Below are 72,089 nucleotides of genomic sequence, written 5' to 3'. Positions count from 1 at the left end.
AGATGATGATACAAGTTGTATTGGTTATGATCTCATAGGCCACTCTTGCCTTTTAGAGACGTTAATAGAAATCTCTCTCTCTCTCTCTCTCTCTCTCTCTCTCTCTCTCTCTCTCTCTCTCTCTCTCTCTCTCTCTCTCTCTCTCTCTCTCTCTCTCTCTCTCTCTCTCTCTCTCTCTCTCTCTCACACACACACACACACACACACACACACACCCAAGGAGCCATACCCCGCCGCTTCAACCTCTCCATGCTAGGTAGGCCCATGAGGGACATCTTAAGATGACCACACTCCATGAGCAGTTCCACACTGCACTTGAAGTGCATCTAGATTGTATCGAGTCTATATACCATTTTGTACCTACTCACCTAGTTCACCATAACACTAGGTAGTAGCTCTACTAGGACTTGGAAAACTTCCCAAACATTTTGTATGTAACCTTTTGGTCTCATAGGCCAACTTGGCCTTTTGTAGACATTAATATAACTTTCTTTCTTTCTTTCTAGAAAGCTCTCTCTGTCTCTCTCTAAATTGTACACTTCTCCTCTCTCTCTAAATTGTTCTCTTCTCCCCCCCTCTTTGTCTCTCTAGTTTGAGACAAAGTAATTGAGAGAGAGAGAGAGATTGGCAAGGTAAGGTTTTGGAATTCCTAGAAGAGTTGCAAGATTAAGGTACTTGGGTTGCATACTAGTTCAAGTTCATAGTTGAAAGTTTAGAATAAGTGGATTAGAAATTAGGGGCCGTGGGGGGGGGGGGGGTGTGCAGAGGTTAGGGGTTTAGGTTCAATTAGGGAGTTAGTGTTTTGAGATGGTGAAGATTAGGATTTAGGGTCAAAAGTTTTTAAAGTGGAGCGAAAGAGTTAGTGTTAGCATTTTCAAGGAAGAATGTCACATATGCAAACACGCACCCTCTCTTTGCCATGGGTAATTCATTTGTGCTATCAAAATGGTACGATCACTAAGAGCGATCAACGGTATGAGAGGGATAAAGACAAAAAGGATGTGTGCATATATACACCTTTACATGTGCAATACGACATGTGCAAGTCTTGTGGTTTTACTTTGTATTATTTTTGTTTTTGTGTTTTCGCACACATGGTTGTGATATCATGGGTTGTGTGTTTGCATTTGTGCATGCATGTGCATGTGTGTGTGTGTGTGTGTGGTGCATTTTGTGAGACAAAGCCAGATGTGACCAATTTATATCCACATGATCAGCTCCTCTATCAATGCACTTGTCATTGTCGCCATCTTGCAACTTGTGCCAAAATCTTGCTTTCTTTGCCATTGACCCACAAGCTCTATTGCTACTGCTACACAATTGCCCACCACCATTGAGTGGTACAGAGAGAGAGAGAGAGAGAGAGAGAGAGAGGACTCTTGCTCCCCTAATTTGTTTGGTGGGGGGGTGTCTGAAAATTGCAAAATTATTTTTAGGGGGATGGTTAAGATTTTAGCTAGGACTCGGGTTTTCAAGGACATGCAAACACAAACCCTCTCTTTGCCATAGGTAATTCATTTGTACTATCAAAATGGTACTATAACCAAGACCAATCAAGGGACATGATAGGGGTAAAGACCGAAAGGGTATGTGCATATATACACCCATACACGTGCAACATGCACGGCAAGTCTTGGAGTTTTACTTTGTATCGCTTTATTTTTATTTTTGTGTTTGTGTTTGGGCACACATGGGTGTCATATTATGGGTTGTGAGTTTGCCTTTGTGCATTTGGATGTGTGTATGTGTGGGTGCATCTGTGAGACAGAGCCAAATGTGACAAATTTATGTCTACATGATGGGCTCCTTCATTAGGGGAGTTTTGAGGTCTCGAAAATGCCCTGTAAGAGATCCTAGAGAGAGAAAACAATTTAAGAAATAAAATCATTTTATAGAATTTTTAAAAGGTTTATATTTTGGTAAGTTAAAATATCAAAATTCGTTAATAAGTCATTGTCGTGATATTCTCGTGGTCACATCGAACCTAGAAATCTAGGTCGCCATAAAGTTGGCAAGGTTGTCATAATGAAGATCTTACCTCTCCTCATTAAAGTGAAAAGTAATATTCAATTTGAATTTTGGTGGATACTTGATTGCCTCCCTCCATTGTTTCTCTCTTCTTTTTTTCTCCTCCTAAGTAGTCTCTTCTTTGATTTCGTTCTTGCTTCTAATCATATCCTTAGCTATGGATCAATCACCCAATGATCTCTGTAACTCAACTATGGATCAATCATCTAATGATCTCTGTAGCTCTCATAAAAGACCTCTCTATCATCTTCATATTGAGTTGGATAGTGAGTATGAACCAATAAGAAAGAGAACAAAATCTATCACGGTTACAGAGTCTATGAAACATATACTGAGGTTTGAAGGAAAGAACAATATTGATCTTTGGTTAGATGGAAAGCTATATCCCAAAGATCCTAGCTGAAATAGCACTCCTCCTTTCTATAATAGCTCATCATTAATGAGGTTTATTGGTGATGGCTATAATGGATTTTTAGGTTATACACTTAATCTTGTTGCAGAAAAGGATATCCTTGGACTAGAGAATCATCTTTTGATGAAACACAATATAGAGTTGTTGCAGAAGCTAGAGGATTGCCAACAAAAAATTCATTCATTGGAAAAGCGTATCAAAGCTTATCAACGAAAGCAAAATTTATTAGGCCTTCGAAATCGACAAAGAGCTCTTAAAAATATTGAGAATCTCAAACGAGGAGGAGGAGGCTGTGGTAAAAGAATCCAAACAGCAAGGTATATTTTTTTTCACTTGAAAAATCTTAAATATGACTTTATTTAAACTACTTGCATTGATTTGTGATGTTAATTTTACTTAGATCTCTTCTACAACCAAATGCAAGTGAAAGAGATTCTTTAAAAGCAGCTCAGTTTTATTATCATCTTCTTCCTTCAGTAGTTTCAAAGGATATTTTGGAGAAGAAGAAATTTAAAAAGGCAAAGAAACAATGCTTGGAGTCATTTGTAAAGGATCATTCTTTGGATTCTGAGTTAGAACAGAAGACATTGGATAGTATTGGTATCAGTCAAGATGCTTATATGCAACTTTTCCAGCTTTTACAATCAAATATGAAGCAAGGACAGGTACGCAATTGCATACTTCCGAAGCCATTTGTGGTTAGGACTATCAGACAGAGAATTAATAACAAAGTGATGGAGATTCTAGGTGAGCCTTTTCATATCAAGGCTAGCTTCAAGGGCAAGAAAAAGGAGGTTACATTCAATGAATTTAACAATATTTTTCTTGACTTGCCCACCCTACAATGCTTAATGATCAAATTTTATGACTTGTCAGTAGCAGAGGCACAAGGAGTGGCTAGATTTGTGATTAAACTTGATGAAAGTGAGATTCTGAAATGTAAAAAATTGGAGAGAATCTCTATCACCTTGATGAATAGAGCACTTTCGTTAGGTCATTGCAATCACTCAACATCATTTAGTGTTCAATCTGAATATAACATCTGGTAGCTAGGAGCATTTGAGGTAGATACTGAGAATTTTGATATACTATATTGGGTTTTTCATCAAACATCAATACCTAATGTTATTCAAAGGCAACAAGAAGGAGAAGAGCTATTTGTTGAAGGATTTGGGAACTACAGGATTGAGTGGCACATAGCTGGTGACCTAAAGACACTCAAATGTATGTATAATGTATCAAAGGGAGCTAACTCGAGATCTCCTTGCTTATACTGCATGTCACCAGCTGCAGAGTTAAACTCAAGCAATTGGAATAGAGCTCCCTCTAGGCACAATAAGGATCCACAATTTAAACCAGTCTTGGACATTTCTTTAGCGAATGCCCATATTTGTACACTTCATGCACTTTGCAGGATAATTGAAAAGCTTGTTCATCTCTATATAGGATTTGCATGGAAGCTGAAGCCATTATCAACTAGAACAGATGCTATAACAAAGGTTGAAAAAGTTCTCTCTGCAATTGGTTTGCATGGTGGCAATGTTGTTATTGAACCAGATCTTCAAAAGTCTAAGGATGGTAATTGTGTCCCAAAAAAACCATCTATTGGTGGAGTGAAGGCTAGAAGGTTTCTAGGCTTTCATGGGAGACTTGGCAAGATAAACTCGAGAAATGGTGGCTCAACTATTAAATTTAATCAGTGAAAATCCCTACATAATGCAGTTAAGGATCACACTGATAATGGACAAGCTCGAAATAGAAAAGCTAAAGTTTCGAAAACACTAGACAAAGTGTTTTTTTATTGTGATAAGACTGAATGGAATGATGATGATCTCAAAGACTTTAAAAACCAATTGAACCTTTTCAAAAAGGCGATGACAGAAGCTTGGGGTGATCAACACTTTACTCACTATATGGTAAGAAGTTTGTATATGTTTGTTTCTTCATTGTCGAACTCATATAATGTTTTTTAATAACTTTCTTTATTTGTTGACTATGCAGCATATTCTATACAACCATGCTCCATACTTTATTAAACAATATGGATCTCTATCTATCTGGTCAACCCAAGGTATGGAAAAATCACATTATCAAGCAAGAACAAAATATTTCAGACACACAAGACATGGAGGTGGAAGACACAAAGCCAACAATTTATTAGAGGTCTTTCAATGGTTCTATCGACAAATTTGGCAGCTTAAAGATACAACCACATCAAGCAATACATCATCTTTAGCAAGGACTATACAAATTGTTACCCAAAGAAGAAAAGATAGATATTTAAATTCTTGCACAAAGCAAAGATTTACAGAATGGTTACAAACCAAACAAAGAGTTGGGAAAAGATAGGTTTCAAGAAACCCTTAATCTTTGGCATCTTCTAGTCTGATTGTGTTGCAGAAGAGTCCTTAGTTTCAGGCACCTCAACAGGGCCTTCAGAGGAGTCCTTGGTTTCAGGTAGCTCGACAGGGCCTCTAGAGGAATCTTTTGTTTCATCCCACTCAATAAGACCTCTGTATTTCAAAAACTCTTGTTTCCGATAGACTGGAAGAAGCTTCAAATTCTTACTATCTCCTACATAAGAGAGCAAATAGGAGCCAATAACTCCAAAATATCCAGCTCTAGATCCACTGTATCTAGGCATGAAGCCAAAAACTCTTATGGCTTCTTCCTTCTCCACTAAAATGATCTTGTCCAAACCTCTTCTGAAAACTTGAGATCCAATTACCTTTGAGATAGCTCTCAAAGCCATCATTGGTAGACTTGGAGAGCTTGACAATCTACTATGATATATCACAATTGTTTGATTGTTTAAGTTTCCAATATAATGGCCAAGGCTTTGATTTTTTCCAAGCTTCATTGGCCTAGAGCCATTGGCCCTTCCAAGAAAGTTGTCCAAATCTTCAATCTCAATCTACATAACAAACCACACCAGTACAAGATATAAGATATTTATCTATAATGCATAATAAAGTCTAACATAAACTCAATGGGTAACTTCAAATTATATTTCATACCTTAGGGTGTTCGTCTTCTTCAAGAAGACTATCATCATAAAGATTTATTGAACTCTTGGGCTTCTCATCTGATGGAGACTTCAATCTCTCTTCATACCCTACATCATCAATATGAAGTTTCTTCTGGACCTGCAAGAACTCTTCTTCTGTAGGTAGCCCCCCCCTTTTCGTATTCTATGATCTGATTAATACATGTATGTAAGGCTATAGAGCTATCTTGGAAATTCTCTCCCTCAACATCAAGACTTGCTAGTGGTTCTTGTTCATAACCTATAAAATTCATGTCATTTTTGCCCCAACTTGCAAGGATTGCTAAGCAATAATCTTCTCTAAGATCAAAAAGATGTTGAATATCATTTAGCAACACATATCTCTTCTTGTTGATAAGATAAGTGGAAAATATTGGAACACATGCAAGAGGACCTTCTTCATCAACCTGTGCACTTGGCTCGATCTCCTTTTCTTCCACCATTGTGATATTGTCACTCTTGAACAAACCTACATCAAAACCTTGGACAAGTTGATTCTCAACATCTTCTTGGAACATCTCCTTCTTCTCTTCGACCTCCTTATCCATACTTGCGATATCCTCTATCTTTCCCTGTTGGTCTATATCTGGAGAAGAATTTTCCATGTACTGAAGATACACAATAAATCCAACGTCCTTGTGGATCAGAAGGCATTGGTGTTGATACCTGTGGAAATGGCAACATGTTTCTTTCTTTCTGAATTCCTCATCAATGAGGTTGAACCTGCCTAGCAAAGTTGACCTGGATGTACTGGTGGCTCCTATGACATCACTATAATGAACAAATCCATTGACTTCCAAACCTTGCACATGTCTATCATAAAAACATTTGTACTCCTTAAGTTTATCTTCAAGATCCTCCAATAACTCCTTCAAATCAAAAGGAACATTGAAAATTTCCCTGATATAGCCAAACTTGGAAGAATTTCCAGTGGTGTGTAAGAAATCAAAGAGCCTATCATCAGATGTCTCAATTATCTCTTCCTCATCCATTCCTTCCAGAGATAGCTTCCTCTTTGTCATCTTGACCAGTAAAAGATTTATCCCTGAAAACAAAGCAGAATAGAAACAATATCCAAATAAACAATATGGAACCATGGAAAGAGGCTCCAAATTTACATTTTTCAAGACAAAAAAATCAAAAAATGATAAATTTTTTAGTTGACCGGTGAAACGCAAAAATTATAGTGTCCAAGGCAAATGCATGTGAAGAAATTGCGTTTCACCGAACACTACCTTGAAGACAAAAATTATTTCAATATCTCACCGGTGAAACGCGATACTTAGCAAAATATCACTAACAGGGACATTATTTCGCGTTTCACAGGTCAAAAGATACAAATCAAGAAGAGAAACATGAACTATAAATTAATTCTATGGAAACACAGAAATTTACGATAAAATCCTTTCTAGAAAAGCTATGCTGCTTTTAAAATATATAAAGCACATAATATCTGTAATTATTCAAGTGTTATTAAAAATTCTTTCTATATTAATCAAATTTATTTTGTTAAAATACTTGTAATAAAAAAAATTATTACCTATCAAAGATTGTTGAACTGCTCTCCACACAGGAAGCAAGGACTTGAAGGGAAGTCGAGACGAGATTTCGGTAGAAAAGAAGACAATGTCGGAGAAATGGCTTCGAAATGCTTTTATATTGACCGTTAAGCATGTGGTGATAGTTCCAACGAAAAAGTTTGTGTAATGATGGAAAAATAAACGGGACCGCAAATTTGGATGAAATTTCCAATATTTTTGCATGCACGAAACGCCTCAGAATACATGCACATGTGTCTCACTTAACACACCGTATCAAACTCCTCAGAAGACGTGCACACTCTCTTTTTTCGAAAATACGTCACATGTGTGTTACATAACACTTTTTCAAGTAATGCTTGTACCATAGATAAAAAAATTTTGGTAAGCGAGAATACGTCACACGTGTGTTATTAACACTTTGCCAAGAACGTTAAGTCCATGCAAATTCACCACCTTCGCCTTTCACCGCATTTCCAGTAAGCAGAAAACATTGCTACTTCGCCTTTACCTTTGGTGTTCCTTCCAATCTCCAAGCATTTCACTGCTTTCCCAACAAAGGAAACCTTCGAGCATATTCTCGTCATTAGGCTGAGATTGTGAAGAACAAGCTAAAAAGAAGGTATGGTCTTCTGCATCTTGCTTTTCAATAACAGGATCCATTCAATGCATTCTTTTGATACTTTTCATTAATCTTTTATGTTATTATGAGCTTATCAGCACTACAAAAGAATTTTTTCCACAGTGGGAGCATTCCTTAATGTTGTGGAGATTTAAGGAGATCTTCAAACTTCTTCCCTAATTCTGTGGATATTTAATGTAATTTTAAAAGCTTTCCTTAGATCAAAGCTCTTTTTTCTTGGTTTTGTCAATTTTTTTGCTATTCATGAGTTGTCCGGTGAAACGCGAAACGAACGTGCTTCAAGGAGGCCTCCTGTCTTAAATTCGTGTTTCACTGGACACAATGGACAACAAGTCCGGTGAAACGCGAAAAGAAGCAGCTGCAAGGAGGCGCCTTGCTTGACACTCGTGTTTCACTAGACACGCTCGAGAAAAATTCAGCTGAAATGCGAAAATGACATGCAGCATGGATACCTCTTGTCTGAGACTCGCGTTTTGCTGGACATGCTGGAGAAGAAGTAACATGTCTTTTTTTGGCAGATGGCTAGGAGAAGATTGATCCTAGGGATTTAACATCAAAGATTCATCAGTCTTCAAAGCCTCAGAAGCTCTCTAGAAAATCAAAGCCAAAGAGAAAGTTTTCTCAAAATGTCAGGTGCCTAAGGGAGATTAGGAAGGCAGTAAAGGCTCTTGACAATGCAATTTCAAAGTTGTCTTTTCAGAGGGTTGTCAGGGAAATTTGTGACAAATATAGTTTGGATAGTCTCAGATGGACAAGAACAGCTCTTAATTATATACAAGAAGCCACAGAGGATTTTTTAGTTGAGTTTTTTCAAGATGCCTATATTTGTGCTGCTCATGCTCATAGGCTCACACTCATGGACAAGGACATGGTAATTCTTAGGAGGCTAAGATATAGATTTTCAAAGGTCCTTGAGCCAATTCCCCTCACTGATGTGAAGACATTTAATATCCTTAATGTGCCCCCAGCTAGGAGAAAGAAAGATGATTCTGGTCTCAAGGTTGAGGATGTCACCCATGAGAGGGATACAAGGCAACATGAAAAAGAGAAGAAAGCTAAAGAGAAATAGGCAAATAAATGGAGAGAGTATAGGAGGCAAAGGGTTGAAGAAAGGGAAACAGAGCAACAAGAGTCCTTTGAAAATGAGCTAGCCACCCTTCTTGAAGCAGCTAATCCAAAAGGATTCAGTGTGTTTTGTTTCTTACCTGGTGACTTAGGCAAAAGAACTGAGGTTATCTCCTTTGATGCTGTATGTGTTCAGATTCTTAAGGATAAAAGAAGAGAAGTAATTGACAATATTATTCTTGTTGGCCTAAGGTATATCCATCCATAATTACTTATACTTTTTGATATTTTTTTAACAATAAGATTTTTCTTGTTTATACTCGCTATTTCTATGCCTTTTCTAGGTGTATAATGCATGAGTTTCCTTTGGATATACAACAAAAAATTGAGGTTCTTGATCCATCTATCTCATTTTTTATGAGGAACAAGCTTGATACAAGTTTTATTGAGCACTGGCTCAATCTGATTAACTTCGATACTTTGGAGCTCCTTATAATTCCATATAATGAAAGTAAGTAATTCAATATTCTATTAGAGTTTTTGAGATTTTATCCTACTAATTTGTTGAGATATGATTGCTTTTAGTTCTCATTGGAGCTTGATTGCAATAAACCTTGTGGATAAGCAATGTTTTTTAATCAACTTTATGAAAGGAAGCCATGGAAACGCTAAATTGTAAGTTATATTATCCAAGGGTTCCTTGATATTTCAATTATTTTTTTTGTAAGTACTCTAAATTTCAACATGTTTTATATATAGAGGTGCCAAAAGATTAATTGAAGAGCTAGAGAAAAGACCCCCTATGCCGTCTGATTTGCTTGCAACAATGCAATATAGACAAGTTGCGGTAAGTTATTCATTAAAATAATTGAAACATGAGTTTATTCTATGAACTACCATCCGTCCTCTTTATAGTTTTACTTTGTGTTGGTGGTTGCAGTGTCCCCATCAGGATGATAGCCATTCTTGTGGCTGGAGGGTGATTGCAAATGCTAGAAGAATGGTTAACTTTGTTTATCTTAATGATGATAAACATGTAAAGGTAATATGAAAGATGCTAAACTTTAAGATAGATATTAATTGCAAATAGTCCATTGATGATAAAAATATAGTCTATTGTAAGAACAATAATGAACTAAAACTCTTTTTTCTATAAATGTGTGACAGTTTTCGAAGGATTGCTATACATTTGAGTATGTTTTATACGTCAGAGCAAAGCTCTTGAAGTATATAATGGTCAATTGTATACAACCAACAACAGAGATTGGTGGGGATTTGCACCATGAAGGAGATGCGGTGCCTATAACCACGGAAGGCGAAGCCACAGCTTCAACACCTTATATACCCAAGACATCAAAGAAAGGCAAAAGGACTCCTAGAAAGGATGGTTCTCCAAAAAAGAAATAGCTTTGCCATATCGCCTTGTAAGCCTTCATATATAGAAATTTGCCCTTCAGCCCTTGTATATCTCATAGAGATGGCAGATAGACATCTGCTACAAAATTTGTACATATATTTTATATTGATAGTAAAGATATCTTTTCTTGAATGTCCTTGCAGTGTATATTATTTTCTCTCCTTTTCGATATCTGTAAAAAATAAATTACAAATGTTTGTTAGTTAGAAAGTGAGATCTTGATATACATCTAAGTAGATATAATATGATGTGAAAACTTACTCGTTTCTTGTCAAGTTGGAATACAAAGGAGCATGGTAGTTCAATGTCTTCATTTTGTAAATCCATCCTCACTTGATGTAGCGTACATGATTTTCTGATCTTTAAGATTGCAATAATATCCTCGTTGAACCAAATATCAAGATCCACTATAGGATCTTTGCTGAAATCATTAAGATTCTGGTCTAAAGCAACTAGACTACTACCAACAAAATGCCATCGACTATAGTAAAAGCTAAGGATAAAATTTTGAGTAGCAATCATATATTTGCAAGCTATAGTCTTGATCTATCTTACATATAATTTTTCCTTATGTCCTTGTATCCCATCCTTCATCAACAAATTGTATGATATGATCATATGTTAGTCTCTTCACTAAAAGCATGGTTTTTGTTATTCTTATCTCCATATTAGAGAAGAAATCAATAAATATATTAATAGGCATAAATAAAGTAACTTTGCTTAGCCTACTTGAGATATTAGATTGTAGTACTTTCTGGATCTCAGAAAATATCTTACATCTATAGCCCTCACTAGTAGCTGGACTTGGCAAAGGCCACTCAAAGCTTGAAAAATCTGGCAAAGGAAGGAGTTTTATTGATCCCCATTGGCAACGCCGCATAGAAATAACATAAAAATGGTCATAAAAGAATATTCCATTCTTTGCAAGCTCTGTCTTCTTTCTGCCTCTATACATTTCTTCTCTAATTGAACCATGTATAACATCAATAACATCAATAATAGATTCCACTGGTTGCCATTCCTCAAGATTAGAGGGATAGACATCTACAAGACAAACAAATATTATAATGGAAAAACCTAAACCATGTTTAAGAAAGGAAAAACTTTAAGAATCAAATTCTTACAATTTGGTCTATGCATTGGAAGCTTTGAAGATTCAGGTTTCAAACACAGCTCTCTATGCATGAACACATGTTGCACTACTACCTCTTTGATGCTATTCTTATTTGCTCCAAGCTTAAAATCTCGGATTCTGCCCTTCCAAGTAGAGATAAACGAGCTCTCATGTCTTTGCCTTTTTCCACGTTTTGCTTGTTGCATGGTGATCCAACTACCTTTGCTAATGATAGTAGGAATCCATCTTCCATCAGTTTGGAATGAGTTAAACACTGATATGGATGTGATTTGGGAGCTTGGACGCCTTGTTGAAGGTCGAATTTCTGTATCCATGGTAGAAGAGAGAGATACATGCACAGAGAGAGAGAGAGAGAGAGAGAGAGAGAGAGAGAGAGAGAGAGAGAGAGAGAGAGAGAGGACTAGGCTACCATAACAGAGGGAAAAACAATAGAGGAATAAAAGAAAGGAGGGAAAAAACTGAGCGCCATGCTTTTCACCAATTTGAATTTTGATTACATCAGTCATTATCATTAATCTAGAAACATCATTAAATAAAAGTAGCTGAGACTCTATGCCATTAATGCAAAAGATGTCATAATCACGAATATAAGAGACTAAAAATACATAATAAAAATACAAATTCGTAATATTATTATATTTATATATTTTTGTAAAATGATTTTTAAATTTTTTTTAATAGAAGTTCCGTTACGGAGGCTTTGCTCTTATTGGTCTAGAGGACTCTCTCTCCACATCCTAAAAGGCATTTTCGAGACCTCAAAACTTCCCTAATGTGTGAATGCACTTGTCATTGTTGCCATAATCTCACTTTATCTATCAAATTGGCCTGTAGGCCCTATCACTACGCACTTGCCCACCACCATTGCATTATGTATGTATGTATGTATGTATGTATGCACACACACACACACGTGCACACGCACACGCACGCATGTGCACACACACATCCCTCCAAGTTTCTATTTTTTTCTCTTGCTCCCCAAATTCTCTCTCTCTCTCTCAAAATTGGCAAGGTAAGGTTTCGAAAATTTTATAAGAGTTGCAAGATCAAGGTATTTGGGTTGACATGCCATGTGATTTTTATGGTTGAGGGATCAATTTTCAAGATAGGAGAGTTGGTTTAGAATAAAGTTTTATGGGGAGGGTTAGGGTTTTAGGCTAGAATTGAGAGTCAAGGGGGTTGCTAGTATTTTGCGGCTGAGGAGATTAGGACTTGGGGTTCAAGTTTTTTAAGTGGAGTGAAAGAAGGGCTTTTGAGATGGGGAGAAAGGGCTTGAGTTTTCAAGGATGTGACACATGCACACACACCCTCTCTTTGCCCTAGATTATTCATTTGTGTCATCAAAATGGTGCCATAACCAAGATCAATAGAGGGCCAATGCCCAGTCCCACAATATGAGAGGGATATATTTGAGGATGTGTGTGTACATGCACACATATGAGTATTGTGGTTTTACTTTGTATTATTGTGTGGGGATGCATATGCAAGTTTGTTTATAAGTTTGTGTTTGGGCACATATGGGTGTGACATTGTAAGTTTTTACCTTTGTGTATGAGTGCATGTGCATATGGATACATATGCGTGCGCGCGCATGTGAAATACAACTAGATGTGATAGATCCACACACATGCACTCTCTCATTTGATTATATCTACTTGATAGGCTCCTCTCCCTATGCACGTATTGTCATTAACGTCCCATAGCCTGCACCACCATTCGACTTTACACAACTGACAACACTCTCCTATCTACCTTGCCCACCTACTATATGAGAGAGAGAGAGAGAGAGAGAGAGAGAGAGAGAGAGAGAGCACAATTTCTCTCTTTTCTCTCCCTCCAATTTCTATTCCTTTTTTTCTTCCTCTCAATTATTCTTTTTTTCCTCTCTCTACCCCTCCATCCTCTCTTACAATCTCTTGTTTGATTATTATTAGTATTATTCTCTCTCTCTCTCTCTCTCTCTCTCTCTCTCTCTCTCTCTCATTGCTATTGCTTTTTCACTCTTTCTTTCAATTAACCCTTTTTCATTCTCCCTCTCAATAATTTTCCCTCCACACCCATGTGTGCGTGTGCGTGTGCGTGCGTGCGTGCGTGCGTGCGTGTGTGTGTGTGTGTGTGTGTGAGAGAGAGAGAGAGAGAGAGAGAGGTGGTGGGGGTTACACATCCTCGCTTTTTATAGACACCCTATTAACCCGTGCTTGTGTAAGTCCTTGTGCGGAGTGCTTGTGTGTGTGGAGAGAGGGGGGGGAGGGTGTGTGTGTGTGTGTGTGTGTGCTCAATACAAACAGATATCACAGCCAGACATCAAGGTCAAAAGGACTCGAAATGAGACATTAGACGTTTTCAGATGCGAAAATACAGATGTGAGTTTAATAACATTCGAGACTGAGGTGATAGGGTTCTGGGAGCATCAACTAGTTCGCCTAGGGCTAGGTCACCCCTGCTCATATTGCCCCGTTTGCAGAATAATTGGCTATTGGCTATGTCGACGCATGTGCCATCTTTCCTTTCTTCTTGAAAACTCCAGGTGATTCTAGCGTCCCACATCGACTCCAGGGTAGAATGGGCCTTGCATTGGTAGCCCCCTAACATTTTCCTTTGCTGCTAAAACTTACGATTCTCACCATCCAAAACATCGGTTGCTCTTCATCATTGCCTGTGGTACTAAGGCGTCCTACCCACTTGGGACCAAACATTTCTTGCCACAAAGCCAAAACGTGTTGCACTGTCTCATCACTGCCGCTGTTGCACTTGCCATTTATAAGCCTTCTTCTCAAGTTTGCTTCCTACGATGATAGCTCCAGTCATAATCCTTAGTAAGAAAACTCTGTCCTTCAAGAGATGCAATGCAATGACCAGTTTCTCCAGACGTGATAAGCAGTATGATGGGGTATTGGTGAATAGCACTGCTGCACTTAACTAGTATCAACTTCCAAACCTGCACTTAAGGGAGTTAGGCAGGTTGTGAATCCATGCCACACATCAATTCTTATTTTTCAATACAAGCAAGTCCTTTAGCATATGGGACCACAATGTATCTCCTTCCAGGCACCTTCTGAGCAATTTGGCTCTTCAATCATCCAAATAGCTGCTTGGGTCCAACATTTGTAAGCGTCCTCTGCTGCTGGAGGGGAGATTCGACAATTTCATCTTGATGGGCCAAGCGTATCTCTGGTTGCCCTGCTTGCCCCATAGGAAGGGTCCAAGCATTGAATTCCCCCCGCTTCTGTCAAGTAAGAGGAAGATGAAGGATATTTCCGGGAAGATGATTACTCGAAGGGCACTAAAAGGAAACCCCAAATACTGTACATACTCCCTTTCCATTGAAGGATTCCCAAACCCTCTTCAATAAGACTAAATAAAGTGGATCTTCTGTGATTGTGATTTTCCCTTTCCATTGCAGGATTCCCAGATCCTCTTCAATTATACTAATTAAAGTGGATTTACTGTAATTGATTGCAAAACCAGCATCTTCACCAGTCAATTCTAGCACATCCAATGCCTTGTCAAGACTTTCTTTCTTTGCCTCAAGGGACATAAGTAAGTCATCCGTGAAGCCTTGATTAACCAGTTCCTTGCCCGTGTATAAAATGCCTTCCAGGCTACCTTGGAGTGCCAAATTTTTCATCATGTAAAAAGAGCAGATGTGTGGCTATTACAAAAAGGAGCAACCATTCTCTTGCTGCATATTCTGTTCTCCCAGCTGATCAGACAATCAGCATGCCTCCATTAGTAGACCCGTGCTCACCAAATTGGATTTCTAGATCTTTTGATGATAGTCATGCAGCTACGACCTTTCTTACCAGCTTTTTCACCGAGCATTGATACCTTTCATCCATGTTTTTCTTGAGTGCTAGTTCCAAGATTCCTAAAATGACTTGCAGATTCACCTCCAATCGTAGCTTGTAATCCTCTCGTGAGTAAATGGATACTTCCTTTGTTGGGGTGGAGCCGCTTGCCTCCCCACCAACTTGTTCAACTAAAGCTTCAAAATCAATCTTTAACTCAGATCTTTTCTACTTGTGTGTGATAAAGTGCAAATATACTATCAAAGCTATCTTGCTTCTCACCTTCTTGGGTGCTATTCACCATCTCTATCCCCCTTCTACTCGTATTTTCTTAGAATGATTTGAGCAAGATTCCATGTGCTCGTTTGCATGCAAGTGACAAACGTGGTGTATGAGCCTTAATGGAGTAATAATGATGATAACAAGTCACTTTTCAGAGTAGTGATAATGTGCATTAGTGACACTTACACATGGCTAATCTCCTTTCCTACTTGGGCTAAGATTCGAAAAAAGATTTTTTTATAACAAAGTTTCCAAAGCAAAAGATTCAAGTCAAGTTCCAAAAAAAAGAGAAAACAAGAACTCCAGATCTTCAAGTGATCTTGCTCCTACATACAACCATCTAGTTATAACAAAGTCCCATGCTAATGGGAAGACCATATTGGATTTACCATCTCCCAACCCAAAAAAATATTGCATTAATAGGTTTAGTGGATTTGCTAGCATAGGAGCACAATCACTTTTTTCTGTTCTAGTTTTGGTCTATCCAAGCAATATATGTGCCAACACAAGAGAAGAGAAGGATTTCTATAGAGTATGCATTACAAGAGGGTGCTTCTCACATAGAATTTAAGTTAATAATTAAGAAAGCATTTAAATATGCAGCATATAACATATGTTAACGTAGAGGACATTAACAACAAAAGAACATAAGCTACAAAAGCCTTGATCATAATCAAGACAATAAATCAAGGAAAAACATACATTCAATATAGTGTTATAGAGGATACAAGAAAGCTTCTTGATGTGTCACCATATTGTTCATATTCACACTTTTTGTAGTGCAAACATTTGCTGTGCACATGTGCGGAGTTTGTGAGTACCATACATAGTTGAGAATTGCCAAGTAATCTACATTAAAGATCAACAATACCTATGCATGTGCGATGAAAGAATGTGTTGCAACGAAAAGCCCGTAACATTGATAGAATGAGGTTTCGATTGATTTGACATGATAAAGTTTTTACTATTACAGTAGTAAAGCTGCCCAACAAAAGCTAAAATTTGGCATTCATTTTATTTTTATGAACGTAATTCCTAATTCAAGTTGCTAAAACCTTAGATTGCAAGCCAAGAACGACCACTATATTTTCAGATGACCTAGTCCTAAAAGCATAGATCTACTCTCACCCAAGGTGTTTGCATAGTAGGCCTATGATCCTATCAAGAACTTTAATTGCATTGCCTGTTCGGATATATGCTGATACATTAGAACAGTGGCATGGTAAATCATCATTCAAAAATTTCTCCTAGAGAGAAGTAACTCTTTCCTTTGGAATGGAGAAAAACGTAGCCCTTGCTTTTGGGAGTTAGGTAGTGCTAGGAGCTTTTCTCAGAAACAAAAGGACAATGCTCCAGTGCATGGAAATGCACAACCTTTTTTTCTTTTGGTCAACTCACCTTAGAATGGCAACACCCATAAGTTAATATAACACGAGCAACATGAATTCTGATAAGTTGGAGATTCGAGCTAAACCAATCATAGAAACAAAATCTAATCATATGCATCATATTATTTCCCCAAACAATGCCGAGAATCAAAGTCAAGCTGTCAAAAAAACATTATACTTCAGCAACCCTATATGGTGTTTAATCTTTCTCACAGGTGCATGTACAGTCCTGATCAGAACGTCTCTATTTGTGGAAAGCTGTGATTTTAGATAATGTATACAAACACTTCTTACAACAATGCATTGCACCTCCTATAAAAACTGGTGCAATGACTGCATCGAAAGAACACGAGCCATCCACTTTGCATTCAATCAATGTGGATGTCTCTCTTTTAAATATGACAAACTATCCCCACTACAAATGTAGAACAGAATGAATCACTAAATGATACAAAAGTGATGATCATGCACTTCGTTCTGCATAAGCCTCATGGTCTGGAGCATGAGTTATGGATGATGAAGATACAGGTTCGTTCTGCATAAGCCTCAAGGTCTGAAGCATGAGCTATGCACTTGCACTTGATCTAGACATTTGCAGTCAAATCTTGAATTTCATCCAGAGAGATTGCCTGCACGGTCAGAGATACTGGATGAATCTCTTGCAATGGTGTGTACATCTGAGCACATCTAAAACAGAAAAGGTGCCAAAGCACGACATTGCTGCTTGAACTGCTTAGAGAGAATGTCGATGCTAAAACTTGGCAAATACCGAATGACATATAATATGACTAAATAATGTGGCTGAAATTCCCACTCCCAAAAAGAAACAGGAGGACAGAATAGTCTTGCTGAAAAGATCAACTATACAGATTTCTTACCTGTTCCTGTCCAGCAAAATCATTGTCGTCTGTTAGGAAGAGCATACAGTGGCACTCCTTTCTGCAGCAATACATCTTATAAAATCAGTAACTCAAAAAACTTACCGTGGTGTAATCACAAGGGAAGACAGCACACTGTAGCAAACAACAAAAAAACCGAGACCTTAATTATTATATTCTATATCCTGAACCCCGGTATCCACTTAGGTTCTTCTGTTTTGGCAGCAATCATTGCCTCCTGGGGCTGGGGCTAGGATCTGCATTTTGTTTCAGCTCATTATGTTTCACCCCAATTTTTAAGCTTTCTTTAGTGCGTAACATACATTTATTGGGTTGGTCAGTAAGATCATGTGCTGTCTGTCTGCTGCATGTTAGAAAGGCATCTTGACATTGATGGTTCAACACACATGCAACCTGGAGCACACAATGCAATTTAAAACCTTCATAACACTGTTTAGAATTACAAATGTTTTATTTGAGCTCACACCACAACATAGATTTTATTAACAACAAACTAGAATACATATGCCCGAATATAGAAGATACCTTTCACGCATTGGGACGCATGGACAATTCCAAAACCCTTGCTGAACCTCAGCCACCTTATCATCATAGTGTCTGCAAAAAATTGAAATTCTATCACACAGGTTCTTCCTTCACTTGTACAATCTAGAAACAAGATAATGGCCGCCCTCACAGAATATCAGCACTAGACTGAACCTTAATTCGAAATGTGGGCCTCATGATAACATTAAACTAAGGCCACTATTATTACAGCACAGGAGAATGGGTTTGCAAAACGTAATGCACCAATTTCTGCTCAGAACAAACCTGCAAGGGCAGAGTGGAGCCCCAAGGGTGTCCTTGTGTTCAGCCAGCCCCTGATATATCAAATGGTTTCTCAGATATCAATCTAACAACAGAAAAAAACTGTAGTGCTCACTGCTGAAATGATGGCATGTTTAAGTAAAGACGAGCAAAACAATAAATTGTATGCAAGGCAACCATGTTTTTTCTGCTGATAGAAAAGTGATTCTTTCACTAGTCTTGCTGTGCCAAGCAACCAGAAGCTAGACAGAAAATACTGAACAGATGATTAAAAAGCAGCATTATTCACTGATGGTGTGGCCAACCAGCCAAGCTGGACTAGGTTGCCCTAATTAAATGGAAAGATCTGCAAGTCCAGGTTTTCTTCCTATTTTTGATTTACGTCAAAGTATTGCAATTATGCATGGTTAATTCATGGATTTAGGATGCACTTTTGCGATTGAAATACACTGGCTATTTTGAAGGAAGTAACTCACGATTGAAGATCGGTCATTTGCATTTTTTCAATGGAATGAACGAAAAAGAACATAAGATGTCTATGCACTCTTAGCAAGTTGTTTTTATGCATTGCAAAGTAACAAATCTAGATCAACTAATGACTATCATTACAAAGTCGAAATTATTGTAGTACACTTCGATTATGCATGGAAAGATTAAATCGCATGTCGCTTTATTAGACAAATCTTCCTTCGTAATGATTCATTAAAAAGTCATTATCAACCATAGGAAACCGCAAAGCATGGAAAGATTCTAAAGTTGCATGAAGTAGGTTAACTCTAGCTTCAATTGGCATAAATATCATTTAACTGCGTAGTAGTTAGGAAAGGTTACGTAATGCTCATTCAGCGTAGGAATAAATTCATTCAGAAACGTAGTTAGGGAAAGGCTGCATGGTTAGTTTTAACATAAAACCCTAAAAACTTAGTGGCATGAATCGTGAATGCATGTTCTAGTAGGATCAATGGAAATTATGCTGTAACTTAACATGCGCTTTGAACTTAACAAGAAAAGTTAGGATTTGTAAATCTAATCATACGTAGAGGCAATAAATCGTGTGCTTTTACGAGAATGGTATCGTAATGCAACTAGTTTTTCCCCTCTTTGATCAAGACAATATCTTTAGGAATAGCTCGTCCTTGTCGTAAGACAAGTAAATTGGTTTACCCAAAACACCTAAACCGCAAAGGATTCATTTAGGATGGTTAATTCGATACAATATACTCCAAGTGCTAACTAGGGTTTAGCATGTTAAGGACTTGACCTAGTCGCACTTATTGCCAAGTCGAAACTCTCATACCGTAAGTCCTGCCCACATTCATGGAATGTAGGGACATTTGGACGTACTTGCAAGAAACGAACTAGGGATTCTGCCCTAAGGACCACTCGTTAAAAAGATGAAACTCGGATTGAGTTGGAACCCCTAGGACCAAACGATGTCGGTCTAGTGCAATCAGGGAATGAATTGGATATGAGGACACCCTAAACCCTGTTTCTTATCTAATCATAATTCTGTGATTAGAAGACGCCGTTCGATGGGTGAAATAGTCCCATGGATTAGATGCGACACTTATGCAACAAGCTGCCACGTCGCATAATCTTGTGGTTTGATCACAAGAGAATGGCCGATTCCTCGGAATGAGATTGGCAGATTCTTGCACAAGTTTAACTTGCAAGAGGATAAGTAGTCATCCTGTTATATCACCTTTCTTGGGATCTTGCCAAGTCGCAATTGATCCCGGATCGAATGCTGGATGCATTCGGAGAGAAGGTTTCAATCCTTAGCAGTTGGCCAAATTAGCGACCACTGGAAATGATTGTGCTTGTAACAGTTTAGAGAGCACTGTTTGCTTTGTTTGCTCAAGGAATTAAAGGATGAAAAGATATCTGATGCTTCAGGCTGAAGGCCTGAAGAGAGAGGCAGCCTCAGTTACCCCCGACTGTCTACCTGACCCTAACCAAAGGGGTTGTTAGCCGTGCCGGGCAAGTGGACCGAACCTACCACGAGAGGTCTCTCTGTTGAGCGCTACTTGGAGCAGGAGGACGCTTGGGTGCCAGGGGGGGCTCTGGCTGTAGATCCCTCACCTTCCGGGCCCTGCACAAGAGGCCAACGTGACTCGGGATTAGATCTCGAGGCCCGCATACTAGTCTACGGGCGGAATCTTGGATTAGTAATCCCTGTGGATTGTTGGATAGCCTTCGGGCGGATTTTGGATAAGCCTGCGGGCTGGACTTTATGAATGTATTCCAAAGATAAATATGATAACCTGTTGAAAAGGAACTTGTTTGACACTGCTTTTCTATGTCAAGTGCTAAAATTATGTGAAGGAAGGTGTCTAACGGGCTAATTAAGGAAGTTGCTTGATGCATGTCTAACTAAATGTGGTAGGTAATTAGATAAGTAAAACAACCTAAGGAAAGTGCGGTGGATGTGGCCATGGGCCCATCCTATGGATGCAACTTCAACGATTGGTTGCTCTTTGAGGAGAACCAATCAGGCAGGAACCTAAAGACCTTGTAGTTCGACAAGGGAGGATCATCCCTCTACTTGGAGATCTCGGAGACAGTTGGACACCAGAGACTGTTCCCTTGGAGTCAATGCCTCTGGGGGATACTTCTTCAAATGAGGATCCTACTTTACCACCGGCTACCTTGCTTGAGCCATTACCGGTGGATGTACCAAAGACTTGGTAAATGAAGATTGATGAGGAGCGATCCGGCCTCCTTGATGGGCACGTGATACACTCCGTGATGCACGGATTGAGAGGGTCCCTACGGAGTGACAACTGCAAGATGGCCCATGGCATTCTCAAAGGAACCAATCACATTCCATCGAGCTAGTTTGTTCTAACTATTGTCTAATGACCCATCTTATGTAGGATAGAGAGCCAACCTGCGTGAATGAGGCTTTGTAGTCTGATCATTGGCAGAAAGTGATGGAGTACTAGTTGGAGGCTATTAAGAGAAATGGCACTTGGTACCATGTGCCACGTCCTCCTCATAAGAAGGTTATTGGCGTAAAAAATGTCTTCAAGACCAAGTACTGCAGTAATGGCACTCTGGATAGGCACAAGGCCCGCCTTGTTGCTAAAGGTTTTACGCAACACCCACGCATTGATTTCCATGATACCTTTGCGCCACTGCTCATATGGCGACTATTCCTGTTCTTCTTGCCTTAGCTAGCCACAAGAGATGGCCGGTACATTAGCTTGATGTGAAGTCTACCTTCTTGAATGAAGATTTGCAGGAGGAGATCTATGTAGAGCAGCCTCCTAGCTTTGGACCGTCAAGTGGAAAGGTCTACAAGTTGAGGAAGGCCTTGTATGGCCTCAAACAGGCTTCTCATGCTTAAAATGAGAAGATAGACTCATTCCTCCAAGAGAGGTTGGGATATTGGCGCTCCAAGGCAGATCCGCACCTTTATGTACACACTTTAGATGGAGGTCGTGTATTGTTCATCCTTTATGTGGATGACTTCATTGTGATAGGTAACCATATACAGATGGTCGAGCAGATGAAAGCAGCTCTTCATGCGAAGTTCGAGATGACGGATATGGAACTTCTCCACTTCTTTCTCGATCATAAGATCTATCAAACTTTGAGGGGGATCTTCATCTCCCAACAACGATATGTACAAGAGCTCTTGGCTACCTTTGAGATGGAAAGCTGCAGGTCTATTTCTACTTCTATGGATCCAAATGAAAGGCCACATTTTGCTTTGGCAGATGCTACATGCTATCGACAATTGATTGGGTCTTTGATTTGGTTCCTCAACACTTGTGTTGACTTGTGTTTTGCTATAGTTTTGCTAGCCGGGTTCATGAGTGGTTCCAAGATGGTGCATTGGTAGGCTGCTCAGAGGGTTTTGCAATTCCTAAGGGGGACCCCTGATCTAGGGATCTTTTATCCCGCACATTCAGATCTTGTGCTTACAATGGAGAAGCAGCCCACGGTTGCCCTATCTTCGATTGAGGTAGAGTATCGGGCAACATCTTCTACCCCATGCGAGACAGTCTGACTTTGGAGGGTCTTGGAGCAATTTGGTTGTCCTCAGATAGGTCCTACTACTCTTTGATGCAACAATGAGAGTTGCTTTGCCTTGGCACAACACCTAGTGTTCCATGCTAGGATGAAGCATATAAAGATATAGAACCATTTCATTTGGGAGAAGCTTCTAGATGAGACCATTGATGTGGTGTACTGCAAGACGGAGGATAATCTTGCACACTTGTTTACGCAAGCGCTTTCACAAGCTTTACTTTGACAGCATTCCAAATCCCTTGGCCTCACACTGATCCACCATTTGAGAGGGGGTGTTAGAGATTTGGTCATCCCCTGGACAGGCATTCATCAAAGATGGGCTGTGTACATGCATGTCCTGTCAAACAGGCATTCGATAGCAGTTTTGTCAAAGTCGTGTCGTGATTAGGCTAGTTGTGCCACATGGCAGTGTTTACAGCTATCCCATTTATGGCAGGAGTGCCACATGGCAGTGCTGGGCAGATTCCCATGTGCTGGAGCAGTGGGTGCATTTATTCCACATGCCATGTGTCATTTTCAGGCAGTCGGCCTGAATTCTGTTGCCCAATCAGCCATCATTTATGGGCTGACCTGATGCTGATTTATGGGCTATATATTCCAGCCCAGCACACACACACTTTGACACAGATCTGATGGCAGATTTCAGGTTTGAGATCGTGCAGATTGCAGCATACTTCGAGGTGTACAACAGGGTGACATCATTGAGATGGAGATACGCACTGCGCCCCTATACATATCTGCATTCTTTATTTAGCATTCATCATTTGCAGATCTTCTATGTTCTTTTGTCTTTTTCTCTCTCTCTCTCTCTCTCTCTCTCTCTCTCTCTCTCTCTCTCACACAATTTTGGTCATATTCTGCACTATTGCACTCGGACACATTGTGACACTTGTATAAAATTTTCTTGCAAATATCCTGATCATCAAGCACACACACTTTGCAAAAGTAATCCATTACGAATGGAATACTTTTCCACAATCTTTCTCTCAATAGCCAGCTTTCGAGTATCTAGACCACCAAAACTTCTTAGGCTACTAGGTCCCTCTTGAACTAGTTGCCAAATCTTACAAAAGTGAAGATCGTTTTCTGAAAGAGCCGCCAAGATCCGCTGCATCGAAGAAGGCAAAGACAGATTGCAGGTTCAACATCATCTTTTAACTTCCCCTATCATCGGGGGATACCCTTCTCTTCTTCTCCCTCTGACCCTCCCTTTTCCAAGCTCACACACTAAAACCATGGCTTCTTCCCCGACACATGGAAAGTCTACAAGGTGCTCCTACTATGGCCAGAACGGTCATACCACCGAAGACTATCGATTTCGACCTTTACTCCCCACACCACTGAGGTATATGCATCTACCACCAAACACTTTTTGTGCCACATCTCCATTCTAGGACATAGATTATTTTGTATTGGCTATCGAAGTATTACACTCAAGGCAATAAGATACACCCAATGTGCACAAAGTCCTAATGAGAAAAAAGAGGATCATCACCACCTCCTAAAGACAAGAAACCATATAATTTAGTACTATTTCAGTCCATTGCTATTTTTCGTTTTCATTTACAGGCTCAAAAGGGTTTTGTAGGCACCTTCCAAGAGAGTCGAAGCGCCACCCGAGAGACTTTAGTGGGCGACACTCTAAACACTTTCTACCTATACATATTCCACTGACTTCACCCATTCTACCCATCACACATTCATTCCTTCCGATGTTTTGTCACACTCTTCGATCTCTCCACTGTTGCTCACACGCCACCCAGAGGACATTGCAGTTCATGGTCTTCATCTCTCCCTACACCATGCGCCCTCTCTCCTTCACCTTCCAGGCTGCATTTTGAGCTGCAAATTCTCCTCCTCCACCTAATGATCATTATCTCCATTTGGCATCAGCAAGCACCTGCGTTATTGCTGCCAAATCACCTCTCTCTACCTAGGGACAATGCTCTCCACCTAGCGTCAGCCTCGCATGCTGTGTTTCGCAGTCTGACACCTCTTTGGCATCAAGGATGACTCCAAGAGACACCTCCTACCTCAGATACCTCTATTTTTGGAATTTTGCTTCACCAAGGGTTAGATTTCCTCATCTAGCAAGCTGTCTTGTTGATCCTCATCTTTCGAAGTACGTGTTTGTAGCTAGTGATCTTCCTCCACTCCAACAGCATCTAAGGACTACCTTCTGCTTCCAACTATTCTTCATCTTCAGCATACATCTTCGACATCTTACTACTCGGAGGAATTTGTTTTTCTCCCTTCACTGTGTAGATTCCCTTCAAGTGTTGTTGCCTGATACAGACAGGATAATGCAGTCATCTTTAGAGTTTTGGCTCCACTGCATCAGCTTTGTTCACTTAGCATGATTCAGTGCTTCATCATCTTCTTCATTTGTGCCTTTTGAGTTTCTCTTCTCTCTCAATGTTTGCCATACACACTATGTTTCTCCACGCAAACCCTACTATCTCTCTAGTTTACTTTCACAACATATATTTCTTGACAAGAAACCCTAGCCTCACCCCCACAGGTTCTCATATGAGGTAGTTCACTCTTGAAAGAGAAGAAATGCCATCGCTATAGTCAAGTTTATGCAAAGCTTGCATTCTACACACAACTTTTAGTCTCCTACCTACTCTTCCAAGCTGTCCGGCACTCATCCAAACTCTCCAAATCTATGTTTACTGCTGCTGCCAATGCTCTCAAAGACTATCTACTATGTTTCAAGAATTGTATAGAAGATGACATGCTCTCTAGCTCACTCTCTCTACACTGGTTCTAGAGACATGAGAGTTTGAGGTTTTGTATTCACCCTGCATAGTGTGTTTCCTACATGAGCATTGTATTTATTCATTATTGTTCATCCATCTTCAATGTTCATTGTCTCTAAGTTACCCTAATCCTACTGAGTTTTTTTAAATCAATCTATGCTTTGTTGGACGATTGTGTTTGTTATCTCTAGACAAGTTGCTGAATTTGCAACAACTGGCTTACCCAAGTTAACCACCGATCAAGTCATTTAGCTCATGGACCTGTTGCTACCCAAATATTTCAATTTTATCTGCCAAATTCTCTCATGGCCTCAATTGCCCACCTATGAGTTTGTATGTCAACTCTTGCATTTTGCAAGGTTCTTCAATCAATTTCATAAGAAAACCCATCTACCATATTCAAAGGGGGCCTTGGCTACCCAAAAAAGCCATCAAGGAGATGGAAGAAACACCACCAAGCATAGTTGAGGGAAATGGGAAAACGGAAACGGAAACGGAAACATCAAATTTTGAGGAGGGGGAAATAGAAACGCCAAGTGATCTTGGTGGTGGTGGTGGTTGCATAGAGTCTAGGTGCTTAGGAGCTAAAACTTATAATACAAGTTTCATACTCAAAATCAAAGCTTTCTAATTTCCAAGTTTTTAAAGAGTTCTACAAAAGGTGTAAGCTCAAAGGAGCTTTCTAATGCATACAAGAATTTTGGCACACAATTAATATGTTGATTGCAAAGAAAGAATAATCGTAAATAGGTGCAAAACCATATAAGAGAGTGAGTGATAACTAATTATCATCTCTTAGTTCCTCTTCCTCTCTGTCTAACTCTTCCTCATCCATATTGTAGTCTTCAATTGCTATAGGCAAATCCTCTTCATTATCATCCTTCTTATTAGCAAAGAAAGTTGAAATGGATAAACGACTCTAAGCTTAATCATTTTAATGATTAAATGTAAAAATATTTAATGATTTAGGCGTAATTCATGAAACATTTAAAATATTAAATATTAAACAACTATTTAACGTAAAGAGTTTTGAAGAAAACACAACATTAAAACATTTAACATTTAACAATGAAACATTAATAATGCTTGAAGAATATGTCAACAAAAGCGTAAAGAACATGAGAATAATGACACTTTAATGTTATCTATAAAAGGCAAGGAATATGGCAATTAATAAGGTTACACTTCACAAGCATAAAGAACATGACGATTAATAACGCTACGTTTAAAACGAAAACAATATACTATGTTTTGCTAAAAATGTTTCGATCTTGTTGGGAAACGGGGTGAGCCAAAACGTTTCCCCAAGGGGAAACGCCATGTGGCAGCCATTTCCCCAAAGGAGAAACGTTTCAGATAGGGAAACACGTTTTGGGCCCTCCACACATTTCAGTGTTTTAGGTCCTCTAAAGGGGCATTTCGGGGCATTTCCCGCTTCTATGCCACCAAGATCAAGTCAAGTAGTGAGGAGCAAAGTAAATCCCCTTTAGGATTGAAACTAGGTTAGCAAAATATACATAGGAGAAATAGGTGTTGTCATCAATGCGAAAAGGTGGGTTATTTTGATGATACGTGCCCCTCAAAAGCCAAGGACAATCCTAAGAACACAAGCACATTAGGCCAGGGCACTTTTACCTCTTCTCCATATCCAAGAGGGGATCATCCTCCACACTAGCACGGCACCTGTACGAATTAGTGAAGACTTGCTAGTCACATGGCTTTTGGATCACCTCCCTAAGGCCCCCCTTGTTACATCCGAAGGGTTATCTGATTGGTCCACCAACCCTACCTTGGGCTTTAGTCCTCCGGCACTCCTCGTTTCCCTTGAGGATAGACTAGGTGCATCCTTTTCTACACTTTCTGAGTTGCCATCCACATTTAATGTGTAACCAAAAGCAATTGAGTCAACTTTCTCAAGAGACCCTCTGGTCCAGCACATCATGGAGTCTTCCTCCAATTCGGATGTTGCTGACACTAATCACACTCCTACCATTCTTCCCACCTGTATAACAATTCATTTTAGCAAGGCATGCTCTAGCTTCTATTCTCTCTTCCATTACACATTTCTACTCTTACTTTCCTGCATCTTTAGTGTGCCTACCTACAAATAGTGGAAATACCTAAAAAACAAAATATATTACATGTACCATCAAAAGCGCCTAAACACACTTTCATTGAGATTGAGATATGAGTATTTTATGGTGCCATATGGTACTTATGATCCTTATTCTCAATTTGACACTAATATGTACATGACCTACCAACTTGATTGGAGCCAGCTAGTTTGGCACTTCTTATTTTGGTTGACCCTCTTTGGTGAGGCTTCACACTCTCGAGTAGAGTGAAGTCTTCTTCTCTCGAGACTAAGTTCACGCCTTCCTTGAGGTTACTTTGGAGGCCATTCATTTTAGAGGTTTTTAGCTCAACATGCAGTTCACTCTTCAAAGTTTAGTGCTTCTCCTTCCCCCCCCCCCCCCCCCCCTCTGCCTAAATCTACATCTTGGGGTGAGAGGGGGTGCTTACTTTTCCTTCCACCGTCTGATAGTGAGAGAGGGTAGTATTCTTCTCTTGGTGCTCACAAGATTTGGCTCACTACATTTGTACTTTGTATCTTCATCTATTTGCATCTTAACAATCATGATTGCGAAAGGGTGCTAGGGCAAGTGAGCAATTCCCTTATGAGGGTACTATCCACACTATCCAAGTGGCTCGATTGCATAGCATTCCATTTGAGCATGACACTATGCATTACCCCTTGCATAGCATTCTATTTGAGCATGACACTGTGCATTACCCCTTGCATTAAATCATGTATTGGCATTGTGTTTATGTTGAACAAAGTGCAGGGAAGCCTATCTTTTGGTAGGCACCCATCCAAGGATGAAATTCCCCTTGCATCAATGCATACTACCCCTTTTCCTTCATCACAAGTGGCTGATACCATATTCGCAGCACATGATATAGGAGCCTCTATAGCAATCAATCCTATGGCAGCACATGGCACATGCTTCATACTTTTCCTCATCATCGACACCTTGACAGGTAGTTGGGATAAGACTTTCTATTTTGTGATGTTGAATCTAATCATTACTTTTTTCCCCCATGGACACAACTTTTTAAGAGAAAAAAGACAAGACAGTTCAATGTGGTTTCATCCCCTTCATAGGTCCTAATAAACCATTAAGCACTTGACAAACACCCTTCATCCGATTCCTTGGCCTTTTTGGGGTGGCCCTTTGGGCTACCAAGGTAAGATAACAATTGCCTCTATAGTCTTGGTAGGTTCTTGGGCAGCTATCATGCACCCCTAGACCCATGCCTAGGTTGCTTTGTAGTGCAACACTTGGGGTATTATGGGTTGAGCTATGCTTGCAATCCCTCTTGCATTCTAGTTTTGGGCTTGAGAGGGGGTGTTGAGCTAAAAACCGTGTATTACCAGTTAAACAAGGCGAATCACCAGATAGACCTTTATTAGCTTGTTTAAACCTCCTCTAAACTCAAAAAAACCCAAGTTTTTGTGTCCCATAAGCAAACACCAAACTTTTGGGAGGATCCACATTTATGAGTAGAGAAGCTGCCCAGCCACTTGCTCCAACCCTGTTTTGCAGACTCATCATCAGTTGGCGCCTTATTCCACTGTTGTCTACACCCCTCTGGCGGATATCTCAATTCATGGTACTGCCCTTCAGCCTGGCACCCTGTTCAGCCTTCTTCTATAGTTGTGTTTGCTGCCCATGACCTGTTTCAGCCTTCCAAGAGCAGTCTGCAGCTAGACAACACCATCAGGTGCTGCATTTTCAGACCAACATGTTCGTACAGCAACTGAAGTCGCCTTCTGGTCTGTCGATGGTGCATTTATTGCTTTGCATTTGCTCCCAGCTCCTGCCATCCAGCATATCTATGCCATCCAGGAGCTGACACCAGCCTTGGGAATGCTGCATACTACATCAGATCAGTCTACATCAGGTTCAGCCCTGCATTTTCAGGACAAAGGAGGCTGCTCAGCTGCCTTCTTCCATTTACAGCAGCTGGTCACTAGGCGAAGGCTGCTTGCTGTGTTTCAGGATCCATTTTGAGTACAACACACTCTCTAGTTCATCTCTGCCCCAGTCCACTCTAAGACATGGATGTTTGAGGTCTTGTATTCACTTTTCATAGTGTGCTTTCTGCATTCATTCTCCTTTCATTCTGAGTTCTCTTCATCTTTGAGTTCTACTGTTTATCATTGTGCTTAGTCATACACTTTGTGATTATCTTTTGTGCTCCAGTATTTCTTTACAAAGAATACTCACAACAAGCTCAAGCAAAGACCAAAGCACCAACCAAGAGCTAGCAAATAATGAGTATAGCACACAATGTAAGTGGTGCCAAATAGGATGCCTTCATATAGGCTACAAAAAGAGCCACACTGATAAAAGCCGAGAGGACTAATGTCTAGGTGTATTTTGCAGCAGTTTTGGGTTCTTTTTGATAGCCTTGAGATAAAATTTTGTCTCACATTACTTCTTTTCATTTCAGATGATGTTTTCGCCTTTTGCATGTGAAATTTTTGCCTTCTAGATGTGAAAGTTTTACCTTCTAGATGCAAAAGGTTTACTTTTTCGGATGAAGTTTACTTTCCAGAATGTATTTCTTGACATTGGCTCTGAGAGCTTTTTTCAGTAAGTTCTTTAGCGAGGGTACAAAGGTATATGTAGGTATCTCCTTGTATGAGATATCTACAAAGCTGATGAGACCCACCAAGGCAATGATCCAAATCATGCCATAGGATGCGATTTGAAAAGATTAGGCATTATTTAAATAGAATCTTACTTGGATCATGTGGAAGCAACATATGGTGGATGTGCTCAGTTTTATTTGAATGAATATTTTATTGGATCACTTGGAAGCTTCAAGCAACCTATGGTGGGAAGTCTCCTGCTACAAGCTTCAAATAAGGTGGTTTTCACAAGGTGTCAGAGGAGGATATTTTGAAATGGGTTTTCTTACAACATGACAAAAATGCAGTACTGTGGCTTATTCAAAGGACATCTTGTTGAGCTTTCCATGAAGCACATGCAAAAGTGGGATTTGAATAAAGATTCAAAAACTCGGACATGTGGCACAAGGATTTGTATATTTAGAGGGTTTGATTTTGATAAACTTGCCTCTCAATACTGAACCACTAATATCTGCATGGTTCTTGCTTGATTGTATTAAGAAATGATAATTCTATGCCAAGTTCAAGGATTGGGGGGGAGGCGGGGTTTGGTTTTCCAACTGTCTTTGGCTTTGAGTTTTTGGTTTAGAGAACAAGCTGTACAAATCCGAATGGACAGTGATCTTTGAACAGTGCTTTTGATGCTAAGCTGTGTTTATTTTACTGAGTTAGCAGAACGTCTGTAATAGTATTGTCCTATAGGTTGACGACCTGATAACCAATATGTTGCAAGCACACTGGTGCTTCCTCCAAACTTGCTAGCTCCTTCAGCATCTTCACCACAGCCATCAAGCCCATAGTAGAATGTGCCTGAAATCCCTCTTTGCTCCTCTTGCTTCTTTGACTATTTTAAACCAAAATTGCTCATTGACTATAGCTGATGGGACTTTTCAGAAAGATGAGATGGCACCCCACTTTAGAAGGGGCTTTCGCCTTTGGCTGCTCTTGCTTGTCCTCTTGCTATAAGAGCTCTTCCTCCATTGCTTGGGCACAAGCAAGATGAAGCACCAAAGACATGAGATAAACGCCATTCTAATAAATTGAGCTTTTCTAACCTTAAGACCATATTACCACCACGAAGATGGGCATAGGCAAAGTTTCGAAAGAATATTCACGAAAGGAAGCAAATAAGAAAAAGCATAAAAATTGCAAATCCTATCAAGCTGCACAAAGGTAACTTTCTCATACAGATGCAGAAAAGAAAGCATGCCTCTAGATTACTTTTGAACTCCACAACCAAGTAATATTGTAAAAATCAAACAAAACCTACTTGAGATCAACTGTTGTTGACAATAACCACTTATTAATGAGTAAAACCTTATGACCTGAATAGTTTCAGAAAACGAATAAAGAAAAAACAAAGATCCATTGCAAAAGAGGCAATAAATGAGGCTGGGATGCAAGACACGATATTCTTTATTGAGGCTGGGTCGTGCACAGTGGTCGGCTTGGAGGCTCTACCCATCCACTGGGTTTTGGAGCCCACAGCAGATCGCTCTGAGGTATGGGAGATCGTAGGGAGTCTCACTGGATGGCATATCTGGAAAGCGCGGTATCAGGAGGTTTTTGGCGGAGAGAGACTTTCTGTACAGACGACTTTAGCAGAGCTCTAGACCTCCATCATCCACTCCCTTCGCGGCTGATGGGACCCGGTGCAAGGCGAGTCTCGAGCTCGTCATCCGTTCTCATTTCATGCGCACTTGGGACGGCCAAGACCTGTTTTTCGTTATGCAGGCAGGCAGCTCCAGATGGTGATACACCCCCCCTCCATGGCTTCTTGCCCCCATCCCCCCTAGACTGCCATGAGAGGCATGTATATTTGATATATCTATGACTTTGCATTAGCTCCAGCTAGTCTGTTGAGCATGAGCACTTCTTTGTATTCAAGTTTTTTTCTGAAGTAATATAATTAGCCACACTTTATTTGGAAAAAAAAAAGAGGCAATAAATGGTGTTTACTAATTTGCCTACTCAAAAATATAGAATCCTTTTATCTTAGACTACACAAGCATAGGAAAAAAACCTTGGAAATATGGCTAAGTACCTTGATTACCACCGCTGTAACACCTTTGTCCACACAGAAGTATGTCTCAGACCGTCGTGCATACTGTTCTGAAAACTTTCGCATCACCTCCAAAGATTTTGCTGAGCCTCCTGCATCTAAAGTGTGTTTTGGAATTTGAGTTAGCTTACTATAAAGAGCTCAATTTTTACAAAAATAGTCCATGAGAATTAGATTATAAACTTGTTAGTAAAACTTTTCATTTCATGAACTTAACAATACATGTATTCAGCTTATGAATACTTCAGATGGTCTTGAAAAAAATAGAATGTAATACTCTTGGAGTTTCTTGGTGTAGCAGGCACCACATGCTGTATCCTTAGCAAAGCACACTACCATTCACAGAAAGGGACAGAAAGCAAAGGGTGGTTGGTTGCCAGCCCTTTTGGTGCTGATGACAAATAAGAACTAGTAATTCACGTCCTTAAGGAAACCATGATTGATAGAATAGATATAAACCAACACCAAGTTTGTGTGCACTGAGCAAGAAATGGAGCTTTGATGAACATGGTAGCCATAGCCTCTGAAAATGCTTAAGCATTGAGTAGATGGAAAGCAAGAGATACAGACACTGAATAATAATCTTTAGTCTAGGTATTAATGAATTTAATGTTGAATCAATGAAATGAAAATGGGACTCACACCCAAGCAGCCAAGCTCATATGCAATTCAGCAAGAATGGAATCCTGAAACAGAAACACACTCAGAGCATATTACAGGTAAGGAGCTGGGCTCAAATGCACTTGAGCATATGGTTTTATTGTGTAACAAACCAAGATTAGATTTGATTGAGCTAGGTGCATTTCATGCGGTGACTTGATGTGGACTTTGATCTAGGTTTTCCCAACCTATATTAGACCCTTGGTGTGGTAACTATAGTTGGGCTTCAAATGATACATGAGACCAAGAGGATGAATTCTCAAAACATCAGCATTCGCAAACTAAATTTGATTTGTATGCTGATTTTAAATAGCGGTACAAACTCTAAACTAACATGCTGCTCAAACCTGAACCAAACTAACACAATAACCTTTAGGATTTTGCAAATTGTAAATTGTCCCGATTTAGTTTTTGACACACCTCAAGGCTTGCACCTACTGTTTCATGTACATCTTCAATGGCAGATTATATAGTGCATTTTGAGCTGGACAATTGGCAAGAGGCTCTACAACATCCCCAGTGGCAAGAGGCCATGGAAAAGGAGCTTGAGACATTGACTGAAACGGAACTTGCACATTGGTGGATCATCTAAGCCACAAGAAGTTCATTGGGACAAAGTAGATTTTTCGCACAAAAATGAAAGCCAATGGACCTTTGGTGTAATTGCAGAGGAGACCACCCCAGCTGTCAATGCAAGCCTCAGCCCCTACGTTTTCTGCACATGCAGCCTTTTTCCTACCGCATGACCTTCCCTGCAGCTTGACGACTCCTCCCGGCCTTGTGTTTACTGTGAATGCAGCCTCTACTACATGTGGCAGCATTGTTTGGCTGTAGGCAACAACTTTTCAGCTCCAGACGACAGGGTTTTCTAGCAAGGTGGCTGCATACTAAGGCCAAGCAGAGCATCTACAATCCGATTGAAGTTGTCTCCTTCCGTCTGGCGCAGATTTTCTTTAGCTTGGTGGATGTTCACAAGAATGTCTTATCGCTAATTCTTTGTTGACTCAGAGGATGAGGTATTCGTTCCTTCCTCTAAGCGACAGAGAGATTTTCATGCTAGTTCACACGAAGAATAAAGTTCACCTAGCCCATTTGTACAGGATCCCTCTCCTCCCTGTTCTCTCCGTGTTTCATAGAAGGCCCGTTCTAGTGGCCCTCATATGCCATTCATGGCTCCCTCTATACAAGTGCCAATACTCCCTTCTTTGCCCAAAGAAGACTGGCTTGATGGTTCCCACTATTTGCTTTGGTCGTGTAAGGTGAAGTGTATCCTTAATACCTTCAATCTTTGGGAGTTTGTTACCCACCCTATTCCCCGTTCAGTGGAGGATCCCACTGTTGGATCATGTGACCTTACGGGATCGGCTCAACTCTAGAGCCTAATCTTTCCTCTTATGAACTTATAGGATTTTGTCCTAGTGCATGTGCACACATTACGAAAAGCAGCGGTGTCGTACCGCTATGCGGACACAGTGTGAAAAACTCTAGAGTGCATCATCATTCGGCTTTCTTATTGATCTAGAGAGTCAATGCCATATTAGTCATTAGTGTCAAACTTCAGTGTCCGTAGTGTGGATGGTTCAAAAATACTAGATTTTTGGACAAGTTTATCCTATTTTCGATATTTTGGATATTATTTCTTGTAAATATCCAAAAGTTGTAGACAATTTCTATAATAGGATGACATGTAAAAAAACAAGTGGCATTCAGCCATTTTTGGGGGATTTTATGCAAAAGGAAGGATTGGTGAAATCGCGCAACGCGCGATCGCAGTTTATAGGCAGCAAACAGCACTCCGAACTGGGAGAAGAAGAAAGAGCGATCTGGGAGAATTCTAACCAAGTGTCCTAGTATTTTACCCCCCTTTCGAAGCCAACAGAAGTATCAGACTGATGGTCTAAGCAGCAGAGAGGAAGCTATTGTTATGCATGTTTTTGGTCTACAAGAGATTTATCTTCTCAGGATGTAGAAATACACCTCTATGAGTATTTTTTTACATCTTCTATTTCTTTAAATCCCTTCTCTTCCGTCTACTCCTCTCCCTGAATCTCCCTTCACCCTACTGTCTCTTATCCCCATGGTCGACTTTCGATCCCAAACAGTTCGACAATGGTGAACCCGACGTGAAAGTCGACAACAGGTGTGTAAAGATGGGGAATTCTGCAGGTTCAAGTGGTAGTGATGCTTTACAACAGATGATTGCTTTGTTGCAGCAACAACAGCAGCAATTGTTGTTACAACAGTAGATACAAACTCGGTAGGAAGCAGAAAGAATTGATTCCTTAGTTGTGAATGCATTGCAAGCAATGGGACAAGAATTGAAGCAGTTTAGAGGTCAAAATGTTTTGGCCTTCATCCGGTTGTATGAAGAAAAGATGTTGTTTCATGGGGTACTGCAGTATGCACGGAGTCAATATTTCTCCTGTTTGGCCATATATGCATTGCATGATCGGATTGATGAGTTATATAGAGGAGATGTTGATTGGGCAGCTTCTAAGAAAGCTTTGAGAGAGGAGTTTTTCTTAGAAGATGTAAGATTGGTAACTAAAAAGACATTTACAAATTGGATTGAAAAGCCTAATAAAGGGTTGGCTACTATAGCTTTGCTCCGTGAATTTGAAAGTCGATATGCGCAATTGGATGCCGATGAGCGGTAGTCATTGGAGAGTCAAAAAATTAATTTCTTTCTGAAGGCTGTAGATCCTGTCTTGTAGGAGAAGCTGACTGATCGTTTAAAATATACCTCTTCTCAAAAGCGGTTGAAATCAGATTGGGCTAATGTAACTGAGACAGTGCATTTGTTGGTAAAGGGAGAGCGGATGAAATTAAGATAGGGTACAGGCACCACACCTACCAGTGCTCAGAAGGGGGCTGAAATTGCAACCAAGGCACCTGTGGCTATGGCAGAACAACCGACTATACCTGTTGGTCCAGCTCTTAAAGGTAATGTTGTGGATGAATTAAGCAAAGGCATGCGTGATTTGAGGCTGAATTTGACAGAAATCTATGCAAAGGTCAAAAAGTTGGATGTTAAGGTAGAAGAGAAGGGTCAGGCAACAACCCAAAGACCGTACAAAGAAGCATACAAGAGGATATGCATTTGCTGTGACAGTTTACAGCATAAAAAACGAGATTGTACAGCCTATCATGAAGCAGAAGCGAAAAGATTAGTCTTTTGGAAAGATGGTAAAATACATGCGACAAAAATTGGTCTTCCAATAGAGCCAAATTTTGGAAATGGTGGGCATGTAGAAGAGGTTGGAAGAGATGGCAGCAAGGACAACATTTGTAGCCATAGATGCAGCCACATATGGGTTGAGAATTGAAAGGATCAAAGAAGCTCGTAAAGAAGATATGGCTGAAGTAAAATCTCGGGTTTGGATGCAGGCATTAGATTGCATGGAAAAAGGCAAAACAGCAAAGTCTGAATTGACTGATGCAAGTCAGAGTATATGAGGAAGAACACGATGGAGTACACCAGTGGATTCATCTTCAACTTGTGCTTATTTGGCTAAGGTTCATAATCAAGAAGCTCTTGTGGAAAAAAAGAGAAGAAGAGATGAGAACATTGCTGGTTCTTCTTCTTCAGACCCATCTAAACGCATAACACGAAGTAAAATGGAGCAACAGAAAGAGGCTCAAAAAGCCATACCTGAGCATGTTATGGAGGATGCATCTCAAGAGAAGAAACAAGAAAGGAAGAAAAAGGGCAAGCAACCCTGTTACAGGTTACAATCGGATCTTGAGAATGCCACAAACCTTAAAAAGGTCTTGGAAGATCGCATACTTGGCAATAAAATGAAATTCACACTTGACAAAGTTCTTGAAATTGCGAAGTGTGAATTTCATGATGAAATCGCGAAGTGTGAAATTCATGATACAATCATTGATATACTGAAACGAAAAAGACAGTTTGATGGTGAAGTTTTGTAAGCATTGATGCAGATTGACAAAGACATAGAGAAACAACTTCAAAGGGAATATGATTGTGACCTTAACGTTACATTAAATATCACCAATTAATGTGACATTAAAAGTGATATTTAATGTAACGTTAAGGTCACATTAATGTCACAATGATGATGCATGTAATGTTGATTTGGAGCAAACCGATGTTGAAAATGGGTTAAATGGGAGTGTAGACAGTAAGCTTGTGGCTAAAATTGGTCTTATGGGCAGCAATAAGCATAGAGAGAAGGCTACATATAATGGGGATGCCCATCAACAAGTACATGAAGAAGAAGATGCTCATTTTATTCCACGCAATCATTATTCACGAAAGCATTGGGCTCATGCTACAACAGAGACAATTGTTAAAGTGGAAGAAAGAGAGATGCCTTGCATAGCTCTCTTAGATCATAGTTCCGAAATCAATGTTATCACACGCAGCTTGTATGAGAATGGAGGTTGGCCGATTGATGTAGATCCAGGATAGCGCATGCAGACATCAAACAATTCATCAAGGGATCCTTATGCGGCTTATCTAAATGTACCCGTGACTATTGGAGATATTAGGGATGAATATCATTTTTTTGTACAGGATTCATGTAGTTATCCGGTGATTTTGGGACAGTCTATATTTCGGAATCAAGGCTGGAAACAAAAGCCTTGGATGATGGTTCTTCATATGCTCCGGTTCAAAGTAAAGACAATACAAAGGCAGTACAGTTTCTCACTGTTTGTGTGAATCATCTCCACAATCGGGATAGGCTGCAGAATAATCCCATGCCACCTAATGCACGAGAGTTTAAAAGTTTTTAGACAGCATTGCTCTAAGTGAAGGCTATGGCAGTACCTCTAGGAAGATAATTATGCCTCCAAGAGAAGGGGAAACTGTGCTTGTGTCTGGATTGCAAGAATGAACAGCATGTAGTCTTGGCAGTTTGAAGAATATTTCAGCCATGTGCAAGGCTGAAAAGAAATATGTAGGATGGGCTGAAAAAGAGCTAAAGACATATGGTTTGATAGCTGCAAATGAAGGCATTTCAGGGCTATTTTCAGGGCTAGTTGATGTTGATATAATGGTGAAATTTCTGCAACAATTAATGCTGAAAATAGGGCAGAAAAAGAGGTTATTTAAGTTGACACTTTAGAGATGTATGAAGTCATTCAAGAGTTTGCTGAGCATGAATGTTACGGGCTGCAATATAGGCTGCAAAACAAGGCTAAAGCAAGGGTGGATACAAAGTACAAAACTGTTGCAAAAAAGGTTAAGCCTGTGGCTTTGGCTTTGCCGCCTGAAAGTGATGGGTTGGTTGAAAAAGTGACTCAATAGCCTAGTTTACGGGATCCACATAGAGTAGAACATAAATTTACAATTGAAACTTTACAAGAGCTGAAAATTGGTGATACAAGCTTCCTTTTGCTTGCCGAAAGAGCTTGTTTCTTGCCAATGTTGGCAAGGCATGGAAAAGCCCTTGCATTTCAGCCAGATGAAATTGGATGTGTTGATCCGAAGATCACCATAGTTGCACCTATGGTGATCTTTATAGTACCTCATGTGCCATGGAATTTAAAGCCTATTCCAGTGCCTCGGGTATATTTGCCTAAGCTGCTGGAGCTTTTAAACGAGAAGATTAAAAGATTTTGGAGCCTTCTTTGACTCCATATTCAAATCAATGGTTTACAATTCCAAAGAAGAATGGTGCTTTGAGGTTTATACAAGATTTACAACTAATTAATAAAGTCACCATAAGGAATGTTGGATCAGGTCCGATAATGGATGAATTTGCAGAAGCATTTGCAAGCAAGGCAATTTACTCTATGGGTGATTTATATTCAGGATATGATCAATCCCAGCTTGCATTGGAAAGCTGGGATATCACTACTATGAAGACACCGCTTGGATTGGTTAGGATGTGTACGCTTCCACACAAGGAGCAACTAATTTAGTGACGCATATAATGAATGCTATGCATAAAGTTTTGAGGGGGTATATTCCTCAGTTGACCTTACCCTTTCTTGAGGATGTGCCGATCAAAGGATGTGATATCTATGAGAAGAATGAAGAGTAGAATGAGCATGGATGTAGAAGATTTGTGGCCGATCATATTGCTGATTGTGACAAGATTTTGAGCCGTCTTGAAGAAGTGCATTTAACTCTGTCAGGAGAAAAGTCGGTTTTTGAAGTGGAGGAAGTATTAGTTGTTGGACACATGTGTGGATCATATGGGAGAAAGCCCTCACTAGTAAAAATTGATGCCAGAAGCAAGATGCGGGAGACATGTTCGAATGTATCCGAGGTGAGAAGTTTTTTGGGTGCATGTATCTTTTACTTGATATGGATTCGGCATTTTGCTCATTTTACTTGATATTAGCTCTTGAGAAAAGGGTAAAAGTTTTGGTGGGGTAGACAGCATACGAAAGCAGTTCAAAAGTTAAAAGAGCTTATTGATTTCAGCCCCAATACTAAAGAGAGCAAATTACGAGAATGGACAGCCTATTATTCTCACCGTGAATACAAGCCCAATTAGCGTTAGTTGGGCAATGGGTCAGGATGATACTGACGGTAATAGGTATGCCATTCGGTTTGGAGCAAAGGTCCTCAATGAACGACAACGGCGGTATTCTCAAGTCAAAAGAGAGCTTTGGGGTGTAGTGACAGCCCTCAAGTGTGATAGGGAGTATTTTATGGGAGCTCATGTAGTGGTAGAGACTAATTGTCTACCTCTATTGGACATAATAGTAAATTACTCAACTCCTGATATTGCCATGTTACAATGGATTACATATATAAAGTCGCTTAACCCTGATTTTCAGCATATTGCAGGAAGAGAAAACCCCGTGGCTGGCATGCTTTCACGAGCAAGGTTTGAAGATGAAGATGAGATCATGGAAGATGAAGAGGATGATGTGATAGGTGCTGAAAACAACTTTATAACAGCAAGGAATGAGTATGCAGCTGCTGTTACTACAAATACAATTGTTGTAACAAGGATTTCAACAATAAGAAAAGAGCTTATAGCCATGGAGAAGAGATAGGCAGCAGAGAGAAAGCATCATCAGTGGTATACTTTAGTGAGAACACAATTTTTGGAAGAGTTGTATGAGGATGATTGGCTAAAAATAGGCCAATATCTCAGCCTCATGACAAAGAAGACTGAGTGGTCTAATGCTGAATTCAAAAGGATTAAAAGAAAAGCTTATGGGTTTTTCTTGAAAGACGGATATTTATGGAAGCATGCAAAGAAAAAGAGAGGAGCTCCAGTACGTGTATTGGGAGATAGGGCTTCTCAACAATAAGTGATGCAGGAGTTTCATGAAAGTTTAAGGGCTGGACATAGAGCAATTTGGGGCACATTTACCAAGATTAAAAAGAAGTATTAGTGGCAGAACATGTATAAAGATATGGAGCATTGTGTGGAATCATGTAGTGACTATCAAATGTATTCCATGGTAAAGCATAGAGATGGGTTGCAACCGATCTATCCATTAATACAAATGGGTAGTTGATTTGGCTACCATGCCTACAGGTTTATGGAATATGAGATATCTTGTGCTTGCACGAGAAGACTTGACAAATCAAGTGGAAGGTCGAGCTCTTAGTACAAAGACTACTCAAGCAGTTTGCATGTTCTTATTGGAAGAAATCTTTCGCAGGTATAGTTGTGTTAATAAAGTGGCTGCAGATATAGAAGAATTGGATGCGGATGAGGCTCGTGACTTCTTTACACGATTGAGTATCAAGTTGGCTTTAACTTCAGTCTACAATCCTGAAGCAAATGGAAAAAGTGAAAGAGGTCATCAACCTATCATTAAGGCATTAGCAAAGTCATGCAAGGGTAGGATAAAAGAGTGGCCAAGAATGTTACCCTTAGCTTTATGGGTTGATATGACCACTCAGTGTGCAATTACAGGGTATATGCCTACTGAATCAATGTATGGACAGCAGTCAATCATGTCTATTGAGGAGATTATTGCTATTTGGAGTATTCTACCATGGAAAGAAGGTTTGACTAGAGAAGAGTTGCTGGTCCTACACATTAGACAGTTAGAAAGAAGGCCTAAAGACATTGAGACAGCCATGAAAAAACTGAAGACTACAAGGGTTAAGAACAAGAAGAGGTTTGACAAGCGACACAGACTTCGACCACGAGCTATACAGGAAGGGGACTAAATGCTAGTTTATGACAGCAGCTTGGAAAATCAGCATAGTGCCAGTCGGAAGATGGCAAAGCGGTGGTTTGGTCCATATGTGGTAAGGTTTGTTTTTTACAATGCTACTTATGCATTAAATGAGATGGATGGGACAGCTCTAAGGATTCCAGTGGTTGGAAAACGTATCAAGCTCTTTAAATATAAGGAGTCTAGCATATGAGTTGGAGTTGAATACTGAGCATGAACATGAGAATATGGAAGAAGAAGAGGTAGAAGATGAAGACATTGACATGGCAAAGAATACTTCTTCTGACACTACAGATCCATAAAACTTTGGCACATGCCGAAGGATGTGCACGTTAAGAGGGGGTGGATGTCGTGCCGCTACAGGGACACAATGTGAAAAACTCTAGAGTGCATCGTCATTCGTCTTTCTTATTGATCTAGAGAGTCAATGCCATATTAGTCATTAGTATCAGTGTCCGTAGTGTGGATGGTTCAAAAATACTAATTTTTGGACAAGTTTAGCCTATTTTTGATTATTTCTTGTAAATATTCAAAAGCTGTAGAAAACGTCTAGAATAGAATGCCATGTAAAAAAGCAAGTGACTTTCAGTCATTTTTGGGAGATTTTATACAAAAAGAAGGATTGGTGAAATGATGCGACGCGCGATCACAATTTACAAGCAGCAAACAGCACTCCGAACTGGGAGAAGAAGAATAAGTGATATTGGAGAATTCTGACTAGGTATTCTACTATGTTACCCCCCTTTCGGAGCCAACAAAAGCATCAAATTGGCGGTCTGTGCAACAAAGAGGAAGCTATTGTTTTATGCACATTTTTAGTCTACAAGAGATTTATCTTCTCAAAATGCAGAAATAAATTGACAGGCTTCACCTCTATGAGCATTCTTCTACATCTTCTATTTCTTTAAACCCATTCTCTTCCATCTACTACTCTCCCTGAATCTCCCTTCACCTTACTATCTCTTACCCCCGTGTTAGACTTTCGATCCCAAATGCTCCGACAACGGAAGTGTAGATAAAGCTTGCTTTCTTGTACCATTAGAATATATTTGCCCACCAGATTTCTCTCGAGAAGAAATTATGGATGCTTATTTGTTGATGATTCTCCTTCCACAAAGGATCATAACAATAAGTTGGAGGATATGAGGGATGAGCTTTCATCCCTTGGCATGATGATCTCTTCAGAATATATGGCCATGATTCTTTTATCTCAGCTACCATCTCCTTGGTTTGATGTCTTCTACACTAGCCTTCTTACATCGAGGACCTGCAAGAAGCTTCTATGGGAGGAGCTTGCCTCATTTGTTTTGGAGTATGACAAATGCCAAAGAGGTTGCCAGTGAATCCACCTCCACCAAAGCTTTTATTGCAGGTTTGGGAAGGGGGAAGAAGAAGACAGGGAAGTTAAAGCCTAAACAACAAGAAGGTTCTTTCGGCTCTGACTCCAACTCAGAGAAGCCTAAATGCCCGTCCTGCGAGAAGGGAATACATCCAAAGAAAACATGTTGGAAGAAGTATCCTCACCTTCATCCACGAGTGAAGAATGGAGCTAACACATCCAAGACTTCTACCTCTACTCCAACAATTTTCCATGAATCAATATTCCTTCATATTATTGAGTTGGAGGAGCCTTCTTCAGAGGTTGTCTCGTCTTCTAAGAGGCCTTGGCTAGTTGATAGTGGAGCTTCTAGTCATACGACTCCACAAGGCAATTTGTTGCAGGATCTATACCCTTCTAAGGGTTCACTCACTATTGGTGACATTGTATCAGTGCCTACTGGTGGTGTTGGCACTTTGCCTTATTTCTCAACCACGCATCAAGCTCCCTTTCACATGCCCTTTATGTTCCGGACTTGGGCTTTCCACTCTTCTTAGTTTATGGCCTTATTAGGCTTGGTACCCAGATTTTCTTTACTGAGCAAGCCGTTTGTATTGAGGATTCTTCTGTAGGGCTTCTTATCGCAACGAGTTTGCAAGAGAGCAAGCTTTACAAGCTCCATTCCCCTTCTCTTATGCAAGGTCCTCTGATGTAGTTGTCTATTGCTATACTAATTCATGCTCGTGCACCCTCTTTTTCACAAGTTCCTTATCATCCCTGCCCTCTCCTCCAGCGGTCCCATTATACCCCCCATCCCTTATAGAGGGGGACAATCTCGATGATGCAGCTGTGGACTCCCTAGCCCCTAGTGTTTCAGAGGGGGTTTCCCAAGATCATGATGAGGAGCTTCCTCATCAACAGTCTTCATCAATAAACTTCATTGGAAATGGCATTCCTCTTACCACCCCAGGACCCATTTCTCCATTCGCTTTCCACCACATCCAAGATTTGAGAGTGGGTGTTAGCAATCATGTTTGTCATGCCTTGTCATCCCCTACCTGTGAGCCTCAATTTGAGTCAAATGAGGACTTTGGGAGCTCTAACCTATCTATCACTTATTTGACGAAGAAGGCAGCTCATTCTAGAGTAGTTAGTTTATTGCCTTTCAATGCTCCAGTCGGGATTTTATGTGCATTTTCCGAGCAATCTTTACACGCAACAATCTACCTTACTTGTTGGACATTGTCCACTATTTTTGGGATTGTTTTAAGCACATCTAGCAAATTCATCAACATTAAATGCTGGTCGACCATATTTTTTGCCCCAAATCACAATCAACCAATTTTTTTATAGTTGTGCCTATATATTTGGCACTCCTCCCACTTGGCAAACACATTCTCTCACATCGTCCTTCCTTGGCGGCAAGTGCACACTAGGACTCCCTCATATTCCTCCATCTCCCATGCTGTCGTCATCATCAACTTGATTTGGTGCCCTCACTGATATTGTGGACTGCATGCAAGAACTGATCAGTCCTTCTATATTCAGCATTTATTCCCTGTTCAGTGCAGGTTTCTTTTCATCTTTCCTTACAAATTCTCTCTCTCTCTCTCTCTCTCTCTCTCTCTCTCTCTCTCTCTCTCTCTCTCTCTCTCTATTATGTACTCTCACACTTCTCCCATGGATCCCATCTTATTCTCTCTAATGCCTAGACGGCCAGCCATATCCATAGAAATGAAGTTGACTCATGCTTCATTATCAACAAAAATCAAAGCATGTCGGTCTCAAGCTTTGCTCCGTGCTCTGCATAACTCAGTAGCATCATCATTGGGGTGATCGCTAACAATATCCAGCATCAATCCAACTAATGTTTTGGGCTTCTTACCCTAGGAATCTCCCCGATTTTCTAATTTTCTAATTTGTTGGTTTGGGATAGTCCTTATCTATGCGACCCTCATGTTCATAAACAAAGCATTTATTTGTAGCCATTAATTTCCTACATTGTGCAAGTGATTTGCAGTGCTTTCCTTGCTATTTTAACCTCTTTTCAGGCTAATTTTTAGATCTGCCCCTTTTCTCAACCTTTGACAACTCCTTATTTGGCTTCTCTCCACTTTCTTGAAAACCTAAATCTTTCCTACGCAACAATGCATCAATTGTAGCAGCAATCTCTATGAGCTGAGATATGCTAGACATGGTGGATTTAATACAGAAATCCTTGATTCCTTTAGGCAACCCACGTACATACTTTTTCACTTGCTCATGAAGAGGAATTGGGTGATAAGTAGTTACTAATAGCAAAGCATCCCAAAGCTTCTTATTATATTGCTCCAAGTTCTTGCATTCTTTTGCATCTAGCTTATTCCAAGTTGTCATGATGTCCACCTCAAAAGTACTAGTCAACCAATTCAATGCAAACATTTGCTTAAATTGTACCCATGTTCACGGTGCTCTATCTTGCATTAAGAGCATGAACCACCACTGCTATACATTCCCCTTCAAGAAGGTGGCTGCCTTTCCAATCTTAGAGGATTTGGTGAAGCTTCCCTCCGAATAGGCTATATCAAACTGCTGAATAAAAGTCAAGGCTTTCAGCCTATCTTGTGCACCACTGAAGGACTCGAACTTCACCCCTTTTCCACCCTTATCATAGTCTTTTACAGGCACCCACTGCTTTTCTCCATTAGCATCATTGGGAGCTTCATGGGAAGGCTTTCGCATTTTCTTCAATGCATCTTGCTGTCCTAAAGGTGTAGAAGATGATTTTTTCTTCTTGCCATCGCTATCTTTCATTGAAGCATTCAAAAAATCGAGAGAATTCAGGATCCATTGCTAATTCAGCAAAGAGATTTGTTGTTGTCCTTATTCAATTTTTAAACTAATCATCAAATTCCTCTTCCCCTTGCTTATCATCATCATTTTGCCTTGAAGGCCTTGCATCTTGGCCAACATCAGCATTTTTAACTTCTTATCCATGTTCTAAGACTTGTCCAAGATCACACATTGCGTTTCCTTCTTCTCCATGTGAATATTCATACTGAGAGGCATCATCACTACTTGATTCCATCTCACTATATGACAACATCTTGCTGTAATTACTCGGCTGAGCACAAGTTCAGCATTAGCACAAAGCTTCTATTAGCACAAAGCTTCTAGTTTGCAATCAAGTGTCTCAAGTCCACCAAGTCAAGAGATCTAATGGCATCTCAGCAACAAAACCACGAAACCCTTCCTTCTTGGAAAGGGTGGTGAAAACCTGATTAAACACTTAATTACAACAATTAACAAATTCACAAACTGAAATGTATACTTTACCATACAATCTTGAACATTGGACACCCTATTGGCCCCAAAACTGACACCCCTTATGGTATTTCTTTGTATTATATTGCAATTGGATGGAGTACGACTAGATTCTTCAATTTCCTCTGCTAATCCAAATGTCCCTTGCTATCATAAATGATCGGCAAGCCTTTTGAGCAATTTTCCCCTTGATCTTCACCCAAGACTTGTCAAATCTTGACCCTTGACTGGCCAAATGCTGCCCCAAATCAATTGGGATGGGCTGGCGTCTGAAATCTATGGCATTACCTTCAATTCCAACTACAGATTTCAGTCTTCAATGCGTATAATTACTGGCAAGGGTCCCAGTGTGACTACTAAATGAGATTTGTTGAGATCATCAAAGAATAGGTTGAAGAAGGTGAGAGAATGCTGTAGAGAGAGAGAGATTTCTAAATTTCCCTGCTCGAGAAAACTTGCTCACTATTGGCACGACAGCGATGTGTTGAGACTAGATTTGAATCCTAAGCCAAATGGAAGAAGATTTCCATAATTGGATAGATTGGAGGACATCCATCACCTTAAGGTTTTGGGGGCTAGATGGCTAGCCCAATTATGGAACTTCTAGTTAAGCGTGCAGCAGTGTGAACAATAGTAGGATGGATGACCTCCCAAGATGGGCAAGAACAAGGGCCCCCACCCAATTTCTAACTTGCTGACCCTGTCTGGATCAGTCTAGAAGAAGCTATTGCTTGATGCCAAACTGGCCAAATATGGCTTGTCACCCACATTAAATGCTATCATCAACTCTTGTAGAGCTCATAAATGTTGTCGCTTGCTCTTGGAAAGGTGTTTCCTGCAAGTACCAGCCTCCAAATGGTCTCCACAGTAGGGAAACGCAACCAGTAGCCTGCTCTTCCTCTCGCTCGCTCTCAATCCCAATGCATTGAATAAGCCTCTACAGCCTCCAAACAGCCTTCTTCCCCATTGCATGGAAATTTTTTGCCAAGTGGCACCCTTTTTTTTTCCATTTCCAACCATTTTCAGTCATTAAATTAATTTTCAGAATTAATTAACTTTGAAAATTAATTATACCCTTTTTTACCCTCCCAAAATTAGATGTGCCCATCCACAATTTAACTAGCTAGGCCATTTGCAACCCAAAGTGGTCTCAAGCCTTAATTGACCCATGGACAGGTATTAATTAATTAAGTAATGCCTAGTCTCTACTGTCACCACTCAAACTTATAGCCAATTAATTGTCCTAGGACCAAGTTAACACCAATTGTCACCTAGAACCCATCTGGCATAACTTGTTACAACTTTTGCCTTTGAGACCCACTGTTTCCTCAAGGTCCTTGGCTTGTTACCATGAAGTATCTGCTATGTGCATCAAAACATGGCACATTTGATTATTAAAACAATCAAATGTCTCTAGCAAAAGCAAAGCATCCAAAAATTTCACGTCCTCGTGACAGCAACAGCAATCCCATTAATAAAACTATTTTTGGCCGTGTGATCTTTTAAAGGTCACATGGCATATAAATGTCCAAGGCATTACAATTTTATTTGATAATGATTTTGCTCATAATTTTATTTTTTCACACTTGATACAGAGACTACGACTCCACATGGTACCGCTAACCAAGTTTATTGTGTCCGATATGCAAAGGGCCCTATAGTGGATTGTTGGGATCCATGGTACCGAACTTGGATTTTTTGATATAACAGTACCATCAAATCACGGATTTCCAACTTATAAGCCTAGACCATGTGGATGGTATTCTTCGCATGTCATGGTTCTTTGAAAAATACTCCTCCTACATTGACTATAAAAATTATGTACTTTCTTTTAAGCTTAATGGCCATTTCCATATGATCGAGCGTTGTTTACCCTCCAGGATCACAAAAAATATTGTATATATAATTTCAGCGGATCACAGAAAATATTGTACATATGATTTCAGCAATAGAGTTCACTCAATGTTTTTTTAGTCCAACTGTTACTACTTATATTTGTTTCATTGAAAAGGTTCAATCATTTGATTATCAATGTAATTCAACTTTTTTAAATAATAATCTTAGTAGCCTGATGTAAAGCTGACTTGGTCTCTCGAACCTTCTGTGCATAATTCCCTATCAGAATCAAATCACCAACATATACCACAAACAACACACGACCAACCTCGGAAGTGTGTGCACATAAAGCTGCGGATCGGCCTTGGAGCGCCAATATCCCAACTTCGACTGAAGAAACGAGTCAATCTTCTCGTTCCATGCACGCGGAGCCTGCTTAAGGCCATACAAGGCCTTCTTCAACCTGTAAACTTTCCCATCCAAGGATCCAAAGCTAGGAGGCTGCTCAACATAGATCTCCTCCTACAAGTCACCATTCAGAAAGGCCGACTTCACATCCAACTGATAGACAGACCAGCCAAGGCAAGAACAGCTCGAATAATCGCCATACGAGCAATGGGGGCAAAAGTATCATGGAAATCAATAACTGGGCGCTGAGTAAAACCTTTAGCAACAAGGCGAGCCTTGTGCTTGTCCAAAGAACCATCGCTAAGATACTTGGTCTTGAAGACCCACTTGACACCAATCACCTTCTTATGGGAGGGACGAGGCACAAGAGACCAAGTGCCATTCCTCTTAATAGCCTCCAACTCGGCTTCCATGGCCTTCCGCCAATGATCAAACTACAAAGCCTCCTTCGCTAAAGTGGACTCTCGATCCTGCATAACACGAGTCAGCAAACAATAGTGGGAGCAAACAAGCTCCGAAGAATGTGCCCGGTTCCTCCGTGACCTCCGCGGTCCATCCTGCAGTTCCCACTCCTCAGGGACCCCCTCGATCCCTGAATCTCGGAGTGTGTCATGAGCCCAACGAGGAGGAGGACGAACCTCTCCCCGTCGTTCTCCATCTGCTGAAGACTCAGGAACATCCATCGGCGGAAGCTCCTCAGGGGTGGCCGGTGGAAGAGAAGACTCTAAATCAGAAGAAGAATCTCCATCAAGAGACTCTGGCTCCAAAGGAACTATCGCGGGAGCCTAACTCTCCCCTGGATCTCCAAGGACGGGATGCTCCTCACTCCCCTCTGTGACCAGAACTTCCACAAACCACACATCTCGGCTCGTGTAGACATCCTGCTTGACGGGATCAAACAAACGGTAACCTTGGGACTGGGAGCTATAGCCAACAAAAACCTATTGTCGGGAAGCTGCATCGAACTTATCACGCTGCGTCTTCGGAATGTGTACATAAGAGTCACACCCAAAGATCTTGAAATAAGAGACATCAAGCTTAATTCCGAAATAACCCTCAAAAGGTGTCATCCTGTCAACGGCCGAAGTGGGAGATTGATTAAGGATGTGAACTGCGGTAGCCACGGCCTCGGCCCACAGAAACTGAGGTGTCTGCCCCGGTGCTCCATCATGGTGCACACCATCTCGATCACACCTCGGTTCTTCCGCTCCAAAATGCCATTCTCTTGGGGAGTGTTAGTGTTAGCAAACTCCTAGTGAATGCCCCTATCTACACAAAAACAAGCAAACTCATTAGACATAAATACACCTCCCTTGTCTGAACGCAAGGTTTTCAATCGCCAGTCAGAACGGTTCTCCTCAAAGAGAAGCCAATCCTTGAAGTGAGAGAAAGCCTCGGACTTCAAAGTCAAGAAATAGACCCAAGTCATCCTGCTGTAGTCATCTACGATCAACATGAAGTACAAGCTCCCCTTCAGGGACACAGTCCTCATCGGGCCACAAAGATCCGTAGATACAAGCTCCATGGGTGAAGTAGACCGCCTAGAAGCTTTGTGTGTTGGGCATCTCGATGCAGTTTCCCACAAATCTAGGAGACACATGGCTGATGGCTCACCACTATGTTCGGCAATCCTCGGACAAACGACCCTCGCGACGCCTTCCGAATGTACTTTTAGTTCAGGTGGCCAAACCAAGCATGCCATAACTTGAACTGTGTCTGAGAAGTAAGAAGAAGAGAAGTAAGAGCTGAAGAAGACTTCAATTTGTAGACGCCATTCTCCTCATACCCTGCAAAGAGAACCTTTCTCGATCCACGATCAAGGACTCCAACAGTATCACTATCAAACTCCACCAAGAGGCCAAGAGCACAAATCTTATGGACCGAAAGTAAATGATACCCCAAACCTGGCACATGTAACACCTCAGAAGTGTGGGTACCACCACGTCCATCTAGAACCTTCCTCGATCCACGATCAAGGACTCGAACAGTATCACTATCAAACTCCACCAAGAGGCTAAGAGCACAAATCTTATGGACCGAAAGTAAATGATACCCCAAACCTGGCACATGCAACACCTCAGAAGTGTGGATACCACCGCGTCCATCTGGAATAAGCTACATCTCACCCCGCAGCAATAGACACAGAAGAGTTGTCTCCAATGAGAATCTACCCACGCGAAGGTCACAAATGGGCAACACCAACGAGAGAAGGAGTCATGTGCCAGGAGGAGGCACCACTGTCCACGATCCACTCATGAGCCTAGGGAGTTGTCATCGCATCATCAGAAGACTTCGATGTGGAGTCCTCAATGATTGCTAAGTGTAGAAAAGTAGTTGATGAGGGTGCAGTCACCGCTCCAGAATCTTTCATGCTCTTCTCGATGTCCTTCTTGTCTTTGTCGGGGCAATCCTTCTTCCAATGACCGGTCTTACCACAAATATGGTAAGTCGATTCCTTCTCCTTGTCCTTCTTGGATTTGTTGTTCTCCTCCTCCTCCTTTTGGTCCTTCCCCTTCTTCTGAGAGGCTTGACCAACCAAAGCCTCCGATTTGAAAGCATTCTGTCCCTTCAACTGTTCCTCCTGGTCCAAGACTATAGGAACCAACTCTTCCCACCGAAGAGTTGACTCCCGACCTGATGCAATAAGAGCGAAATAAAAAGTACCGAATCGTGGCGGCAACTGGGATAGTAAAGTGATTGCCATGTCTTCAGAGGAAATAGGCTTCCCCGCATTTTGAACCTGCATCCAAAGCTGTCGAAGCTTGGTGATGTGCTCCCGAAGCGAAGAAGACTTATTCACGGACAAGGTCCGCATCTGCATCTCCAAAGAAACCCTCTTCATAAGGGTCATCCGATTGTACATCTGATCGAGCTCTAGCCATATCTCTCGAGCCATCATCAAGTGCTCGATGTGAGCTATCACGGTTGTAGTGCAAGACAAAAACAAAAAAGATCGAATCCTAGCATTCAGTTTGTCCCAATGAGACTGGGCCTTGGTCAACTCCGCACAAGCATTGAAAGAGAGTTTGGACTCATCCCTCACCGAGGGCCTGTTAATCTCCTCCATCACCAGTTCCGCCAAATCATAAGACTCCAAAGATGGCCAACATGATCATCCGCCAGATGCGGTAATTTTTACCATCAAGCTCTTGATCCGATGTGGAAGAGCCGGTAGGACAGACACCTTCTTGTCCATGATCGCTTGGAACTCCAAATCAGTCTCTGTAGACATGTTAACCTGCACAAACACAAAATCAGCCCCCTCTGCCTATGAAAACGCAGCCTTCTAGGGCTAGTTCCTCCACTACCCAAACCTTCTTCCCCCGTCGGAGGTGATGAAAAGGTAAAACCTGCAATGGAAGGCCTCAAACGCAGCCTTCCTCCCCTATGAACAGCAATAACCTGCAGCAAATTCACCAATTAGACTCCTTTCCTGCACACCCACGCCCGCTTCAGCCTTGATCCGATGCGCAGCCTCCCGCTCGCCCTCGAATCCTGGAAACGCAGCCTTGTGTCACGCTGAAATCTCCTCTTTGAATAGGTTCAGAGTCCATATTTACCGCTCTAATACCATGTCAGAGTGCAGCGATGCAGAAGCGTAGGACAAAGACTGAGAGAGAGTGAAGTGACCTCGATCTTCGTCAACCCGAGCACAGTTTGTCTCAACCAACAGATCTCAAGATCAGAATCTATATCACTGAATAATGACCAAGTGTACACCAGCGGCTGGCTATTTATAGCCAGGAAAAATAGCAATCACAGCAGCAGGTCCTGCACCTGAAATAATGCAGAATCTGTCCGACTGCTGACGTGTCCTTTGCCGTACAACTGTACAGGAAACCACTGTCTAACAGTAATGACCTAATTAGACACTAATTACAACAAGCATGAAATTCACATAAGCTGAAATGAGATTATTACCGATCGATCTTAGACAATGGACACCCATATTGGCCCCAAAAACTGGTGCCTCTTCTGGTATTTCTTTAGCTTGAATCGAATTTCATTGAGACACAATGGGATTGCTCTCCAATGTCCTTCAATTCCGCATGCCCCTTGCCCAAGATGGACGGCAAGCCTTCAATTCAATTTGTCCCTTGATTCTTAAGGGGATTGACCTCGAATTCACTCCATGGGTGAGAAATTTGGCCCCAAACTCAATTCTGGCTGGTTGTTCTCCTCGAATTCTCTGAAATTTCCCAATTTCAATAGCTGAATTCCAAGTATAAGGTCTCAATTTCTAAGCATGCTTCTTGAGGTGGCTGTCAAACCCTAATTTGTTGTATAAATTAGGATTTAGCAACAGAAATTCTTCAATTGCATCCTCCTACGACTGCATTTGGCTGAGATGTTTTGAGACAAGCCGTGAAATTGCTGAGAGAATAGAGGGGAAGCTATAGAGAGAGAAAATACAAAGACTTTTCATGAGAAATTGGTAAAATTGGGCTGCTGTCACTGTTTTCCAGCCCCAAATAGAATCATCAGCAGCAATTGGAGCATAAGAGGCTGTAATCTTCAAGTGAAAGAGCATCATCCCCATAATCAACTTCCCAAGGTCAAGAATATACAATTATCTTCACCAAAATGGTCTCCAATGGCTGGACATCCCCAAGAGCAAGTGGTAATAGTCAAAAACCCCTCCTCAACAGCTTATGCTTGAAATTCAGCTTCTCTCTCTCTCTCTCAACCCCGAACAGCCTTGACACCCACTGATTCCTCAAGATCCTTGACCCAACTTTGTGAATTAATTAACTTGCACATCACACGGGCACCTCACATTTGCACATTTGACCAATAACTTAATCAAATGCTAAATAAAGCATCAAAATTTCACGTTCTCACAGCAAAATCACACAGGGCTGCTCATCCTGTGAGGAAGGCTTTGGCGCCTCCAATACAAATGGTTAACCTATATTTGCAAGGGGCTCGCAGCTCAATGTGTTAGAAAGTCATTTCCTAGATAGCAGAGTGTCACATCCACAGTACAGACAGCGCGCAGAGGAGCCACGTCAGCAGGCAGTACAGTCAGACAGATGCCATGTCAGCACAGTCGGACAGGGACAAGAGCAGCCGGACTGTTTTATGCAGCCAACCTGTTTTTTGATCATTTTCGTGGCATTTTTCCATTGCTATTTACAGCAGTTCCAATCCAACATTTTGATCACATTCTGATCTTGAGATCTGACACAGACAGCTTGACTGACGGCACGTGGGCTGACGGAGATCAAGGTCCTCAAGGCAGAGATAAACGCAAATATTTTCTCTGCACCCATGTATATTTTTGCACTCCTATACAGCATACTACACTACAGATTTTTTGCGTTCACTGTCTCCTCTCTCTCTCTCTCTCTCTCTCTCTCTCTCTCTCTCTCTCTGTTCACTCTCTATCTTCGTCCTACACTTCCGCATCCCTGCACTCTGGCACAATGTCCCTTGAAGACGACTAAGGGGAAGAGGTAGATGCCGGTGGAGGAAGGGGGGTAAGGGACCAAGAGATGGGGGGTCCCTTAGAAGAAGAAGGGGTGTTGATAGGTAACCTGGTAAGGAAGAGACAATGCTAAAGGTGTTTTGGGGGAAGGGGAAGGGGAGACAAGTCGCAAAAGATCCACCCGATGAAGCATCAATAGGGGAAATCTCTAAGGTAAGGTCCTCCTCAAAGACAACATCTTGGCTCGCCACCACTTTGCCCGCATGGGAATCAAACTCTATAATCTTTGGTTAAATGATTATAACCAACAAATACATGCCGCTTGGCATCGAGTTTTCCCCTCTTTTTCTTATCATTTTGGACTTAGCCATCACATCCAAAGATGCAGAAGTAGGCAAGATAAGGCTTCTTTCCAAAGAAAACCTGATAGGGAGTTGTATCACGCAAGGCAACAATTGGTAACCTGTTGCAGATGTGAACCATAGTAGAAACAACTTCAACCCAAAGGGTGTGAGAACCCTCGATGCTCAAGCATAGATCGTACCATCTCCAAAATGGTCCAATTTTGTCTCTCCTTAGCACCATTCTCTAATGGTGTATTGGTATGAGACAACTCCAACCCAATCCCATGATACCTACAAAACTTATCAATTTCTTTTGAGGTAAACTCGTCTCTATGATCCACTCGAACTTCAAACCCCTCAAACCTTGAAAGAAGTCTATTTCTTCACAAATATCTTTCAACTCACATTAAAGACACGGAATCAAGAAGAAAAACAGGAAGCTAGAATGCTCCTGTTGCCACACAGACACCCTGTTGGCCCCTAAGTCAGGCGCCCCTTGCGGTATTTCTTTATTTTTAAAAAGAGAGAAAGTACAATGGGCTATCTTTCACCTATTCTGGGTGAAATTTGGCAGCATAACAGTACAATTACTGACCCAAAACAAGTTGACCAAGAGGGGAAACTCTGCCCAAGTCTGAAACTTCTGGTTGGAGTGCAGAATTGACCATTTCAGCCTCCTGTAATTACTGGTTCAGACCTGTTTTGAAACCTGTTTTCAGCTCATACTGTTCCCTGTACTGTTCAGCCCACAGTAATTACTGGTTCAGACCTGTTCTGAAACCTGTTTTCAGCTCATATTGTTCCCTGTACTGTTCTCCAACATCTATGCCAAGTGCCCCTTGATTCTGGCATCAATTGGGCTCTGAAATAACCTCTGAACAGTCCAGAAACAGTATTGATTTAGTGCTGTTTCAGACACTTGCTTGGTGAGGTTACCACCCTCACCTGTTCCTGCTTGTGGGCAGCAAACAACTGCTCCTGTTCCTGGAGAAAGGAGGCTCTTGCCTCATGCAAAAACAGCATATTCCCACACAGCTATACCTGAATCAGAAGAAAGCCCTTGATTCTGAAGCATAACCATACTGTCAGGGAGAGAAAGAGAGAGAGTAGGGAGCAAGCTCAGCCCTCTATGCATCATTGACAAGATAGGCAAGCTCTCCAATCTTCTCCATCAGCCACTGTCCATCCTAACCTTCACAAATGAGCCCCTCTAGCCCAAAAACTGCACGCCAGCCCCTCTTTAAAGAGGTAAGTGCACACATTTGTGCCAAGTGACAGCACTAGAAGGTATTTCCCGTTCTAGCCTTCCAGTCTAAAATTCTCCATGCTCGGTGCAGAATTTGACCTCGGCACAGACCAGAGGATTAATCCTCGTGCAAAAACGAAGATAATGACACGAACAGATTCTGGGGTCCAAAAATAGTAACTCCCTAAATTTTAGGAGTTGCTTCCATTGCATCCCACTAGTCTTCTGACCATCTTTGCAGACTATAGCTACATCCAAATTTGTAATGTAGCTCAACTGAAAGTGAATTTCCACTAATGACCCCACATAGACTAATCTCTTGAAGATTTGTCCATCTTCACTTTGAACTAGTCTCTTCCAGGCTAGTTCTTCAACACACTTGTCCATATACACTTTCACAAGTCTCTTCCAGGCTTGTCAATCTATAGTGCCATCAGTCTCTTCCAGACTTGTACTGGACCTTAACTATCCAGTCTTGACTCACCAGACATTCCTGTCTGTTTCACATACTGGCCATGCAACTCAAACGTTTAGATTTCAAGGGGGATCCTTTCAAAGAAAAAACCAAATAAAGTATGTAATAAAGAAATCAACAAAAAGGTAATAGTTGTCACAGTCTTATGACAATCCCCCTACACGCAGCAACTATGTATCGATGAGGGTCTCCATTTGGTGGTGATACCATGTGAGGACACACAACCAGACAGACCGGAATACGCACAGAAAAGGGAAGATAGACTGAAGAAAGAACATAGAGAACGAAGGAATGGGACTGAACTGGTGGTCTAAAAATGAATGCTGAATACAAGGTTGGCCCGATCAGCCCCTTCATGCAGCTGGTATGTCTCAAAACAACTGGCCAACCATGCTGCAAATAATGCCATCCAATCTGCCACGTGGCAAAACAGAATGCACTCAGGCCCAGAGGTGTAACCACAACTATGGACCGATTGACAAACCCAGAAATGGAACTACATATGCACCAAAGGCTGTCAGAGCTCCTCTATCTCTGTTAGACTCCGATGGAACTCACAACCAGGATGACTAACATGAATACAAGAAATGTTAAAAAAACTAAACATATATGGGAACCTACATGCAAGGATATCCCATCCATTGCATATCAAGCCCCTCCCACCTCTTAGGTTGCCACACAATGTGCCAACATGTCAACACCTAGTGGGCCATTTTGTTTTCCAGTACTTGCACCACACATTGGTCACTCGCTTGCTTTGGGGCAAACACCTAGAGTCACTAGGTAATGCACTTTGGTGCCACAACTAGCACCTAGTCACCCACTAATTTATTCGAGGTACGCTCTTATCCAAATCCACACGTAGCCTTCCATACATTTACATCAATCAAGAATGCTTCCAGTGATAAGGCTCATTTCAATTGGTCTAACTTTATTACTTGGTCAAATTGATCCGGCATATCTTGGACTTTCAAGGGTTTATTGGACCTCATTTCAGTATCAGAGCCCCAACTTGACCCTTGGTGGTCCTCGTATGAGGCAATCTGCCCTTGTACAAGGAGAAATACCATAGCTATTGCTAAGCTCATGTAGGGTGTTATGCATGTTTCACTCACAACTTTAGCATTTTGACCTTGCATTCGAGCATTGCACATCTCTAGTTAATCACTACGCAACTCATGATGTTAGTCAACATATCAATCTCCCTGAAAATCAAATGATGATCAAGTCACTTTGTTCACGAACAAGTTGCCACCTAAATATTTCAATTTCTTGTAGCAAATCATATCACATACCTAGTTGCCCATCTTCTACAAATTTGAATGTCAACCTTTAGGTTTTGCATGGTTGCTTAATCAAGTTTACAGGAACTCCTTTATGTCATATCTAGAGGGGGCCTTGTCCCTCTTGGATTGAAACCGGGTTGACAAAATGCCCTCAAGGAAAATAGATACTGCCAATGGTTTGGGCATTTTGGCAAGGAGTGTCGCTTAAAGGGCAAGGGCAATGTCTGTCTCTCTACTCTATACCTAGGAACTCAATAACATCAGGAGAGGGAAACTCCACATTTGAGAGCGAGACATGCTCTAGCCCATGCCACTTGTATAGAAACACTTGAACACACAACATAAGCAAAAGTACATGACAAAGCACAGTGTTATAATAGAACTCAAAGGTAAAGAGTAACTCGAAGACAATGAACACGGGAGATGAATGAATAATGAATAGACATAATGCTCAATGTAGTAGACACGTTATGGAGAGTGAATACAAAGCCTTGAACTCCTATGTCTCTGAAGGACTGGGGCAGAGAGATGAGCTGGAGAGTGTGTCATACTATACAGATCCTAAAGTGCAACAAGCAGCCTCTGAATATAACCAATAACTGGAAACACAAAGGTTGTTTGGATCAGGCTGAAAACAATAGTGGCAGCTCAGAACAATGGGCAGCAGGCTAAGGAAGATCAGGAGGATGAGAGTGACAGCAGGAGGCTGCAAAGTGCACCTGTTAGCTGCCCCTGGAGTCGAAGGCAACTGCGGAATGCTGCAAGTGCAGGCTGCACATGAGCTGGCAGCAACAAACACAAATATCTGGATGCTCAACACTGAGGGCAATGACTGACTGACAATGTAGACAAGCTGGAAATCTGCCGCTGCCAGTTGCAAATGCAAGGGCCTGGAGGTTGTAGACTGATTGCCATGAGCTGCAGGCTAGATGGTCCTTATGCATAATGGCTTCTTTTGAGACTGTTATGGCAACAAAACCTCTGTTTTCTTGTTCTCTCCTTGTGGTACTAGGTCTCACGTTTCATTTGAGAAATTGTATGCTCAAACTGAAGCACTTTGACCATGTCTATAAGCAGAAACCTTCTACAACGAAGGTGCTGTTACTCTTTTATCACAGGTCCCTTCTTGATGAGATTGCTGATAATGGGCCCATTCAAGCCGCAAGAACTACATTTCCACTCATGTTAAGCTTCAAAACTCTCCTAAGAGAGGGTGCCTTAAAGTGGCAGACATAGTTCTTGGGATTCTCTGTATTTCATAGCTCAATTTTCCAACATAAACATTGCATGTAAAGTTTATAGAGAAATTTAGTAAATACTCTATAGGACATGAATCGGCCTCTGAAAACCATGGACAAACCAGTCTCTAAAATAACATTCAGCACTTCACATGTGCATTGGATAAAAGCCTGGCATGTCTCAACTTGATAGATTTTCATAAATGAATCACAGGCAATGGTCAAACATCTTCCTCATATGTACACTTGCTTTGCCTCAAAGAATTGTGTGATGTTAGAGTACACGAGCATTAAGTGCTAAAATCCATGTCCATCAAGATAATTTGCATTCCAAAGGGCAATCAGGTCTACGTTGTACGTTTGAACATAGATGGGCTTTTCCTTGCTCTGAGCATCCGCAAAATTGTAGCAGCCATTTCATACATTCTTATAGTGGTTATTGAGTGCAAAAGCTTTATTCAATGAACATGACGCTCAACTGTCTTGATCCACGGAGCAATTGACAAGTGTAAACCGCATTGGACCTGAAACATTCTTCATATGACGACCGGGTTACGATAATCCTTTCCACAAACGGACACGGTTACGCATTTTTAACACGAGAATTACTTTGATCATATCTGCTTAAAAGAATTTTTTGTTGTCTGTTAGAAGAGGCCATCCATTGAATATCAGCTGCTATGTCGATAAGGCTTGACTCTACGATCGTGGAAAGCTTGCCCGTCGGTTCTACAACTTACGACAGGTGAAGAGCACGCAAGTGCAGGCCTAAAAATTCATCCAAGGAACAGACAGGTGCACGATGACAGGCTTGTTAATTTTATAACGGACGGGTATAAGAGAGGAAATGGAACTCAGGATTTGTGAGAGAAACAAGGCACCTGCTGATGCTCGGAAGGAGCAGACACGACGAGAGGAATGTTGCGACTGAAACGCGGGGGGCGACTGCACCACGAACGTCGATGAGCTGACAGGGATCGCCATCGCTGCCGTTCTACAAGCTGGTGGTTCGTTGCGACGAAAAATTTAACAAACGGACGAAAAATGGTGACGACGGAAGAAGAAGCTATATAACCCACACATATACTGATGAGAAGGCAAATATCGTGCCGCGTTGGCACGTCTACGTGGCAATGCCTGCCGCGCGCCCTATCCTTGAGCCTCGCATTTCAAGGTTGTAAATTGTCGTGTTTTGAAGTGCACTCTTCGTTGGTTCCTTCTATTATTCCCCATCTATTTATAAGTGTCGAAAATTTGTAATTGCCTTTCTTCTCTCGGCTTTCGATTTTTTCTTTAGTTGCAACTTACTTTTTTCAGTTTTAAAAAAACATTATCTTTCACATTTTCTTCTCCTTCCTCTTTCTCTTCTTCGCTTTCACCTATCACCTATGATTTTCACCACCAACAAAGCTTCTTTTATTAAATATATGTTTTTAGGTAATTATTATTCCTCTTCCTCTTTCTCGATGATGATACTACACCCATGCAAGTGTGGGTGTAAGTGTGCCTATCAAGCATGGATATGCCCTCCCCCCTGCGACGGGAGCGCTCATAGGCAACTCAATGCAAACAAACTTGTCTCATGTTTGTTTCCTTGTCTCCAATTGAACACTAAGCACACACATATGTTGCCTTCCTTCTATAAATGAGTGAGTTAATAGTTTGCAAAGCCACCTTATTATTGGTATATCTGTCTTTTCAAGAAATCGAACTACATAGCTTTTTTCTTCTAATAGCCAACAAAGAAACTATTACTTATCAGACCCTCAAAGCATCATAACAACCGATGTTTTCAAATGGGAAACATTGTGTTGTTTTCTCAAGTGTAGAATCAATGAAAGACTCCCTCTCTATCAACTAACTTTATATGCATGCAAACCATGAAAAATATGGACACGTTACCATGATGACTGGGATGTGTAAGGCAAGAAACTAGGCTCTATAAAGCCCACCTCTAATAGCTCTTTAATCTACTTAGCCATTTCTTCCCTTTTGCACTTGGAAAGCTTGTAGGGTGGTTTGTTAACTAGCTTTGAATGAGGCTCCATATCAAATGGATGGTCAACCTGTCCTTTAGGGGGCAATGCTATAGGTATCTGGAACATATCTTTGTACTCTTCCAATATATCTTTTGTGGTTAAATTTGTCGCTGACTCTTTAGGCTGATCTGACACTTCTTTGTTGAGATGTAAGACAAAGATTTGGGATCTTTTCTTGAACTTTTTTAAAGCCTGTTTGCTATAATAATATGAAAATCAATTTTCTAAAAACATGGTTGCTAAAGTAGACATTCTACCTATTTATGTGTTTTCCCTTCCTCTATCTACTACTACAACTCATTGCCATGATGACATACAAAAACATGGTTACTAAAGTAGACATTCTACCTATTTATGTGTTTTCCCTTCCTCTATCTACTACTACAACTCATTGCAAGTTGTAGAGGGAGCTCATGCTCAACCGCCAAGACCCACGAATCGCTTATTGTTTCAATTGTTTCAAGCGAGCTCTAATGGCTATCTCTCACCTAGCTGGCATGCCATCGATCCTACGAGTGTAGTGAGCTTACCTTGATGCCAAAATGAGTTGCCTCCTCTCTCACACGCGCCGGTAGCTTCACTCCTAGATGCTAGCTCAAGCATCCTCAAGCCTCCTCCATCTCCAAGCTCCATCCAACATAGCCACACGCGCGAGAAAAGAAAAGAGAAGAAAAGAGAAGAAGAGAAGAGGAGATGGTGAAGAGCTTCACCCTCTTAATCCCTCACCCCCACACACTCACTCCCTCACACTCTCACACTCCCTCTCTCAAGAGCACACACAAGCAAGGAGAAGAGAATAAGAGAAGAAGAAGAGAACTCTTGTTAGCCACACACCAAAAGAATGAGCTCTCATTCACTTTTTGAACTTTATATACAAAACCCTAAATTCCCATGGGCCCCCATCCCTTTTTACATGACCGGCCATTGTGGCAAGGTCCCTTTTTCTAATTCCCTTTTATTGCTTCATGGCCTCAACCTATACCCGTCTATTCTTTTACAAATGGCACAGGTGGGAGCCTAGCACTCTTTTACAAGAGTTTTTCGAGCTTTTTGAAGCGCCTTTTATTTAAAATTACACTTTTTACCCCAGCTTAGCTTTAGAGGCCGCCTACATGTCGTTGCTCTTTTTCCATCTTTCTTCCGTTTTTTCTTTCATTTCTCTCCCATCTTTCTCCACCATCTCGACTTGGGGTTAACATTACCCCCCTCTGAGACGGGTGCTAGTCCCATGGCACTTCTAGCTGCTATTGGGGAATGGTAAGCAGTTGGCAAATTGTTCGGGTGAGGGTTGGGCCACATGTAGACTCGGACGCTTGTGGAAGCTTGGTAATGATGTTTGTCGGAGAAGCCAATTGGATGCCAAGTGGATGATGGGGGCCTCCGAAGTTGGTGGTTTGTCGCCTTTTGTAATGCCTGAAAGGAGAAGGTGTGGTGCGCTACCTAAGGGGAGTGTCTATCTTATTGTGTGGTGCATCGTACTTGTGCTAGTGAAATGGAGAGGTGGATCTAACCACAGGCAAGCCTAGGTGAGGTCCCACACTTGAGGACCCCATTCGTGCAAAGGGAGGTGCGATGCAAGTAGCTTAGGGTGACAAGTCTAACCATAGGCGAGTGTTACCTCCCTAGGTATGTCCTGCCCTTGATGGGCCCTAAGCGTGAAGTGGGGGATCAAAAGGGCTAGGGGGTTAGGAGCGGAGCTGGCCAACCGAAGCCACCGGGAATGCCTAACTTGGGGACCCCTAGGTGCAGTGATCGTGTTTAATGCGGTGCTAAGTGCTTCTTCAAGTGAGTCATTTTTTCCATGTCCTTGTGTGATGTTCCTCTTGCTTTTCCTTTCATGATTTTCTTTTTCTTCTTTTGCTTCTTCTTCTTCTACTACTTTTTAAAAAAAATAAGTATATACTAGTAAGATGACAGCCAATGCCTAATTCTCATCATCTGAATTAGGTAGAGAAGGGGTTGGATGGATTTGCTAAAAAATTGCTAGCTCTGCATGTATCCTTTAAGATTCATGAGAACGTGGAGTGAAGTGGTGGAGAGGAAGGGATGATTACATCTGATGAATTGGCTGTTGTTCATGTCTTCTAGGAGAGCTAGGCAAAAAGAAGAGAGAAGGCTAGCCCTCATCATCAAGCACACCATGGCATAGCTGTCGATGGCGTTAGGATCAAAGAAGAGGGGAGGTAGGCCACGTTCTTGAGGAGTCGGGTCCTGCTTAAGTGATAATTTAAGAAGATAATTACATATAGTTATGAAAGTTGGATTAGGGCAAGAGGAGAAGTCGGCGAGGAAGCGAGTCATGGAGTCATCCAAGCTTTCCGAGTTAAAGATAAGGGCGTGTTCTCAAGAGAACATTAGAGTTGTAGATAATGGGAAAATCATATCGCCTGTGGAGGGTGGCATCAAAATCCACTCCTACCCTACGAGGGTATGCCATAAATGTGGGGTTGTTCATCTTGTAGCGCAGGGTGTTGCAAAAAGCCATCCAGGCGAGCATGCTGATATCGCACACCCACCTCCTCCATAGGGGCTGGCAGTTATAACCTTGCACGAAATGTGGCACTTCAAATACTTTATTTTGCCAGAATTCGGCTTCTTTAGTTCTCCAAAGAGTGGGGTTCTTCTCTCTTTCTTCCAGCCACTTCTGTCCTAGTCGACTACCAATCCCAATCACCTCCTCCGTCACCTTGAGTGGTAAGACCCTGCGCAGGCTGTTGGGCATGAGAAAGTTGAAAGTAAATGGCTCTTTTTCTCTTTCCTATCGCTCCCAAACTACCAGTTTTGCGTGGAATCCTACGGGAATGTCATTAGGGCATGGTGGGAGGGGCGCGGACGACTGCACGATTGGCTTGGCCCTTAGCTGCTTTCTAGTTTCTTCTACTAAATTTTTCCTTATTTCCTTGAGCACGGCTTGTCTTTCCGTAGATGTGTCGACCGGTTGTTGCTCTTGAGAATGCGACGAGGGGGGCTGTGAGATCACCTCTTCTCTAAACCTTCCCATATCGAATTGAAGTTCAGCTTCATTCCCCTATCGGTCTCCTTGTTGTGTTCCCTCTTCAAACCCTATCGCATCAATTTCCTAGGGGGTTAGGCCGGCCAATAACATGTACTTTCGTTGATAATCCAGGCTCAGCTTAACCTCTGCAGGTTGGGGTGGCATCTGCAGCCGTGCGTGCAGAGCTATGCATGAGATACTGAGTTTCTTCTTAACCACCTCCAATGACTCTCCTTCTTCCAGGCAGGTGGTGTCCATCAGTGTATCTAGGAAGGCCTTTTGATGGGTATTAAAGGCTACCTAGGTAGCTTTTGCTTTGCTCTTTACAAGGATCTTCTCTTTCTCTACCAGAGCCAGGCGCCACGCCAATGTCTTCACCCTTCTTTCATTTTTCCCTGCCCATTCCTCGGCTCTCTTCTTCATCTCTTCCATGTTCTCACCCTGCCTCTAGACCAAGGACACGAGTTTCTGCTCTTGGTCCTTTAGCTCTTTGCTCATGGTTTCCTGTTCTTTCTTTCCTTGGTCCAGCTTGTCGGTCATGGTTTCGATCTCTTTGTGTTGCTGCTCTAACTCTTGCTTTCTTTCCTCATCCCTAGCAGTAAACTCAGCCATAAGCTTTTCGATCTGATCGTTTTTTGCGGTCAACTCTTCATGTTGCACGATCAGGAGCTTGTATTATCTTTGCATCTTCATGAGTTCATGTGTTTCATCCTCCAGCTGCTACCTCCAGCCCTCTTCCTTGTCATCCTTAGTCTTCGGCTCCTATTTAAGATCAGAGATCTCCCTTTGCTGCATGGCTATTGCTCGAGTCTTTTTCAGCTGAAATGCAACCACCGACTCTTTTTCTGCCGCCAACTCAGCCACCACAGCTATCTTCCTTTCCTCCTTAGCCTTTTCCAATTGAGAGAGCAGTTCGGTGATGTACTCGTCGTAATTAGCTGGTGGTGTCATTGTTGTGTGGATGGGAGTGGTCGAGGCCTCCACTTTCAAGCACTTCGGATCCTCCCTTGACTCGGTGTCCGTAGCTGGCCTTTTCTGCCCTATGGTTGTGGTCTTGGTGCTCTTCCCTTGGGCCAATTCTTTGTTAATAAAGTATTGCATCCACGCCACGAAGTTTGAGACATCTGCGCTAGTGGGGATGCTTAGGGTGAGGGTTGTTGCTTCGGTGGGAGGCACCAGGAGGGTTAGAATAGGGTGGATGGGAGCCTTGCCTTTGCCTCAGTGATGGCCGGTGGTACGATTTCTAGCACCTGCGTGCTAGAACTGGGCCCCTCCTCTTTGGGCGGGCTCATAGCCCCTAGGTCATCTGCCCTGCTTTGTTGTTCGATTGACTGGCGTGTAGCTTCCGCCAAGTCTTCCTCCTCCTTCCTTCTTAGCTCCTCCTCTTTTTCAGCAGCTCTTCTCTCCCTCTCTTTCTCTGTTTTCCTAGACTCTTCTTCCAATCTATCTGCTTCTTGTTTTTTCTTCTTCTCCCTCTCTTCAGCCTCCTTGAGGGATTCCCTATTTGCCCTCTCTAAATTCTCTTTCTCTTTTTTTCGGCCTTCGTTCTGCTTCTTCTTTTGTGTCATCTTTTTAATAGGTTTCTTTGCTTTTTTCTTGCTCACCTGTTCCTTCTGTTCTGCCCCTTCTTCTTCACTCTCAGTTCTATCACTGGATACCTCTTTGTCTTGGTGAGGGGGTGATCTCTCGGGTGTTTCTCCTTCTCCTTCCTCTGCATCATGAGCTTGTTTCACCGCCTCCTGAATGAGGGAAGTCAAAATGCTTCCATAGCCAATGGATGAGGCTTTGGACGAGGCCTTCTTTCTTTCTGTGGTCTTGGATGCTGGGAAATCCCCACCTACTAGTTTATTGCCCAAAGCTAGCGCTTTTGCCACCTAGTCAATGGTCTTACGTACATAGCCATTCCAATCGACTTCGTTCAAGGTGCGAGCAGTCACATTCTCCAGCACAGGCACACTGATTCGATGCAACAAGGAGTTGTAGCGCTGGTTGGAGAAGAACGCATGTACTAGCTTTGCTTGTAGATGAGCTTCTGCATCAAGAATGTCTTGGATGCTGATGCCGTCATTGGTCAGCACTTCTTCCCTCTTCATCTTAAGCATGGCATAAACATCTCTCTTATGCTTGTTCTCTACCTTCATCTCCAACCCCAATGCCTTCTCCACCAAGGCTGGGTTTAAGTATACCTGCACCTGCTTGGCCTTTTCTCCCCTTCCCACTGTCATGATTGGTCTGGGTTGTACGTCCTGAGGAACTCCACACACTTCGTGTGGTTAGGCTCTTGTGCAAACTTCGCAAGGTACTTTATGAGGCTGCACTACTCGACAACTCTCTTGGCGGTTTCCTTCTTGTCTACCATACCCTCTATGTTATAGATGATCGGAAATTTGAGTTGGTTGTAGGCGTGGTTTTCTAGGGTGATGTGATATTGCATCCTTTCCTCCTCCATGAACAGGAGTTAGTGGACACGGTCTTGCTGTGACATCTTTCGTTCCTATCATGAACCCAAGTTTTCATTAGTGCTTTCAAAATAATAATTTGCTGGAAAAAGACTCTATGTGTTTATTGAATGAAAGCATTAAAATCCAATGTAGATTCTTCCCTTCAGATCTGACTTTTTTTTTTCCTTTATTTCAAAGTTCTCACGTCATTTTCCCTACCTCACTCATTTTTTATGTGTTTATGCATTTGCTTTCAAAGTTCTCATACCATTTTCCCTACCTCACTCATTTTTTACGTATTTATGTATTTGCTTGATTTTCCTTGGTTTTGGTTTGATTCACCTTACCCCCCTCCCCTTCTAGCTTGAGAAGAATCCTTCCTAGGATTGAAAGTTAATAGGTCAAGAGCATTCTGCAATGTGGTCTAGGATTTACCTGCGTAGGAGCCAAGTATAGAAATTGGGATTGTACTCTAACTGAGCTGTGCAGTCTAGATCAAAGGGTCGAATGCCTATGTGTGTGAAGTATGTGAGAACATCTGTTAGGAAGTCATTGAAATCGACACGGCTAGCAATATGTAACTCTTCCTCAGTCAGTAGGCGATAGAGGTAGGGGTGTCCTTTGATGTGCTCTTCCATGGGTCGGCCACGAAGAGTGGTTAACACTCTATATGAGGTTGGCACGACATAAGTGGGGTCGTACTCCATTGTTTTGATTGCGCGGTGTTGCTCAGCGCTGGTCATTATTTGGCATCCTTCAACTTCCCATTGCAATCAAAGAGTGTACCAATGCTTTAAGAACAGGGATTTAGTATCAGCAAGTTTTGATAATTCTGTGATTTCTCGGTCAGTAATGGCAGAAGTGGTTCGTTTATCATAGGACGTGATGAGGCGTTGTTTGATGGCCTGCTCTTTGGATATCTCGCTGATGAGTAATTCAGCAATGGAGTTAGAGGATTTTGCAAATGCAAATTCAAACGTCTCCCAAGAACAAGGCACCGTTCGAACTTCATTTACAAAGGGTTCTTGCAGTAGGCCTAAATCCAAGAGATCATAGCTTAGAGCTAACGACTTGAAAGTGGCATCAAGTCGTCTAATGTAATGAACCACATCCTCCTTTGTGTCCTCAGCTAGATCGGCGGCCAGTGTTAAGAATGATTTCCGCTCATAAGGGGGTCGAAGGCATGTTGGCGATTAGGGTTTGATATAACTAGAGCCTTTGACAACAAATAGTTGCGGTTGTGGGTGTTCTTGAGATTGTAGTTGGACCTCTTGAATTAGGGCTGGGGTAGTAGCAATGACATCTGACGGACTACTGCCTTCGGTATGGATCAGGGAAGTCTGAGCGGCTCTATCGGGTGTTGATTCATATGACAATGTTTGTCGTTTGGGCCGATAGGCTTGTTCGACTTTCTTGGGCATATGTGCGGATGAGCTTGATGGATATGGGTCTTGAAAGCACTGTGACTTCTGGCTTTGAGGTTTTATGGGGATTGGTGTGATCAAACTTGAGGGTGGTGTGCGAGTAATACCTCCGGCCGTGCATGCCTTAGGGATCCATATCTAGGCATTTCCCTCATAGTAGCCTTGTGCATGCAAGAGGGCTTTAGGGACCCATCTTGGCTTGATCATGCATCGATTTCTATAACTGCGCCTTGGCCTCCTAGGTTTAGAGTTTTTGGTGTTATGAGGACGTGAGCGTCGACTCCTACGCGGCGGTTGCGGTTGCTTGGGCCTCCATTGAAGCCTAAGCTGTTGGACCTTAGCCTTTGCTGCTGTGAGCGGCGATTTTAGAGATTCGGTGGGTGTTGACCGAGCACTACCCCCCTCCTTAGACTTGGCTGCTAACATTTCTACCGATGGTCTTGCAAACTTTAACGAGGTCACACAGCCCTTGCTGAAGGCTGTAACAATGCGAACGTTGCCTATGGCGAGGTGGATACACTGCGATTCATAATCAACATTGCAATGAGTTTGCTTCTTGAAGGTTCGCCCTAGCAGCAATTCCGTGCCTGCGTCTTCAGCGTTTGGCAACACCTAGAAGATCATTGGTACAGTCTCAGACTCGATAGAAACGGCGGCCCTACACTTGCCAAGAAGTGCGTATGAGCAGCCTCCATATGGGCTTAATTTGGCATTGGTAGGCTGTAGTGGTGGTTTGCCTAGTTGGGTCCAATGATCGTGAGTTAAGACATTGAAGTCTGCTCCCTCGTTGATCAAGGCATTGAAAGCGCATGTTCGCTTGGCAGTGACCGTGATGTGTAGGTATGCAGGTTCTACGGCTTCCTCATCATCATCATCCATTTCAGTGATCGTGGCTACTCGTACTTTGATAGTGGATTCTAACATTGGTGGCTCATGCAGAGGATGCGTGGGAGGGTAGTACTTCTTGACATGACTATCATTGAAGAAGCCTATGCCCTCATCGTCTAGAGTCTCAAGCTCAATGTTGCCAGTTCAGCTGATTGCACGAATTTTAAAAGGTCTAAGACCTCTAAACTTCATTTTCTGCTTATGTCCCTTAACTGAGTATATAGGAGTACTAAGTCTCCTTGTTCAAAATCACACTACTTGATGTGCTTGTCAAACCAACTCTTGCATCGTGCCTTCTCACATATGAGTGCGTGAGTGGCTAGAAGATGAGTTTTCGAGAGGCGTTCGAGCTCAACCACGTGTTGCATCCATGTCTCCTTTCCTTCCCATCGTTCATGAAGTACTATTCCCAGGCTAGGATCAAAGAACTCTATAGGGAGAATTGCTTCAGTTCCGTAGGTCAACCTAAAGGAAGTCTGCCTGACAGCTGTTTTATAAGCTGTACGGTAAGTCCACAAAGCTGCCATCAGCTTGTTATCCCAGTCGCTGTGCGAAACACAGACTACTTTGGTCAAGACGTTTACAAGAATCTTATTCGTGGATTTTGCCTGGCCATTTGCTTAAGGGTAGTATGGAGAGGATTTTTGATGGATAATTAGAAAGGTGGATAGAAGATGCGCTATCACTTCATTGATGAAGTGTGTGCCTTGGTCACTGACTAGTTTAATGGGGCAGCCAAATCGTGAAATCACCTACTCCCACAAGAACTTGGCAGTCGTTCTAGCATCGTTCTTTCGTGTCGCTCTTGCTTCTACCCATTTCGTTAGGTAGTCTGTGGCCACAATGCTGTATTTGGCCTGTGAATACTGTGTAGCTGAGTTGATGGGTCCTATGAAGTCAATTCCTCATTTTTTGAAGGGTTGTCGTGCAATGATTGGGGTCAACTCCATTTGATCCTTGCTTGCGAATCGGGACCTTTGTCCACTAACACTCGTCATAATGCTTAACGAATCATGCTGTATCACGAAACAAAGTTGGCCACCATAGTTGAGACTGCAGCACCTTGCGGGCTGTCGTGTCTCCGCTAAAGTGCCCACTAGCGATTTCACTGTGCACCTCTAAGAGCACATCATGCATCTCATGCTCACACACACATCTACGCAGCAGTCCATCTTGCCCTAGTTGATATAGCTGGCCTGCTATCAACTGGTAGGGTTGGATCTTGAGGATGAGTCACCTAAGTCTTGCCTTTTCTATCGATCGCTCAGGCAGTCCTTACTCAAGCACTTGGACTATGTCATTTGCCCAATATGGCGTTAGATCAGCCTTAAATAAATATCTCTCGCTGGAAAGGTTAAAGAGATGGGTGTCTGACAATTCATCGGCAATGCCTTCTCCAGTGGCCTCTCCCGTAGGGATGTGTGACATATGGTCAGCCATGTATTGCTATTTTCCTTTAGGTACAACCACAGAGAAGTCGAACCCCAAAAGTAGAAGGATCCATCGAACTATGCGTCCTGTAGCGCAAGGTTTATTCACTAGACATACCAAGGCTTGATGGTCCACAAAGAAGGTAAAGGGTGTAGCCAATAGATAGTGCCAAAATTTCTTCACAGTAAACACCATGGCCAAGCCCTCTCTCTCTGTCGTCGAGTAAATCATTTCCTTCTCAGTGAGTTGTCTACTAGCAAAGCTCACTGGGTAGTCTAGGTTGTGTTCGCCAGGTTGGCACAACACTGCCCCCACAGCAAATTTCGAGGCATCGATATGCACGTGGAAGGTAATGGTCGTTGACATGCTCGTTGACATGCTCGTTGACATGCTTCAGTCCATTCAAAGACAATTAGCAGCTTGTATAAAGGTCTGGCAATCAATGTGTAATTCAACACAAACTGTCGATAGTATCTTGTATGGCCTAAGAAGCATTGAACTCCCTTATAGTTGATTGGGGCAAAAGGTCAACAATAGGCTTGACTTTTGAGAAGTCAGTGGCAATGCCGTTCTTTGACACCACGTGCCCTAGGATGCATCCATGCTTCACCCAAAACTGGCACTTTAAGGGGTTCAAGGAGAGATGATATAGGCGACACCACTCAAAGACCGCTCGGAGTTTATCTAAGTGTTCTCTCTAGGTCAAGTGAACACACAAGTCATCTACAAAGACTTCCAACTCTTTACGAAGCATGTCTTTAAATATGGCTCACATGAGGCGTTGGAAGGTGGCGGGGACATTAGTCAACCTGAAGGGCATGACTATGTAAGCAAAGATGCCCCACTTAGTGGCGAAGGCAGTCTTATGCCTATCGGCAGGATGCACTTGCACGTGATTGTATCATGAGAAGCTGTCCAGAAAATTGTAGGCTTTCTTGCCAGCCACTCTTTCAAGCATGTGCTTGGTGTATGGCAATGGATAGTTGTCCCTCTTAGTAGCAGCGTTCACCTTCTTGTAATTGACGCACACTATGATTTTTTCGTTCTTCTTCATGACAATGACTATGGGTGATACCCTGTCCATGTGCTCAATTTCGTAAATGAATCCTGCTCTCATCAGCTTGTTAATCTCTTCCTTGACTGTGTGAGTGTGTTTTGGATTCATAAGGTACGGTCGTTGCTTGACCGGCGTAGCATCTGCCATCATGGGTATGTTATGAGTCACTACACTCGGATCTACCCCCTTAAGCTCTTCTAAGGACCAAGTGAATACGTCTATGTACTCTCGCAAGAGAGCGACAAGACTCATTTCCTCTTTCTCAGTCAAGTCATCGGCAATGAAGACTGGTCGAGGTGTCTCCCCTTCCTGGGCTAGGTTCACCTCCCTTGATTGATTCACTCATTTGCCCTTTACGTTTGGCACCCAATAGGATCACTACCCTATCCCCTTTCTTGAATTTCATAAATCTTTTAGGGAGGTCATGCGATTTTCTCTATTCTTCCATTCGTGTGTCCCTAGATTGTTTTATCCTTTTCTCTTTCAACTGTCTACGCCTCAAGTGGACGGGTAGGTCCCCCTTGGTGCACCGGCCTAGGTATCTCTAGGTCGCAATCTAAACTTACCTCCGACTCAGAGTCGAAATCCCCATCTTCGCTAGAAGAGATGGTCTCCCCTGGTGGTCGCAACTCAGGTGGTGACTCTATCCTAAGCACTGGTGTCGTACTGGGTTGGGCTAGGCATGCTTGATCGAAATCTATGGCTCCTACATGTTCCAATCAAGTGCGATCACAATCGATGCGCATGACCCCTCGCTCTATCCTGAAGGCACTCTTTTTCTATGGCTTGAAGTCTACACGTATTTGTTCTATTTCCCGTCCCTCAGTGTCGTATTCTACGGTATCCATCTGACCCTCGCTTTCGTCATTGAAAGATCGACAGTCTTCGTATTCATCATTGGAGTCCTCTTCATCAGACTGCTTGTCGTCTCCTAGGTCTTGGTATATCTCTTGTCTTTGATCGGGGATTAGGGCCCAGTTGTACATGAGGTTCAAGTCATGCACCCTGGTCCATTGCCACTTGGATTTATCTAAGAGATCCTGGAGTGGTTTGAAGTTTGCTGCTGGATTGCCAGCTAGCTTGCCTGTTAAATATTCCAGAATCTCTTGGAGTTCCCTCTTGTTATTTGGCACTTGGAAGGTGAGAAGTTTAGGTCTCCCCTGAAGGGTTCTTGCCATCATGCAAACTAGTACAGAGGGTGCATCTTTAGACTTACCGATTGTCTTGATGGCTTGCTTTTATGCCTCATGATGTGAGAATGGCAGGTCGATTGTAGCAAGGGCATGCATCCAATCTCGCTCATCCTCTGGGCATGGAATATTCTTGGTCAAGGGTTCATAGAACTTCTTGACTTGAGCATTCCCTTTAAGCATCGCAGAGATGGCATCCAAGTGGACTGGTGAGGTCTTCCAGGTATCCATCTCTACCCTCATGGCATCCGTTCTATTGCCAATGAAGATTAAGCTGTTACCCCAATCTTCAATGACTCTGGCATTGCGCATCTAGGGTCGACTTAATAGGATATCATAGTCCACACCCTTCATGACTATAAAGTCAACCGACAACTGGACACCTACGATTTTCATTGGCCAGTTTTTTAGCACCTCGAATGGTTTCACTCTCTTACCATTTGCTAGTGTGACATTGAACTTAGCAGTCTTAACAGGTGGGTTTCCCCAAGTCTGAAGCACTACGTGGCTAAGCATACTAACCCCAACTCCCGTGTCTACGATCCCCTTTCTCGTTGTGTCGCCTAGGGCTAGGACCGGTAAGACTGCATGCATCTCAGTGCCCTCCCAGAAGGCATTAACATGCAAGGACTTTGGCACAGAGTGTAGCGTCAGAGTCGGTATTTGTGTCTCTGCATCATGGTCATGCAGATCATCATCTTGCTCTCGTGAACCTTCAACCCACTGTTTCAAGTCTTGCCATAGGGTGGGATGCTGCTTAAGCAAGTCTCCTAGACATAGTGTCACAGGGGTGGTCACCAACGTGGTAAGGAGGTCATTGGCTGCTCGTCTCTCTCCTAATCCAGGTTGTCTTGGCCAATGGCAGTGATTGATTTGCAGACCTGTAGCATCATCAAGACTTGGCCTAAGCGGTACTGCTTGTGGTGCGGTCGCATCCCCTGACTTT

At 41.8% G+C, this 72,089-nt stretch overlaps 1 protein-coding gene across 1 annotated transcript; it reads right to left on the bottom strand.

Moving 5' to 3' along the window:
* Positions 1–16,897: 16,897 nt before the first annotated feature.
* LOC148029946 (ferredoxin thioredoxin reductase catalytic beta chain family protein) lies at positions 16,898–58,732 on the bottom strand. The gene is made up of 6 exons (XM_087686231.1): positions 58,560–58,732; positions 31,995–32,110; positions 18,455–18,504; positions 18,170–18,241; positions 17,624–17,684; positions 16,898–17,374 (listed from the first exon to the last, which is right to left on the bottom strand). Exons 1-6 carry the CDS (start codon positions 58,660–58,662, stop codon positions 17,330–17,332), a joined length of 447 nt encoding a protein of 148 aa, XP_087542357.1. The 5' UTR covers positions 58,663–58,732; the 3' UTR covers positions 16,898–17,329.
* Positions 58,733–72,089: the final 13,357 nt, after the last annotated feature.

The sequence above is a fragment of the Lygodium microphyllum genome, chromosome 10 (genome assembly GCF_053477565.2).
Source record: "Lygodium microphyllum isolate KBCC chromosome 10, Lygodium_microphyllum_v1.1.10, whole genome shotgun sequence".
In the NCBI taxonomy this organism is placed as follows: Eukaryota; Viridiplantae; Streptophyta; class Polypodiopsida; order Schizaeales; family Lygodiaceae; genus Lygodium; species Lygodium microphyllum.
The sequence above is the reverse complement of the archived record's forward strand: the minus strand, read 5'-3'. Positions and strand labels throughout refer to the sequence as shown.

Coding starts and splice junctions, on each gene's coding strand:
- LOC148029946 (XM_087686231.1), bottom strand. CDS start 58,662: ATGGCGATCCCTGTCAGCTCATCGACGTTCGTGGTGCAGTCGCCCCCC. Junction 18,505..31,994: donor TTACAGCGGTGGTAATCAAG/GTACTTAGCCAT, acceptor TTGATATATCAG/GGGCTGGCTGAACACAAGGA. Junction 17,685..18,169: donor TGCGTCCCAATGCGTGAAAG/GTATCTTCTATA, acceptor GTATTGCTGCAG/AAAGGAGTGCCACTGTATGC.